This window comes from Pelophylax lessonae, assembly GCF_965119305.1.
Source record: "Pelophylax lessonae genome assembly, chromosome: 1".
NCBI classification, from domain to species: Eukaryota; Metazoa; Chordata; class Amphibia; order Anura; family Ranidae; genus Pelophylax; species Pelophylax lessonae.
The window spans coordinates 429,105,904-429,177,992 of record NC_138768.1 but is presented as its reverse complement, the minus strand read 5'-3'; the positions used below and the strand labels follow the sequence as shown (position 1 = coordinate 429,177,992).

Here is a 72,089-nt window from a genome sequence, read left to right as displayed (position 1 = left end):
AAAAAACATATCAGAGTGATCCAAAAATGAAGACACTAAAGTTAATTTTGGTGCACATAAACTCAAAAAATTACCCATTTTTGCAACAATATAAAAGATAAGAGTGTATCAGCTAAACAGACATCCAACATGTCAAGCCTTAAACCTGCATGTACCTGTGAAACAATATACTTGGGTACCCATATATGGATAGGTGACGATTTAAAAGCCCTTACAGTTAATCAGTTTAGAGTTAACCATGAATAATGACCCTAGAATTGTTAATCCCACTGCAGTGTGCATAATAAAACTGTATATTACATGTGTAGGGCAATCATCATTTTTCTATGTAGCAGCACGTAATGTATGCATTTAAAAATTATTTCTTTTATTTTTTCATTTTATATGTCACTTTTTTTAAATATAAATGCATTGCAATCACACAAGGGACCAATAGCCCTCATGTGATAGCATATAACTTGTGACAGGTTCCCTTTAATGAGACAAGGTGCTCCCACCTTCCTCTTTGGCATGACAACACAACCCTGAATTTTAAAGCATTTGGTGTCAGCCATGCCTACTTCATTTCTGATGGATTACAAAGAACAGGTGGCGAGTACAGGAAATTATTTTCTCACAGGATTTCTGACCAAATCAGCAGGAATATTTTTTGCATGTGTTAAACAGATATAGCAAAACAATATTTTTAACATTTTTTTTATATGAAATTCCCCACCAAAAAAATGTAAAAATCAATTTTTTTTTAAATTTTTGGCCAATTTGTTTTCTGCTACCTATGTTTGGTAAAGAAAATCATGATAAGCGTATTTTGATTGGTTTGCGCAAAAGTTATTGCGTTTACTAACTAAGGGAAACATTTCTGTCATTTTTGGTGTTTTTTTTTTTAACGCGTAATGGCGGGGATCTGCGATTTTTTTTGCGGGACTGCGACATTGCGGCGGACAGATCGGACCCTTGACTGACATTTTTGACACTTTTGGGGGTACCAGTGACATTACTGCAGTAATCAGTTCTATACATATGCACTGTTACTGTAAAAATTACACTGGCAGGGAAGGGGTTAATTTTATTGGAGAGGGAGGGGTTAATGTATGCCTGGTGCTTACTAACGTGTGGGGGGGGAGGTGACTCAGTGACTCAAGGACAGATTGGATGTTCAGCTATGCTGAACACTGCGATCTGTCCCTGCCTGTCACTTAGGAGATCCGCCCGCTCTGTTTACACAAGCGGGCGGATCTCCTCACTCGATTCCCCGACGATCGGGGAAGAGCGGCGGTGATCACCGCTGCTCCTCCCCTGGCCCGACTCCCGCTGTGACTGAAAACAGCGGGAGCACGCCTCCGGCATCGCGCGAGCGCCGCCTACAGGGGGAGGAGTCCAGCGACGTAGGTCTACGTCTCTGGACGATAACGAGCCCCATTGCTGCAGTAGCAGCAATGTGAGCAGTGGGAAAGTGGTTAAGGGACACCCTCTACTCAAAAAGGTTTCCTTTATCAGGGTGGGTAAGCTCAGGGCTATACAACTAACAAATATTCCTATTTAACCACTTCCTACTGGCCATACTCATATGTGTGGCCTCTTGGCAGTTGGGGTTTAATGCATAGTGGCCGCATAAATGCATCTATATGTAAACAGTTTACTGTGCTGAGAGCATGCTCCCAGCACAGTAACTAAACTATCACGGGAGACTCCCAATGCATACTTGCGATTGGGACTTTCTTGATCATGTGACTGCTGTGACAGCCAATCACAGCAGTCACATGATCAGAATGCCCACCTCCGCCTCCTGGCATTTCGATCCACTTAAAGGGTCGGCGGCGGTAAGGAGTTAATATGTCTTTTCAGTTACTCAAGCACAATTAATTGGTCTGGAATGTAGTAATTCAGGATAACTGTATCCGTCAATCAAACTGGAACAGTTGTCTGTGACATTATAAAACCAAAGGACAAATTGTTCTATGGGTAACCCAAGCAGAGAAATTGTTATTTTATTTGCAAAATACTTAAGAGTTAAAGAGAGCTGTTTGCTTAATGCCCATTTCTTTAAGATCACCTGGTATTTTAGCATTCTTTCAGTATGCCATGCGAAGGAAAGTTGCATGCATTGTCAACAATGCATTGCCAGAACTATATACTAAAACATCTTGAACATGACAAATTATTCAAGTATTGGTGTCATGCTAATGAACACCACCCTCAGAATTTCCCATGGCAACTCGACTTGAACATAGCTTTTCAAGAAACTGAACAGTCTATGGTACAGGTCATGGTAGATTTGCTCTAGGATTATGTTTAAATTTTTGTAGAACTTGATTCAGCAAATACTTTTTTTAAAACCAGTTGTTTAAAGTATGCCGTTTATTTAAACTTGCATAACAGCCCTCATTCTGTATACCCAAAGGATTTAATCTCCTTCAACAAATAGTTTGTGCGAGTAGAACTAGCTTTCAGCTTCCATCAACACTTTTTTTTTTTTTTCGATATGGTATGCTGCTTGTTGTATGCGATTTATATCCTGCATACAAATCTGTGTGTTTCCTCTTCCTTTCTATCCTCATTTCTTAGGCGGGACCAAACCAGCACATAATATTCATAAAGCAGTTTCATTAAATCTCCTGTTTGCCATGGATGCTCCCCGTTTGTAAACACTTGTTGATTCATTGGGGTTGATTTACTAAAACCGGAGAGCGCAAAATCTGGTGCAGCTCTGCATAGAAACCAATAAGCTTCTAGATTTTATTGTCAAAGCCTAAGAGCCAGTTCACACTACTCCGACTTTGGAAGCGACTTGTGTGCCCTCAAGTCGCCCCAAGTCTCTTGTCATTACAAATTCAATGTAAATGAATGAGAGTCGTCTTAATATGCACCAATGAAGTCGCTCCGACTTCAGAAAAGTTTCCTGTACTACTTCAAGGCGACCTGTATCTGACTTGTGCACATAGACTTCAATGGGAGTCGCCTCTAAGTCGGATCCTTATCTATTTTCAAGTGACTGTGATCAGACTTTCCAGGAAGAAGAAAAAGATTAGCCAGGCATTCCCCACAGACAAAGTCGCCTATCAATTAAGTCTCTTACAAGTCTCTTACAAGTCTCTCACAAGTCTCTTACAAGTCTCTTACAAGTCTCTTCAAAGTCAAGCTAAAAAGTCGCTCCTTCATGGGCCGACTTTTTTGGTCGCGGTAGTGTGAACCGGCTCTTATTGAACAAGCTGAAGTTAGAAGCTGACTGACTACAATGCAGAGCTGCACCAGATTTTGCACTCTCAAGTTTTAGTAAATCAACCCCCATTGAGAGATGGTGACATCTGAACGGCATAAGGTATCTAACATGCTCTTTGTTGCTACCGAAATTAAAAGAGTACCCAAAAGAGATTTAAACTATGGGGAAAAAACTCCACAAACATTATAAAATGTACATAAATTCCAATGTATTGTACAATATATGCAGATCTTGTCAGAACATCAGTATATACTGTATGTACATATATGCAGATAGGCTCCTTGTCTTTTCCTCACCCACGATTCGCTTAAAGTGTCATTAAATCCACATTATTAAAAATGATTAATTACATGCTGTTCATACTCACTCAATTACTATGGGATTGATTTCTGTATTCTGCAAAAAAACTGGTTGATACTGCTGTTCTCTATCTCCCCTCCTGTCCATTTCCCCACTGCGGTTGGGGATTTTACAGAGCAGTGTTGGAAGCTAGTGCACATGCTCAGTTTTCAGTGTATTTCTAGCCTGCCCATATGCAGTGTTGGGGGTAACTAGTTACAAAGTAACTAATTACAGTAACTAAATTACTTTTTTTGGTAACTAAGTAAAGTAACTAGTTACAATACTAATATTGGTAACCACACTACTTTACTAGGCTATAGGAGGTAACTACACTGCTTTACTAGGCTATAGGAGGTAACTACACTACTTTACTAGGCTATAAGAACGCGCTTTCCTGCGTTACCCAAGCCGTACAATACAATCATTATTTCGAAGAATAGAGAGGGATGAAGTTTATGACTTTTTGTTGCACTTTATGTTTTATTCTGTTTTTTCAGGTTTTGTTCTCATTTTTCCCAAAGCCTGTGTTTATACAATAAACTCTATGCAGAAGAGTGTCATGTATCTTCTTCTACACGGTCAATTAAGAAAGAGGAGAGTAAAGTAATAAGTAGTGAAGTTACTTTTCAAATGCAGTAACTAGTAAAGTAATCTCATTACAATTTACAGAAGTAACTAGTAACTAGTTACATTTTTTGAGTAACTACCCCAACACTGCCCATATGCCTATAGAGTAAAACATGTGGGCGTTTCCGAAGTAATAAATGATAGTCTACTCCCTCCCTCCTCCTCCTCCACTCCAATACATCTTGATTGATTGAGGCTTCACCTCCCTATTATTCTAAGACACAGCCTGTGACTGGTAGGAAACTGCCCACACTATGTTTTTGCCAAAAAATATTAAAGATTTGATTTCAAATATATATTTGTATGACAAATTAAAAGTTTATCAATATTAACTATTTATTCTGTATCCCAAAGACTGTTTTTTTTTTTTTTTTTATAAATTTTGAACATATGACCAGCAGCAGTAAACTAGAAGCTCCTCCTGCCACAGTTTCCCTACAGCTGTATATCGATTAGGAAATAAGGTACTAAGATGTTTTTTTTTCATTAACCGGTTGCCGACCGCCGCACGACTATATACTGCGGCGGTCAGCCCCGGCCAGGCAGAGTGACGTATCGGTACGTCACTCGCCTGTCACTGACTTGCGAGCCTATAGCGAGCGGGCGCGCGCCCGCCGAGGCGCGCGCCCGCCGCGGCTCGTTCACAGGCAAGTCAGTGCGTGTGACCGGCGGACTCGATGTCCGCCGGCCACACTACGATCGCTCCTGTGAAGGGAGAAAGACAGAGCAGCTTGTGTAAACAAGCTGCCTGTCAGTTCTCCCTGTGTAAAAGTAAAGATCTGACCGTTCTACTATGTAGAACGGTTGATCTTTGCTTTTACACCAATAGCAATGTCCCTACACAGTAGAAAGCACGCCCCTAGGACACACTTAACCCCTCCCTTCCCAATAAAGTTAACCCCTTCCCTGCCAGTGTCATTTTTGCAGTAACAGTGCATATGTATAGCACTGATTACTGCAGTAATGTCACTGGTAACCCCAAAAGTGTCAAAAATGTCAGTCAAGGGTCCGATCTGTCCGCCGCAATGTCGCAGTACCGAAAAAAAAATCGCAGATCGCCGCCATTACGCGTTAAAAAAAAAAACACCAAAAATGACAAAAATCTTTCTCTTTGTTAGTAAACGCGATAACTTTTGCGCAAACCAATCAAAATACGCTTTTTGCGATTTTTTTTACCAAACATAGGTAGCATAAAACAAATTGGCCGAAAAATGTTAAAAAATTTTGATTTTTACTTTTTTTTTTGGGGAATTTCATATAAAAAAATGTGAAAAATATTGTTATTTTTGCAAAATTTACGCTCTTTTTTTGTTTATAGCGCGTGATCAAAAAATCGCACAGGTGATCAAATACCACCAAAAGAAAGCTCTGTTTGTGGGAAAAAAAGGACGCCAAATTCGTTTAGGTACAGCGTCGCACGACCGCGCAATTGTCCGTTAAAGTCACGCAGTAAAAAATCGCAAAAAAACCCCTGGTCCTTTAGCAGCCAAATCCTCCGGGGCTTAAGTGGTTAAAATAATTACAGTGCCATCATACACAGACAAAAAGAGACAATGTAAATTAACCACCTGCCAACTGCCCGGCGCAGTTTTACTGCGGCAGGCTGGCTCAGCAGCACAAAACGGCGTATGGGTACATCGGTCGCGTAAGTGGTGCTAGGGGGGCGAGCGCGCGCGTCGGCGGCGTGCTCCCGCCCCCACTAGTCAGCGGGGAGGGCCAATCCATGGGACCGGGGGCTGCAATTGCCGCCGGGCACCCACGATCGCTCCCTGCTTAGAGAGAAGGATGGTCAGATGTTGTAAACACAGCTGATCGTTCTTATCTCTGAAATGATCACAGAGTGCCTGTGATCCTTCTATATAGGATCACAGATCTCTGTGGTAATTTCACAAGCCCATCCCCCATACAGCTAGAAAACACTCCTCTAGGCTCACACTTAACCCTTTGCTCACCACTGTTAACCCTTTCCCTGCCAATGTCATTATTACAGTAACAGTGCATATTTTTAGCACTGATTACTGTAGTAATGTCACTGGTTCCCCCAAAAGTGTCCAAAATGTCAGTTTGGGGTCCGATCTGTCTGCCGCATTGCCGCAGTCCTGCTAAAAATCGCAGATCACAGCCATTACTAGTAAAAAAAAATAAATAAAAAAAAATTACATAAATCTTTCTCCTAGTTTGTAGATGCGATAACTTTTGCGCAAACCAATCAAAATACGCTTATTGTGATTTTTTTAACCAAAAATATGTAGCAGAAAACAAATTGGCTTGACAGGATGAAAAATGTTGATTTTTTTTTGGGGGGGGGGGGGATTTTATATAGAAGAATGTGAAAAATATTGGGGGTTTTTTTTCAGCATTGTCGCTCTTTTGTTGTTTATAGCGCAAAAAAATAAAAATATAAAAAAAAAACCACCAAAAGAAAGCTCTATCTGTGGGAAAAAAAGGACATCAATTTTATCTCGGCATAGTGTTGCACGATGGCGCAATTTTCTAGTAAAATAACGCAGTGCCGAATCGCAAAAAATTGGCCTGGTCATTAAGGGGGAAAATCCTTCCGGTCCAGAACTGGTTAAATAGTGTGTGTTTAGCATTACAACTAACACAGATGCTGAGACTTCTTCTTTGTTCTGTGCATTACTAAAGCTGGCCATACATGGGAAGAATTTCGTTTGGAAAAATTAAATTTGGGAACGTTCGTTTAAATTTCTAATATTTAATGGGTTCAAATCGATTATTATTTTTGACAGTGATGTAAAAAAAATCAAAGGGGTAGGAAAGAAGCAGGAAAACTTTTTTTTTAGGAACAAAATTCAAACATAAATGTAATTTTATTTTAGGGAATTCCATTCATTACAAAATGGAATGATAAAGTGATATTAAAGTCTTGTTTGTTGGTTTGTTTTGGTAAATAACAAACATGTTATACTAACCATTGCACAGTGCAACCCCAATCATCCCCTTCTGGGGTTCCCCGACCATGCTTATAGCTCCTCCTGCTGCTTGCTGGGAGGGCTTGATCCCGAGCTGACCTGTGTGTGTCCATCGACACACACAGTGCGGCTCAGCGTGGCCCCCCACGTCCCTCGTATAAATGACAGCAGCAGGAGTCAACAGCTCCCACTGCTCTCTTCGGGTCCACTGAGGAGGGATAGAGAGAGAACAGCACCACTGCTGTTGAGCACAGCGATGGACAGAGATTGTGCTCAGGTAAGTATTTGGGAGGGGGGAGCAGAGGGGGAGCTGCACCTCAAAGGTTTTTTGCCTTTGAGAATGCATTAAGGTAAAAACTTTTAGCCTTTACAACCACTTAGCACAGTGGCTAAATGGTTAAGCACTTCCACCTAGCAGCACTAAGGTCATTGGTTTGAATTCCAACCACGGCACCACTTGCTTGGAGTTTGCATGTTCTCCCTGTGCCTGCGTGGGTTTCCTCCATGTACCCTGTTTTCCTCCCACACTCCAAAGACATGCTGGTAGGTAAATTGGCCCTAGTATGTGCCTGTATGAATGAATGTGAATAATGGGCCATACACACTATACAATTGTCTTTAGATTTTTCTTCTTTAGATTTACCAATACCAGATAATATGAGGTCAAATCTAAACACTTTCAATTTGTATGCAATCAGGCAGGCCCTTGCACTACATAGTTGAAGGTAAATCTAAAGGAAATCTAACAACAAAAGTTGTATAGTGTGTATCCAGCTTTAGGGACCTTAGATTGTAAGCTCATTGAGGACTGGGACTGATGTGCATGTACAATAGATATGTAAAAGCGCTGTGTAAATTGATGGCACTATTTAAGTACCTGTAATAAATAACCGTATGAATAACAACATTCAAGGTCCTTAAAGACATAGTCGGTCTCATTACTTCAATTTTGTTTTCTTTTCACCAGCAGTATAAATGCATAGAAGAAAATTGAACTTTGTCACCATTAACTACAGCTATTATTCCTCAAATAAGAAAAGTTGAAAAAAGAAAATGACAAAAGCCATCTAATCCTAGATAGCCGTAAGAGCAGAGGTATTGCTCTGTGTGTGGTCTGAATAGCAGTCACTGAGGTTCAGGCATAAATCCCCACTAAAGAAAAATAAGCAAGGTACATGAATGCAAGAAAATTCCAAGCAAGTGTTGTATTCATGCCATGACTCTACACTGTATAATCCTAGTACTTTTCCCCTCTCTCATTATTGTGATGAAGACATCTTCCTTATAGAGGTTTAAGTTCTAAAAGTGTGACAGGTACATTCATTGCTATCCCACCTACTTTTTATCTTACTGTCATGCCTAATGCTTCTCAGAAATATGGCACTTACTTGACATACCAAAAAAGCTAATAAAATTCATGCCTGAGTATGTACACATACATGTATTCAGAGATGTATAGTAACTAAGTAAAACTACTTCACTACTGTACTTAAGTACCGAAAGGCGGTATCTGTACTTTCCTAGAGTACAATTTTTTTCTCCTACTTCCACTTTTACTTCACTACATTTTTTCAATGATTTCAATACTTCTACTCTGATATTTTTTTTTGTGCTGCATAGTTACTCGTTACAATTATAAAAATTACCACTGCCAGAACAGTAGATGGCAGGTTTCATGAAGCTCAAACCATGTGTATTATCAGCGCATACGAAATTAAAAGCTACTGTATGTATAAATAAAAGCTGCATTTGAAATAATAAAAAACAATATGATGTTCAAACTTTTGACTTCTTTCTTTAATAACTACATAACACAGTACTTGTACTTTTACTTTCAGTACTTGAGTAGCAATTTTTTTTTTCAAAACTACTGGTACTTTTACTTTCAGTACTTGAGTAGCAAAATCTTTTAAAAAACTACTTGCAATACTTAAGTACAAAAAATGTTGAATACTTTAGTACTTCTACTCAAGTCACTTTTTGATCGAGCACTTCCACTTCTACTCAAGTCACTTTTTGATCGAGCACTTGTACTTTTACTCAAGTATGGGTTTTGAGTACTTTATACAACTCTGCATGTATTTGTGTGGTTGCCTGCTTTGGTGTTGCCGCATGGGGGGTTATTTACTAAAACTTGAGAGTTCAAACTCTGGTGCAGCTCTGCATAGAAAGATCAGTTTCCAGGTTTTATTGCCAAAGTTTAATTGAACAAGCTGAAGTTATAAGCTGATTGGCTACCAAGCACGGTTGCACCAGTTTCTGAGAGCTCCCATTTTAGTAAATCCCCCCAATTATAAGTGCACTTAAACAAAAGACACCAATACCATTGGTAAGAGGGATATTGACTTCTATAACTTATATGTACTTAAACACAAGCAAGCTTTGAACCGTGCACGCTGAGATGGGGTGGCATCTTGCAAACCCACTGTCCTAAGGCTCCATGCACACAGGGCGTCATAAAAACGTGCTCCAAAGCTGTTTACATAACGCCGGGAAACAGCAGCTGTAAAAACGTGCTTTCAGTAGCTTTTTCTACTAGCGTTATTGCACGTTTGGCCACAGTAGCTGTTAGCAGCGTTTTTTTCTGCCTCCATTCAAAATCAATGGTTCCCTATGGGAGCCTATTGATTTGAATGGAAGTCACACCGCAGGTCGGATCGGGGTGATCCGACTTGCGGTGCGACCTGCACTGTGAGAATCTTGAGGGGGAACTCCACGCCAAAATGGGGAAAAAAACGGCGTGGGGTTCCCCCCCAGGTTCCAAACCAGGCCCTTCGGATCTGGTATGGAATTTGAGGGTAGCCCCGCGCCGAAAAAACTGCGTGGGGTCCCCCCCAAAATCCATGCCAGACCCTTATCCGAGCATGCAGTCCGGCATGCCAGGAAAGGGGAGGGGACGAGCGAGCGGCCCCACCCCCCCTGGATCATACCAGGCCACACGCCCTCAACATGGGGGGGTGTGGGTGCTTTGGGGCAGGGGGGGCTCTGCACCCCGCACCTCAAAGCACCTTGCCCCCATGTTGATGAGGACAAGGGCCTCATCCCCACAACCCTGGCAGGTGGTTGTGGGGGTCTGCGGGCAGGGGGCTCATCGGAATCTGGAAGCCCCCTTTAACAAGGGGGCCCCCGATCCCGGACCCCCTCCCTATGTGAATGGGTATGGGGTACACTGTACCCCTACTCATTCACCCCATAAAATGCAGTGTATGGAAATAACGACAGGAGACGTTTTGGAAAATTTATTAAAAATCTTCATCCGGCTCTTGTCCTCTCCGGGGGTCTTCTCCTCTCCGAGGGTCTTCTGCTCTTTTGCTGTCCGCCCTTCTTGTCTTCTCCTCTCCGGGGTCTTCTGCTGTCTTCTGCTCTTTTGCTGTCCGCCCTTCTTGTCTTCTCCTCTCCGGGGGTCTTCTGCTGTCCGCCCTTCTGCTGTCCAATCTTCTTGTCTTCTCCTCTCCGGTCTTCTGCTCTTTTGCTGTCGGCTGTCGGCTGTCCTTCTTCCTCCGGTCCTCCTCCTCCGACGTCTTCAGCGATTATGCCGGCCTCTGGTCTCTGCAGCTTATTATATAGCCATTAGGGGCGTGGTCGCCAGATCACGTCATCGGGAGACCACGCCCCCTTGTGTCACAGATGACGTCATCTGTGACACAAGGGGGCGTGGTCTCCCGATGACGTGATCTGGCGACCACGCCCCTAATGGCTATATAATAAGCTGCAGAGACCAGAGGCCGGCATAATCGCTGAAGACGTCGGAGGAGGAGGACCGGAGGAAGAAGGACAGCCGACAGCCGACAGCAAAAGAGCAGAAGACCGGAGAGGAGAAGACAAGAAGATTGGACAGCAGAAGGGCGGACAGCAGAAGACCCCCGGAGAGGAGAAGACAAGAAGGGCGGACAGCAAAAGAGCAGAAGACAGCAGAAGACCCCGGAGAGGAGAAGACAAGAAGGGCGGACAGCAAAAGAGCAGAAGACCCTCGGAGAGGAGAAGACCCCCGGAGAGGACAAGAGCCGGATGAAGATTTTTAATAAATTTTCCAAAACGTCTCCTGTCGTTATTTCCATACACTGCATTTTATGGGGTGAATGAGTAGGGGTACAGTGTACCCCATACCCATTCACATAGGGAGGGGGTCCGGGATCGGGGGCCCCCTTGTTAAAGGGGGCTTCCAGATTCCGATGAGCCCCCTGCCCGCAGACCCCCACAACCACCGGCCAGGGTTGTGGGGATGAGGCCCTTGTCCTCATCAACATGGGGGCAAGGTGCTTTGAGGTGCGGGGTGCAGAGCCCCCCCTGCCCCAAAGCACCCACACCCCCCATGTTGAGGGCGTGTGGCCTGGTATGATCCAGGGGGGGTGGGGCCGCTCGCTCGTCCCCTCCCCTTTCCTGGCATGCCGGACTGCATGCTCGGATAAGGGTATGGCATGGATTTTGGGGGGGACCCCACGCCGTTTTTTCGGCGCGGGGCTACCCTCAAATTCCATACCAGATCCGAAGGGCCTGGTTTGGAACCTGGGGGGGAACCCCACGCCGTTTTTTTCCCCATTTTGGCGTGGAGTTCCCCCTCAAGATTCTCACAGTGCAGGTCGCACCGCAAGTCGGATCACCCCGATCCGACCTGCGGTGTGACTTCCATTCAAATCAATAGGCTCCCATAGGGAACCATTGATTTTGAATGGAAGAAAAAAAAGTATAACGTGGCTTAACGCACGTTAAGCAACGTTATGGAGCCTTGTGGAGCCTTTAGCAGCGTCAGACGTTTTTTGCAGCTTGACGCTGGAGCTCCTGAACCCACAGTTCCTGGGTTTTTTTTGGAGCTGTAAAACGCCTATGCCACTTGGAGCTCCTAAAAGCTCTATGTGTGCATGAGGCCATAGAACAACATGGATGGGCGTTCTGCAGCTGCAAAAAAAAACGTCTGACGCTGCTAACAGCAGCTGTAAAAACGTCCAGTGTGCATGAGGCCTAAATATCAGGGGTCACCATGAGGAATCAGCATGTGTACAGTAAACATTTGAAAAACTCTACAAACAGAAGTAGATGATAGAGCTCACAATTTGAAGCCCATAAAGCCTTTACTGTGGGTGCTACTGCCCACTTTGTGATTTATATAGTTCCAATTTTCCACTTTGTAGCTAAAATATTTAGGGACTGCATATTCACTGTCATCAACACCATCAGTCATAAATGTGGTTTCTGAACAGAACTCCTCACTCAGGGTTTGCAGAATCCCATACTGGACCTTTAGTTTACTTACCGTTCAAAGAGTTTTATTGAGTTAAGGAGCAAATGGTAATACAAATCAAACAAGCCAACCCAATGTGTATACAGCAAATCTTTACTGATAGCGTCAGATGTACAGCCGTAGCCAAAAGCTTTGGGAATGACACAAATATTAATTCTCACAAAGTTTGCTGCTTCAGTATTTTTAGTTCTTTTTGTCAGATGTTACTGTGGTATACTGAAGTACAATTACAAGCATTTATTAAGTTTCAAAGGCTTTTATTGACAATTATATGAAGTTAATGCAAAGAGACAATATTTGCAGTGTTGACCCTTCTTTTTCAAGACCTCTGCAATTTGCCCTGGCATGCTGTCAATCAACTTCTGGGCCACATCCTGACTGATGGCACCCCAATCTTCCATAATCAATGCTTGGAGTTTGCCAAAATGTGTGAGTTTTTTTTTTTTTTGTTTACCCGCCTCTTGAGAACTGACCATGAGTTCTCAATGAGATTAAATTCTGGGGAATTTCCTGGCCATGGACCCGAAATTTTGATGTTTTGTTCCCCAAGCCACTTAGTTATGACTTTTACCTTATGGCAAGGTGCTCCATCATACTGGAAAAGGTATTGTTCTTGGATGGTTGGGAGAAGTTGCACTCGGAAGATGTTTTTGTACCATTATTTATTCATGTCTGTGTTCTTATGCAAAGTTGTGAATGAGCCTACTGCCTTGGCTGAGAAGCAACCCCACACATGAATGGGCTCAAGATGCTTTACTGTTGGCATGACACAGGACTGATGGGAGCGCTCACCTTTTCTTCCTTGGACAAGATTTTTTCCAGATGCCCTAAAAAATCGGAAAGGGGATTCATCAGAGAAAATGACTTTACCCCAGTCCTTAACAGTCCAATCCTTGTACCTTTTGCAGAATATCAGTCTGTCCCTGATATTTACAATTAATTGCAATTCACCTGATCACTCTTCATAACATTTTGGAGTATATGCAAATTGCCATCATAAAAGCTGAGGTAGCAGACTTTGTGAAAAATAATATATGTGTCATTCTCAAAACCTTTGGCTATGGCTGCATTTTTTAAACCTCCTCTAAACCCCCCCCCCCCCCCCATAGTTTTGATCCTTTGTTTCCTGTTAATGCTGGTTTTATCTGTAATCATTTGTAATCATGAAAGCCTTTGACACTTAATAAATGCTTGTAACTGTACTTCAGTATACCACAGTAACATCTGACAAAAAGATCTAAAAACACTGAAGCAGCAAACTTTGTGAAAATGAATATTTGTGTCATTCCCAAAGCTTTTGGCCACAGCTGTACATCTGACGCTATCAGTAAAGATTTGCTGTATACACATTGGGTTGGCTTGTTTGATTTGCATTACCATTTGCTCCTTAACTCATTAAAACTCTTTGAACGGTAAGTAAACTAAAGGTCCAGTATGGGATTCTGTAAACCCAGTGAGGAGTTCTGTACGGAAACCACGTTTTTTGACTCATGGTGTTGATGACAGTGAATATGCAGTCCTTAAATATTTTACAATAACAGAGTTGCCCCATAGTTTTATGAAAAGTGCAACAACAAAGAGAAGAAACAAACCAACGCTTTAGTGCAGACAAGAGAAAGAAGAGAGAGAAAGAAGAAAAGAAAGAGAGAGAAAGAAAGAGAGACCTAGAACTCACAGAAGGCAATAGTGCCATATGGTTGCCTTTCGTTTACTTAAAGAAGATTTATAGTCACAGTATATAATTTCATTTTTTAACAGCAACATTGTAATAAGAATACAAACAATAGATATATTAAACAGTCCAATATAATCTTACTTATCCTTTCATGTTGTGATTGCTGCTTGTCTGCTGGATATCACTTTGCATAACCTTCTAGACTACCTGCATGCTTTGCAGAGTGTCCTCTGCTGTTTACTTTAAATTTCTTAGGACTACACATCCCATGGTACCTTGCTGCCTGCAAGCAGTGATTCCTGTACTGACTCCGCCTCCTGAAACTCCTCCTCTCAGCGCCTCTTTAGTTCAGAAGGCAGGCTCTGTGAAAGGTGTGACACAGCATTGTCTACTCACAGGGCATAGTTAATAAATGTCACAGAATTCAAGGAAGTAAATAACTGAAATACAATGTGAAAATATAACGGAAAAACACTTGCACAACTCTCTATCAAAAAACTAGGCGATTAAAGTGATCCTGTGCGCTTAGGAGTACAAAGTATCCAAAAACAACAATGCTGCTACTTAGACGGAAATAATATGAAAAAAGTGAAATTTGTATGAAATATTACACTATAAGTAAGGCAATATCAGATTTAAATTTCAGTAGCGCAGGAATGGTGGTATCCCCTCACCACCTTCAAATGTTGTTTTCAATTGATACAATGAAAACACTGATCACTCTGATGCACCAGACTATAATTATGATCACCAGACTATTGCACATTTTGTCCTAAAATCATAAAAAGTCATTAAAATAGTCCATCAAGAGTCCATAATAGCAAACATGCAAACAATGGATTAGCAGGCTCATGCACAGGGAGTGATACTTGTGAGAATTAGAGGGAACACCGTCACTCTCCACCACCACTGTGCCGGGAAACGTGTAGATGAATTGGAGACTCACCAGATCCCAATGCCTACCCACTCTCATGGATTAGGCATAAATAGTGTGTCACCAGGGCTTTTTTTCTCAGAAAATAGGTGCAGGAACTCAACCAAGACCCCCCCCCCCCCCCACCACACACACACACACACACACACACTCACACCTTCCAAATTGCATCAAATAGTGGGTGTGTTCAAATTTCACTGACCTCTGCATGCAGTTCCCCCTCCACTGCCCCTACCCGCCCCCTCAAAAACTCCACCATCTTCCACATGTCTTACTTTTGTTGCTTTATTGAACACCCAGCCAACACTAGTACATCCCCGTAAACTGTAGGTGGCTCTGCCTCTCCTACTTGCAGGGAGATCATCCTGTAGGGGTGTAGGCATCCTCACTGCACCCTAGGCACATGCATCTCCCTTGTCCCCATCCTGCACTCATTGGGAGCTGCTAAGGAGATCAGAACTGTGGGTGTCATTGTGAGATGAGCTGTCACTTGTAAACACAGAAGCCGGACCTCTGTGTTTACAAGTAATAGTGGTGAGCAGGGAGCAGAGGGCCTGAGCCAGAGTTGGTGGAACTGAGTTCCACCAATTTCCAGCTGAAAAAAGCACTGTGTGTCACCATCAATACACCTCATCCAACACGAATCAGCCCTTATTCAGTAGTAGTTCCACTCATGTATGTATGTAGGGACTTCATTTAATGTTTCTCCTTCTTTTTCTTGTGCTGGATGCGTCATCCAGCCCTGCATCCCCTTCAGGTCCCGGATCTTCTCTGGGTGGCAACCGATCCCCTCGTTTGCCGTGGATGTACGGTCGATGACGGCCCCTGCCCCTTCCTCTCCCTAAAAAAGGCTTCCTATTAGAGCTGCATGATTAATCGTTACAAAAAATCGGGATCCCGATTCAACCCCCCTCACGATCCTTATCCGGCATTTCCACAATGCAGTGCAGACGTTCTCTGCTCACAGCTGACAGCGTATTTTTCTCTCCATACACTACCCCCTGAGGAGAGCTGAGCTGGGAGTTCATAATGTGAAAATAATATATGTCTCAAAAGGTTAACCCTATATACACATAATTATAATAATAATACCAATTCATGTAAATGTTTGAAAAAAAAAAAACTTGTTTCTATGTATAATATGAAATTGTACACAGAAATAGCCATGTTTGATTGTTTCAAACACAGGCTCTGCTTCCTGCTCTGCAGTGCTACAGAATGGTTGTACTTTACTGATCCTTCTTAAAATGTAAGCCTATAAAACAGCTAGATTATTGAAAACAATAGATTCCCTGTGTGGCTGAGGCCCTTTTTTTAACCTTAATACCGTCAAATATTACTTAACCACTTCAGCCCTGGAAGGTTTGACTTAATGACCAGCCCATTTTTTGCAATACCGCACTGCGTTACTTTAACTAACAATAGCGCGGTCATGCGACGCTATACCCAAAAAAATTGCTGTCCTTTTTTTCCAAACAAATAGATAAATAGAGAAAAACAATGTTTTTCACTTTCTGCTATAAAACATATCCAATAAAAAACTGCGGCAGTCAGTCTCTACTGGGCAAAGTGATGTATGGGTACGTCACTTGCACACAGGCCTGTAGGGCTCCCGCCCCCGCTCATTCCCTGCCTTCCCCGCGCGTGTGACCAGCGGCTCCGATGCCCTCCGGCCACTCACGATCTCACTCAGGAGAGGGAGAAAGACAGACGGCTGATGTAAACACTGTCATTCTCCCTTAGATCATCACTGAGGCTATACGATCCTGCTATGTAGGATTGTATGTCTCTGTGATGATCTAACAAGCCACGCCCCCTTACAGTTATAATCATGCCCCTAGGGACACACTTAACCCCCTGATCACCAATAAAGTTAACCCCTTCCCTGCCAGTGTCATTTTTACAGTAACAGTGCATATTTATAGCACTGATTACTGTAGTAATGTCACTGGTACCCCCAAAAGTGTCAAAAATGTCAGTCAAGGGTCCGATCTGTCCGCCGCAATGTCGCAGCCCCGCAAAAAAAATCGCAGATCGCCGCCATTACTAGTTAAATGAAAAACAATAAAAATTACATAAATTTTCCCGTAGTTAGTAAACACAATAACCTTTGCGCAAACCAATCAAAATATGCTTATTGCGATTTTTTTTTACCAAACATATGTAGCAGAAAACAAATTGGCCTAAAATGTTAAAAAATTTTGATTTTTACTTTTTTTTTTTGAGAATTTCAAAATGTGAAAAAATATTATTTTTTCAAAATTGTCGCTCTTTTTTTGTTTATAGCGCAAAAAGTAAAAATCGCACAGGTGATCAAATACCCCCAAAAGAAAGCTCTGTTTGTGGGAAAAAAAGGACTTCAATTTAATTTGGGTACATCGTCGCACGACCGCGCAATTGTCCGTTACAGTCACGCAGTGCCTAATCGTAAAATAGGGCCTGGTCTTTGAGCAGGAAAATCCAGCAGCAGCTGATTGATAATTATGAAACCACTCCCATTTGACCCACTCAGTACAAAGGTACAGAGAAACAAACAGGGATTTTTTCAGAATAACAAAAGGTAGGAATCTGCAACAAAGGTTGTTAAAATACTTTTAATGTACAAAGATCACAAAGAGAGGAATGTTTTTTTCTCAACTAAAGTGGAGTTATGCATTAAAGCTGCACTCCAGGAATTGTCTTTTTTTTTTCAAATCACATCTCACATCTGGAGGTCTTCTGGGAATGCAGCCATACACACAGTCAGTGCTGTTTTTTCCCAGGTGCTGCTCAAGTGACATGCGGTTGTTCGCTTGAGACCTTTGCCATTCAGAGAATGTCTTATTTTTTTTCAATATGTACAAAGCGTTTTCTGATTGGATGAGGCAGAGATCATCATATCCAGAGATGTATAGTAACTAAGTAGAACTACTTCACTACTGTACTTAAGTACCGAAAGGCGGTAGCTGTACTTTCCTAAAGTAGAATTTTTTTCTCCTACTTCCACTTTTACTTCACTACATTTTTTCAATGATTTCAATACTTCTACTCCGATATTTTTTTTTGTGCTGCATAGTTACTCGTTACTATTATAAAAATGACCACTACCAGAACAGTAGATGGCCGGTTTCATGAAGCTCAAAACATGTGTATTATCAGCGCATACGAAAATAAAAGCTACTGTATGCATAAATAAAAGCTGCATTTGAAATAATAAAAAACAATATTATGTTCAAACTTTTGACTTCTTTCTTAAATAACTACATAACACAGTACTTGTACTTTTACTTTTAGTACTTGAGTGGCAAAATTTTTTAAAAAAACTACGTGCAATACTTAAGTACAAAAAATGTTGAATACTTTAGTACTTCTACTCAAGTCACTTTTTGATCGAGCACTTGTACTTCTACTCTAGCACTTGTACTTTTACTCAAGTATGGGTTTCGAGTACTTTATACAACTCTGATCATATCCCTCTTCTTTGCCTTGAGCAGCACCTGGAAAAGGCTAGCACTGACTGTATTAGAACAGGCTACTGCAGTAAATTTCTGCAACTCCAGCGGCCCCCTAGATTTGATATGTGAAGTATAAGATAGGACCAAGCTGGAGCAATGTAAGTAAAAAAAAAACATTCCTGGAATTCATCTTTAAACTAGAGCAAGCATGAAATGTACAGTATTTTTCATATTAAGTGCATGCTTGCTTACTAATGCACAAGTTTAAAACTTACAGGTACTTGTTTCCCCTAACTCAAGTTACAGTATTCCTTCTGACAATACCTTCATTAACCTTTCTCAACAGAATAATAAAGCCATGTTTCTTCAGGCATTATCCAAGGTTATCATCTACTGCCCAGACTGAGATGCTAGGTCAGATAGTATATAGTAATGTAAGTACTGTTCTCTGTGCAGTTCACAATATTCTGAATCAGTCCAGATCGGTTGATGCAAGTAGTCATTGCTTGCTAAAGTGATCGCCATTGTCTTCCAGGTCTCGTGCCAGCTAGCTGTCCTGCTGCACAGTAACTGCGGAAGGTCACCCACTAGGCATAGGTGCAATTCACAGAATGCCTTGCATTGTTGTCAATGAAGGCAAGGCATTATTTAATTGGATGAGGTGGAGAGGCAGGCAGTGCTATCGCATTGATGTCCAAGTGCAGCTTACCAGTCTTTAACCAGTTCTGGACCGGAAGGATTTGTCCCCTGTTGGAAGAATTTCAGGCTGGGAAACCGGTGTTTGTAGGAAAACAAGTAAGTTCGCTTTATTTCATGTGCACATGGAGGAATACACAATGCAAGCAAGTAGATGCTAAAGGTTCAGTCTGCCTGCATAGAATCCTATTGACCCCACAGGGCTTAAGCTTTTTATAGTAATAAATAGGGATGATCGAACGGTTCGGGTCGACCATCGGTTCGGCCCGAACATTGGGTGTTCGAGGTTCGGCCGAATTTAGAACTTTTTGCCCAAAAAGTTCGGAATTCGGCAACCAGAACCGACCAAAATGCAATGGTTCAGAAAATGGGCTTTAAAAGCCTGTGATTGGACCAGAACCATTAGCAAAAGCCAATTGAGGGGGCAGAAGAATGCTAGGAATGTGATTGGAGTGACTAGGGGGTCCCTAGGCCAATCATTAGTGAATACGCCCCCCAGTATATAAGATAGCCCCCGCCAAATTCCTAGCATTGTTATACTGGACATGGAAGAGAGTGGAAGCAGTTCAGCTAATTTTACTTTAAAAGTGTAATTTAGCATTTATTAGTGTGAGGAAAGGGATATCTAGTGTAGTTAGAGTGCTCCTTTACACTTTAGTTAGCTTCAAAAATTTAGTTTCTGTAGGGAAAGTATGAAGTGTCAGGGTGACCGTAATGTAGTGTAGGGTTAACTGACTGCTATGGCAGGGTGACGAACCCTTCCATATCAGGGTGACCGTAATGTAGTGTAGGGTGAACTGACAGTGACTGCTATGGCAGGGTGCCCGAACCCTTCCATAGCAGGGTGACCGCTATAGAGAAAAGCTAGTTTCTCTTGTGTCACTTTCGCTGCAGTAATATGGCTTCGCCGCCGCAAGCATTTTTGGCTGCAGGCGTTGCTAGTGATTTTTTGAGCACATGTTTGGAGTCAGACATGACATCTGAACATGTGTATAGGGTGTATATATACACACCCATGTATGTATATATACACCTGCACATATATAGGTGTGAAAGGAGCAGAAAAAACTACTTGCGCTAATGAAATAATTAACACCAATATATTCTATCCTATCACACCTATATATGTCTAGGTGTGTATATACATATAAGTATGTGTGTATATACACCACTATACACAAGTTCAGATGTTTTGCCTGCCTCCAAAGAACCCAAAAAAATGCCCAAAAAACACTAGCGTAAAAAAAAAACGCCCACGTGTGTTGTTGCAGGCATTTTATTGGGGTTTTTGGAGGCAGGCAAAACATCTGAACTTGTATATAGTGTACATGTGAAGTTTCAGCTCTGTAGCATGTCCAGAACCAGAAAAAAAGATAATTTTTACTAGGGATGATCGAACTTTTGAAATGTTCGGTTCGGCCAGAACATCCGAACTACCCGAAAGTTCGGCTCGGATTTCAGAACCCCATTGAAATCAATGGACCCGAACTTCAGTAATCAAAAAACACAATTTTAAAGCCCTAAAACCCAATAAATGCCCCTAAAAAGTGCCTAGGGTTCTGGGTCATGCCCCAGGGACTATTAATCACACAAAAAAAGTTCTTAAAAATTGTAATTTTTGATAAAAAAGCCAATTATTGAAAAAAAAAAAGAGATTTGGATTTAGTATCTGGGGGGTCTAAAAAGTGTACCTGTGAAGTTTCAGCTCTGTAGCATGTCCAGAACCAGAAAAAAAGATAATTTTCCAGTAGAGCAGGGATGGTGGGACCCTACTTTTACACCTATGTGATCTTTTTTTTATGGTTCTGGACATGCTACAGAGCTGAAACTTCACAGGTACACATTTTAGACCCCCCAGACACTAAATCACACAAAAAAAGTTCTTAAAAATTTTCATTTTTTATAGATTTTTGATAGAGAGCCAATTATTGAACCCCCCCAAAAAAATCATATACGTGTAAAAGGGGGGTCCCACCATCCCCCTGCTCTACTGAAAAATTATCTTTTTTTCTGGTTCTGGACATGCTACAGAGCTGAAACTTCACAGGTACACTTTTTAGACCCCCCAGATACTAAATCCAAATCTCTTTTTTTTTTTCAATAATTGGCTTTTTTATCAAAAATTACAATTTTTAAGAACTTTTTTTGTGTGATTAATAGTCCCTGGGGCATGACCCAGAACCCTAGGCACTTTTTAGGGGCATTTATTGGGTTTTAGGGCTTTAAAATTGTGTTTTTTGATTACTGAAGTTCGGGTCCATTGATTTCAATGGGGTTCTGAAATCCGAGCCGAACTTTCGGGTAGTTCGGATGTTCTGGCCGAACCGAACATTTCAAAAGTTCGATCATCCCTAGTAATAAATATACATGAGGCATAGGTGTATTCTGGGCTGTAACCTAGGTGTGACCATGTAACTGGTCCAATCAGAGTCCATTTTCTTCTTATGGTGAGTTAAGGGTTAACTGGGTGGCAACATCATATGATTGTTAAAAAAAAGGAACTGGCGGGCAATTTCATTGGTCCAAACTAGTTCTGACCACAAATGTCTATTCTTTGATCACAAAGGAAGGTTGGTTGGTCTTTCATCAAGCTGCAACTGTCTTCTTTTGAAATCAGCAGACCATCTTTTTCTGTTAGCAGATGTTTTCCTTGGATAAGCACATTTCATTAGTAACAAGTAAGCTTAAGGCGGCATTCTGGATATATTTTAGGTTCACACAAAACATGGTTTATTAAATTTACCTGACACCCCCTTAATGACCAGGCCATTTTTTTGTGATTCGGCACTGCGTTACTTTAACAGAAAATTGTGCAATTGTACAAAACTGTTCCGAAAATAAAATTGATGTCCTTTTTCCCCACAAATAGAGCTTTCTTTTGGTGGTATTTGATCACCTGTGCGATTTTTATTTTTTGCACTATAAACAAAAAAAAGAGCGACAATTCTGAAAAAAAAATTATAATTTTTCAATCAAAATTTTTCATCCTTTTAGGCCAATTTGTATTCTGCTACATATTTTTGGTAAAAAAAAATCGCAATAAGCGTATTTTGATTGGTTTGCGCAAAAGTTATCCTGTCTACAAACTAGATGAAAGATTTATGTCATTTTTATTTATTATTGCGGCAAACTGTGATTTTTAGCGTGACTGCGACATTGCGGAGGACAGATTGGACCCCTAACAGACATTTTTGACACTTTTAGGGGGACCAGTGACATTACTATAGTAATCAGTGCTAAAAATATGCACTGTTACTGTAATAATGACACTGGCAGGGAAGGGGTTAACCTAGGGGTGATCAAAGGGTTAATTGTGAGCCTAGGGGAGTGTTTTATAACTGTGGGGGGGGGGGTGACTTGTGAAAGGATCATAGAGACCTGTGATCCTATATAGAAGGATCACAGGCGCTCTGTGATCATTTCAGAGAGAACAACAGTCTGCTGACCGTTCTTTTCTCTCAGCGGGGAGCGATCACGGGTGCCCGGAGGCAATCGCGGCCCCCGGTCCTGTGGATCAGGATCCCCCTTCCTAGTGGGAGCAGGAGCGCAGGAGTGCAGGAGCGCAGCAGCGGCGACGCACACTCTCCCGCGAACCGACGTACCCCTATGTAAATTTGCGCAGCCGAGAAAAACTGCGGCAGGCGGTCGGCAAGTGGATAAATGTGGTGGCTGCATTTGTTTTCTTTTTTGCTCTCTAAGAACATTTCAGCCAATACAGTCCTTCCTTTCTGAACTGGAAACATAAACAATGCAAACTTTTTTTCTGTAAATTGTTAATCCCGTCATCCCCATGGACTCTAGGAGGACATAAACAGACTTGGCTGCTTATGTGGCAACCATGACTTCCTCCATGATTACAATAGCAACAAGTGTATCCACACAGAAAAAGCAAGTGTGTTTTTCACAGGATTGCCAGGGTGAAAATAAAGGGATCAAAAGCTTAAAAGAAAAGAAAACAAATGTAGCCACTTCTTGGCCCCGTTCACATTTCCGCGATCCGACTTCCCGGGCGACCTCGGAGCGGCCGGCACGGACCTCATAACATTGAAGTCTATGACGGTCGCTCCGGGTCGCCCCAAAGAAGCTCCGGACCCTTTTTCTAAGTCGGAGCGACTTGTGTCGCTCCTATTAGAACGGGTCCGCAGCTTCCCTATGGAAGGCGACCTGTGAGGCGACCTGGTCGCCTCACAGGTCGCCCCAGTGTGAACGGGGACTAAGACCTAGTTAGCTGCAATAATAAATTACATTTTTGTTTTGGAATATATAAATAAATATGCTTCAATATTTTTTATTGTTTTGAAAAATCACAAAGAAGTACAAACATATAGGGAAGACATAGTTCTGAAAAAGGCATCATAGAACATAAGTCACGTGTAAAAATGTCATACAACCTGAGGTTATGAAAATTATACAAAATACAAAGCTCTACAAAGAAAGCAAGACACTAAAGTGTTATGACATCTGTATATAAAGAGCCCCCCCCCTCCCTGTAATGAATGGGGGATTACAGCCCTGAATTTGAGTTGTATAACTGCGCCTCTCAATCGATCTCAAAACAAAACTCAAGATAGGAAAAAATAAAAAAAAAGTGGGAAAGGAAGGGAATAAAAGAAAAAGAAAAAAAAAGGTATGGGGGGGGGGGGGAAGAAAGAGCAGAAGCAATTAGAGTAGAAAAGGTGTGTCATAAGTGAGAAGAGCCAGCAACTCCAAAGTCCTTAAAGCAAACATTTATTGGCTCCATTTGAGTATTAAAAAGCAAACAGCTGCCGCGTTTCGGTGTGAGCCTTAGTCATAGCCTATAAATAAGTTGCCAGCTCTTCTCTCTTATATATTGCATTTAGTGTGGGAAGACACACTGAGCCTTCACACTGAACACTGCACACTAGGTTTGGATTGCTTCTGTTGGGAGCGCTGCACCTTTCATCTTTCCTCACAGAAAAGGTGTGTCCCCGTTGGAATACTCTTCTCCAGGACCAGACTCGCAAGTCCTGCCACCCTCACTGTACATTGCAAATATCAATGCCAAGGTCCTCAGATCTTCTCACGTTTCAATTGTTCAATTCAATCTAAAAGGATGCTGGCTAATTTCTTGTCGATCATAAAACTCGTTTATTCTTGGGGGCACTCAGTTGAACCACTGAGCATAGCCACACTTAGGCAATCATCATTTTCACTGTCAGAAACATAACACCTTTCTAGTTCTTTATCTTTTTTAAAACTGGACTCCAGATAGATTTAAACGACACAAATGAATTCAGCTCTGTAATCATTAACCCATCGTTAAAGTACCTGCATTTGACCTGGTATCAGCCTCTTGAAATCTATAAACAGCAGGGTTAAGACTGGGAGAAGGAAGGTCACACATAAGCCAATCAGTTATACTACAGCTCAAGAAACACGCTGATAGGCAGAGAGAGTACATTGCCAGTCAAATTAACCCATCGGTCTGCTGTTCCTACTTTCACTGTGCAGTCACAGGCTGGGGGCGGGTTACTTAACTAATTCAAGACCTGGATGGGTTACTAAAGCCACGTACACACGTGTAGATAATTGGCCGTGAATTTTCGGCCAACGTCCGATAGGCCGATTTTAGGCTTGTTAGTATGATGCTTCCGACAACCGACTCCGACTTTTCGGCCAAAAATAATCTGATGAGCAAGACTGGGCATGCTCAGCCCTTTTTTGTAATTTTGCAAATAATTATCCTTTTTTTTTCTATAATCAAAAAATATATTGCATGCAGTTAGGTATTGCAACAAATATTACCATTCTTTTTTTAAGACGCATTGTCACTGGACCCCTAAAACACTGCTAGATACAAAGTGTCATACACTGGACTCGGATCCTCTAAGGGGTTAATCTTATTATCTATACATATTATCTTTTAGACAACCAATAGATTGTCCATACACCCTTGGCCAGACTGTCAAATCATCATCATTGCCAGTCTATTAAGTACCAGTAAATGTGACAATACACATATATTTTTTAGCATTTTGTGATCAGCTGAAGATATTGATCAAAAATGTGATCTATCAATTTTAAATGTAGGCTATCTAATAAAAGTGGTAATTTATTTAATCTGAATTACAAAAGCATTTTCTAAATTGATCAAATGGAGGGTCTTTGGTATGTGATTCTTATTCAGTTTGATCTGCTTAGTCCCACTTAATGACTGATTAAATAATCATATCAATATGCGTGTGGCTATCATATGATTTCAATAGATGTCAATATCTTGGTTTTACTTTACAAACTGTATGGATTGCTAGGAACAGAACACAATATTTGCTTATTCCAGAGAGCAACTGTGAAGAGTCTGTAACTGCTTAGAAGTCCATGCAGCAAGAGGGATATGATGCTGTCATGTGTGATGTGATGACATTTGATGGTAAATCTCTTGGATGCATTTTCTGTTTTGGACAGGCCTAGCACATTCTATAGTAATGGCATAGTTGCCTCAAGGAATACCTATGTTCGGCTCATACTATTCCTAGACATAAAAACAAAAGCCTACACATATGAAACCATTATCACTGCATCTTAATACTACATATACCGTCTATTTACTTTCATTCAGTCTCAAGACAGAGCTTTCAACAGCCCGGTGATCACCTTAATTACCAATCTTTCACTGTCCACAGCAAACAATGAACTGTATGATAAATGATGCAGAAAGACAAGCTAAAGAATAATTGTGGGCAAGTGTGACATATGACACATCCATATGCAGGTGCAAACTTTTTTTTACTGGCCATGCAGTGGCAAACAGATCACATGGCATAGAAACTGGGGAAAAAAACATGTACTCAAATGCTAAACTATTTTGTTTAATAATATATGTCTACTCTTTACTATAAAGCTATATTATAACAGAAAAGACAGCCACTTCTGTAACAGACTTTAAATACACCTGCGTATGATGCCATTGCTGACCTCTTTCTAAAATTTCTAACTCCCTGGATCTCTGTGGCTTCGCCTTGGATATACATTCAGCACATAAAATTAGTAATTCTGATTTGCATTCTTGTTCCTGATCATCCAGTATATCAGTAAGTAATTCAGGCTCCTTGCATTATTAGAGGAAGAAATCAGTCTAGCTATCACGTACCTGGAGCTGGAGGCCAATCGGGAGAGGGCTTCCCTTGCGGCTAAGTTTCAGACCCCCCTGAGGTTGGGAACAGGAGAGGTCAGGCCCAAACTAGTACGAGTTGTCTGCTGGATTGTGCGCAGCTGGTGTGCTGAAGTGGAATCAGCAGACAGGTAGTGCCTGTGAGATGTTACAGGTCTAGGATAATGCCAAGACTGGAGTGTGGTTGGAGGAATCCAAGGTCAGGAGTCGGGTGGCTATCAGAGCAGACGTGGTCAGGTGGATAGCCGAGTTCGGGAGCCAGGAGGGTATCAGAGCAGATGTGGCCAGGTGGATTGCCAAGGTCAACATGGAAAGTGGGCATGAGACAGGTCAAGGACAAGCCGAGTTGGTAACAGGAGACACAGGAACAAGAATATCACGGAGATAACACACTGGAGGAGCCAAATATCAACCAGCAACTGTAATTACTGACAGGCTTCCCTATGAAGGCTCAATGGTGCCAAATTGGGCTGGGGGCATGCATGTCTAAGCTCCAGTGTGCCTGCGCAGTCCGTCATGCACCCGTGCGCGCACCTGTTTGCGTGCGCTCACCCATTCGCCAGTGCGCATGCGTGTGCGCCGGTGCATATCTTAGAAATATAGATAAAAGCTGGCCACTTCTGTGTAAGAAGAATGTTGGGCCTGTAGCCACTGATCAATGTATTCTGACAGCAGAAGAAGTCGCCGTTAGAATGCAATGTCCCGGCAGACAAATTGCTGCGAAGAGTCCATGTTTGTACAGATTTCATTGCCTTGCAATATTCTGCAGTGTATGCATGCTATTTGCCAACCTGAACCAGTTTTGCATTGCTGCTTCTAACTTTGGACCTGCTTAGTGAACTGCAAGTTACAGTTACTCTCTGTCTGATCATTCAGCCAATTACTTATTCTGTTCATGTAATACTACAGAGAGCCTACAAATAGAAAATACCCAAGCTCAACCGCACAATTGATAAGTACCCTATACGAACATCCAAAGTAGAAATTGATACGGCAACTCGATAACTCCTTAGTGTTATCCTTTATTTGGCTACATCATATACACAGAATCAATGCTGACATGTTTTGGCCATTACAGCCTTATTTTTAGCATTCTATGAGTAAGGCTGTAATGGCTGAAACATGTCAGCATTGATTCTGTGTATATGATGTAGCCAAATAAAGGATAATACCAAGGTGTTATCCAGTTGATGGCTGAATTTATGCTTTGGATACTACAGAGTGTCATGTGATTGACAGCTTTAAGGCAGAGGTAGCTGAGAAAGGGATCTGCAGCCAGACGAGAGGCTCTTCACTGCCAGAAGCAGCATGCGCACCTATTGCAGGGAGTTCCTCCACAAATGCTACCAGAGTACTCTATCTCCAGTGGGGTGGCATTTTGTTCTTGGGTCTTAGATCCCTCCAGCTGTTATCATAGCTACCCTGGACTTCACTGTGATATACGCTATTTAGCTGTTTGTGTCCTGAACTATTATATTATAGAAGTGATTCTCAGCTAAACTTTCTTTTGTTACAGGGTCCTATATATATTGAGAGAGAGAAACTATGATCCATGTTTGTACAGCTTTCATAATCAGTTTTGTATTATTCTGCAGAATATGCATGCTCTTTACCATCCTAAATCTTTTTTGCATTGCTACTTCTAATTTTGCACCGGTTTAGCAATTACCCTGCAAGTTACAGTTATTCTGTCTCATGATTAAGTCAATTACTTACTGTATATTGTTAAAAGAATACTATAAAGTGTAATTTGGATGACAGCTTTGAGCCTCTGGGGACTGCTGACATCACATTCAAGAGGACAGCACTGAGCACCAGTGTAGCACACCCCCTATTGAGCCGCAATTAGAAAAGGACCCCCCGCCCTGCACAGCCAGGCACACTGCATCTTCACAGCACACTTGAGTCAGAAGAACAGTCCAGTGATGTTTTATAGAGCAGAATAAACTTGGATATGGATATTATGGGATGCCCACTTGATCAAAGCAGTAGAACTTTTCAGAGACACAACTATATACAGCCTGTATATACACTTCTCCTCTGCCTTCTGCACACAGCTTGATTGAAGAACTACAAATTCCAGGACCAGCTGGTACTGTTGAGTGATATAACAAAAGGCTCAGTCAAATAAGCAGCAAAGGCCCCCTTACAGGCAGGGACCTTGTTTGTGTAGCAAAGCAAAGCCTTAATGCCCAGCTGTCCTCCTATGGCTACTGATCCCAGCACCACCTTTTCAGGCACTGACAGCCCACCTGGCTGTAGCTGCTAATTTCTCCATCCCTCTTGAGGATTGGTCAGGGCCCTCAGAATACTCCAGGCAACTCCTTCTCACCTCCACTCCCATTATTCTTGAATCTTCTGCAAGTTTCCAGAAGTAGGGGGAGGTATCAGAGATGCCATCTGTGAATAACACCAGCCTTCCTGAGTCACTCCCCTGATCCAGATAAAACACAGGCTTGGCAGCCCAAACATTTTGCCTACTCTAACAGAAAATTATATTCTAGCACACTAAAGGGTGCTACACCAGTATCAGGAATTTTGGATGTTTACCCAAGAGGAGGCTCTTACAGGTAAAAAAAAATAAATGCTTAAAATATGTTATATAGGAATATGTTTATTGAAATTAATGGTTTGGAGACAGTTTCTTCAAAAGAGGAGTACAGTCAAAGCTTGTTTTGCTGTACTTCACCTGTGGACCACAGGAGTGCAGTTCATTTTGGACTACTGTGATCCGTTTTCAGTGGACAAATGGCTGAAGCTCGCTGTCAGCTGATGTCACAAAGCCAGTCCAGCCTGGGGAAAGATCGGGTTCATATGGTCGGGATCCACCCAGGAACCTGGACCGTCATCTGACTCAGACTCTCAGCAAGCCGCTGAGAGCCTGAGCCAGCCATCCGGTCACCCCTCCATAGCCCAGCCCTCTAGTGGGTTGTCTGTAGCCCTCTGGGGGGGGGGGGAGGAGAGCCAGTGACTGATAGTCACCAGCTCTCTGCTCATGGAGAACTGAGCGATCAGTGGTGTTTGATTGTTCAGCTCTCAGTTTTAGAGCTGCCTGGGGACAGATGCAGCATCAGGTCGATGCAGCATCCACCGAGGTAAGTATGATTTCTAGAAGAGAAAAAAGCATACATCTCTTTTAATGTCAATAGGCACCTGAGAAGTATTCACTTTAAGTCTGGAAAATATAGTCTTTGAGAAAGTAAGAAAGTCAATTCATGACACTAAAGGCCCGTACACACGTACCGATGGTCGGCTTACAAATGTTCCTCTTTTCTCCCCGGGATGTCGGTGTCTGCTGAAAAGTGCAAAGACAGCACAAGGACAGCACAAGAATTTTGTCCGCCGACTGCAGAAGTGATGTCATGTAATGGTTAACTTTCCCTGTGTTTTCTATTTTCTGAGCATGCCCAGTCTTGCAAATCTGCGGTCTGTCGGCCGAATTGTGTACTGACAGGCGAACAATCGTCCGTTCTGGTGTCGGCATACAAATATTTTCATGTTTGCACGAAAGACTTTTGTCCGCGGATTGTGCGCAGACATCTGTCGGAGGCACCATACTAACACACGTACAATCGGCAGATCCTTCGTCCACCGACGTTTGTATGCCGACGATCGGTACGTGTGTACGGGCCTTAACTATAAGATCTGTCATTGTATGAAAATTTTGGGATACAGCCAAGTTAAAAACGTAAGACTTTAGTCATTTTCTGTCAAAATATTTTTTGACCTGATGGAAGGCATTTAAATACATACTGTATATACTCTTCTAAAAGTGAAGAAAAAATGTTTAGAAAGTTAAAATTATTTAAGACACCAAAATAGTATGTAACTGTACCTCAGTAAAACCACAAAAAAAACCCTCACATTGCAAGTGTTCCAGAGAAAATAATCTGCCTGCACATTACGTGACACCTTTTCGTCTTCACAGATTTTAAGCAATATTTGCGGGATTATCAAACATATTTAGATTCATTTTAAAACAACCCCTGAGGGAAAGTTATGGTCTCGCACCTGGAAATAAAGAACTAATTCACTTGCCCAATGCTACATGATCTAGGACATGACATCTTATTTTTATGAACCTTTTACTCTTCTCTAGGCTTGTCAAGTTTTATCACGAGGGATTATGGATCTTTGGAGGAAGAATTTTCGCTTATCCCTAACTGTCTGAGCAATCTATTGTCTTGTCATTTTACCCACATAAGCATGCTAAGGCTAAACACTGTCAGGGGTATCAGAGCAGGTGTTTCCTCCAATTGGAACAGACAGCGCCTTTACAATCATCTATCACACAGAAAGGGGTAAATTACTATTGTGCGCACATTTTATGCTACCAAAGGCATGGCATAGTTTTTGGTCTTTGCATGATCCAGGTTGTATTTATTAAATGGCACATTCATGTATTTTACATATAGCCAATGCAAGTCAGAAATAATGCTTAATGTATTGGTAACATACTTAAAAGAACCCATAATGTTGTTACTACATTTTTTGCGCATGCTTATAGTCATTGGATCCCATTCATTATAAATTCATTTTCTAATGTCTCTGGGGTTAGTTTATAATATAAATCCTGGCTCTGCTATGGTGCATTGGGATTTAATGTACACCTATCATGAGGGAAACATGGAAGCTGCCACTGATGACATCTGCTCCATAAAATGCTAAACGTTTGGCCATTATGCGACCCCTCAATACTTTAAGCCATTGAGCCATGTGCCATAAATTACTTCTGAATTTCCTCTTACTTTTCGACCTGCATAGATGATAAAGTATTTAATTCAATGTTTCAGCATAAAATCCCAAACTGGCAGTCCTTGAATTAATTTATGTGCTCCATTACCTTCACTTCCATCCCATTGCCACTAGGTATTACTAAGGAATTGACAAAATCTAAGCTCAGGCATTCTATCAAACTTGTCCCCTTGAACAGTTCTTCTTCTCAAGTAAAATATTCTAAAATTGAAACCAGTAGACTCAGCAAGGTTAAAGCAGAACCAAATCCTCCCCTTACAGCCTCTTGCCATCTTGTGATCTGCTATGACACCAGCCATTAGATGGCTTGACAGTTCGAGTGGGAACTAACATAAGCACACCAGTAAAAGTAAATTGTATCATCCATAGGCGACACTTTAAAAGCTTTTACAGGTTACCACTTTAGAGTTACACAGGGAGGTCTGGTGCTAGAATCACTGCCCTCGATCTGAGGTTCGTGGAGATACCCCACATGTGTGGTGTGATCACTGTTTGCATGTGTGCGTGACCAACGCATGCATTCGCCTTTGTACGCGAGCCCAGGGAGGACGGGTTGCTTTAAATTCGTTTTTTTTTACAATGGCTTTTTTTTTTTTTATTACTTTTATTGTTATCACAGGGAATATAAATATCCCCTGTGATAACAAAAGGCAGTGACAGATATTCTTTACTGAGAGATCTAGGGTCCTCTGCCCTAGATCGGTATGATCCGGTGCTTTTTAAAAAAACACTAAGGGTTTGTTTATATCCAGGGAAACCAGAAGTGATAAAATGCTCATCGCTTCTGGTTTCTTAGACCATAGAGATGATCGGAGCCATTTCTGGTCTCCGATCAGCTCTATGGTCAGCCGGGGGAACCTCCAGCTACACCCTCAGGTTCCCAGATGGGACAGGAGAGCCCAGGAAGGTGGCAGGGGGGGACCTGCCCTCCCGCTGCTTGTAAAAGCAATCCCACAGCTAATTGGCCACTAGGATTCCTTTTACAAGAAAGCAAACCGTCGGCTGAAAAAACAATACCTAGGTGATGCCTGCACTATATCGAGGGCCAATATGCACTTTCCCCGATATATTGGAATCGGCCACCAAGGTGGCCGAAATTACCGATATTTCGGAAAGTGCCTGTACCGGAGTGATGCCTGAAGCTAGAGGCGTACCGGCGTCCATAGCCGAAGGTCGACTGTCTTGTAATGACAACCGATGCGGCTGAGAAACCGCTTGGCTGTCATTACAAGGAGCGGGAGGGTCCCCTCCCGCCGCCTTACCCGGGAGACCCGGGCAACCAGCCTGCTTGGCTGCCGAAGACGCGATCAAAGCCGAATTCGGCTATGATCGGGTCTCCGTGCAAAAACCCGGAGGTGATGTCATGACAGCATTCAAAACAGCCAAACTTGACGTTTTGAATTCTTTTAAGTACAGAGGAGGGGTTTGGGGTCTTTGGGATCCCTCCACAAGAGTACCTGTCAAGTAAAAAAAAAAAAAAAAAATGTTTTTAAATGTACGAAAATAATCGGCCCATATCGGCCGATACCAATACGCGATGACCAAAATATTGGTATCAGTATCGGCAATGAAAAAACTATATTGGTCGATCCCTAGCCTGCAGCTGCAGGTATCATCCTGGTATAACCATGCACAGTCCAGCGACGTATCGGTAGGTCACTGGTCACCATGTGGCTGCACCACACCAAAAGACCACGTAAAATGCACAGGTGTGAACATGGCCTACGTGTACACAGGTGTTCTATGTTTTTGTCACTGTTTATTTACTTAGTTGTGCTCAGCACAAGGCAAATAGAGCTGAACTAATGTCCCCGGTAGGATTCAGTTAAATCCCACAAGCCCCACCTCAATACAGACCTCCTATTATAGACCACCCCCACAGAACATAAATCCTTCCAAGCCTCTTCTCAGTACAGAACCCCTAATCCCCACAGCACAGACCCTCCCCCCCCTCCTTCTGTACAGGTCCTCTCTCTCCCCATCAGTACAGACCCCTTCACAGTATAGACCTACTCCTTTCCCACCAGTACAGACCCCCTTTCAGTACAGACCTCCTCCCACCCGACAAGTTCAGACCCCCCCCCCCCCCAACGGTACAGACCCCCTCCAGTACAGGCCTCCTCCCTCCCCATCTCCAATTCAGACCCTCCTCTGGTACTGTTAGGAACGCTCCCTGAGCACACATGTGCTGTCATGAGTCTGCCATCTAAAGGGTTAACCCAGTGCAGACTAATTGCAGTAATTGGCAACAGGCTGCCTTATTTAAACACCACAGCAGCACTGTGTCTTTGCTGTCTTGTCTACAGCTCCTGCCGTTGTTCCTGAACCTGTGACCTGTTTCCTGCTGATTTCCTGTTGACCTTTTTGCTCGTCCCTGACTCCACTTGTCTGCCTTCGAACCTTGACCGGCTCACCCTTGGTGGGGCCTGAGGACCGCGACCTGGTATTCACATGCAGTGAAGTCCATCCTCACCATCAGAGGCTCTGGTGAAAACCAGTGGATACTTAGATTCAGCACCTCAGGCTAGCCTGTGTCACTTACCTTGGGGGTTTCCGTCCAAGCTCCGCCCTCTAGCTAACATCAGGGCATTCCTCTGCCATCAGGTTACCACCAGCAACCTAACAGGTACAGAGTACAGACCCCCTCCCTCCTCACCAGTACAGAATGCCCCTCCAGTTCAGAGGAGGTCCCCATCCAGTACAGACCTTCTCCCTTCAGTGCAGTGTCCCCCTCCAGTGCAAACCCCCCCCCCTACCAGTACAGAAAGCACCTGCACTACAGAGTCCTAGTACAGAGTCCTAGCTCTAGTACAGACCCCCCCCCCTCCCCCAAATACAGAGCACCCCACTCCAGTACAGACCTTCTGCATCCAATAGACACCCTTTATTCCTGTTAAGCACACTCACTAATGAAATAGAGATGTAGCAGCAGCAGAAAGACCTTCCCTTGGTTGGAGCTGAGGAGGCGCTTCCCTTAAGTGGATACCCTTTATCCCTCATAAACTTTTTTTTTTTTAATAATATGTTTCTCTGTTAAACTCCTTATTAACCATTAGTTTACTACAATCAGCTCTAATTAACTCCTTATTCTCCTTATTTTCCTTATCCATTCATTATTATTTTCATGCTGATTTTTTTTTTTGTTTCTATTTTATTAACCATAATTAGTTATTAATATTAATATTTAACTTTTGTTTTTTTTTTGTTTGTTAATATTTTATACATTTAACATATATTTAAATGTATAAAATATATATTTAAATTTCACATTTAAAAAAAGTCCAAAATTGAAAAAAAAAACATTTGTAAATAACTTTGCAATGCTTTTTACCAGAATCATTATTTTCATGTAATTTAACCACTTCCCGCCCATCTTATAGCAATATGGTTTAATTATCCTGACTGGGTGTCATATGATGTCCAACAGGATGCGTCTCTAATGCGTGCCCCCACAGACATAGCCCATCCTCCGTTACAAGGAGATCCCAGCTTCTTCTCCTCACACACCGATCGTGGGAGGAGGAGAGCAGGGATCAGTGAGTGAAATCTATTTTGCTGTTACATGTACACATAACTGTGCACCAAATGCCCCCCCCCCCCCCACAATAAAGAGAACCTGTCACAGCCCATCCGGATCTGTCACACAGTCCATCTGCATCTGTCACACAGCCCATCAGGATCTGTCACACAGCCTATCTGGATCTGTCACATAGCACATCTGAATCTGTCACAGAGTCCATCTGGACCTGTCACACAGCCCATCTGGATCTGTCACACAGTCCATCTGGATCTGTCACACAGCACATCTGGATCTGTCACACAGCACATCTGGATCTGTCACACAGCACATCTGGATCTGTCACACAGTCAATATGGATCTGTCACACAGCCTATCTGGATCAGTACCGCCATCAGTGACCTGTCACCCAGGCCATCAGTAGCACCATCAGTGACCTGTCACATAAGCCATCAGTACCGCCATCAGTGACCTGTCACATAGGCCATCAGTACTACCATCTGTGACCTGTCACACAGGCCATCAGTACTACCATCAGTGACCAGTCACACAGGCCATCACACACTACCATTAGTACCACCATCAGTGATCTGTCCAACAGGCCATCAGTACCAGCCGCTATAATCCCCCCTTTCACAGCACAGCCAGGTGTGCAGCCCAACACTACAAATTTTTCACAATTAGATTATTTTTTATTTGTTTTTCCCACAAGATTTGCTGCAGTATATGGTTGACCAAACAAATCTCTTTGCAAAGCAATTGATTGCCTCCAACCCCAATTCGTCCTACACCCGTATGTTCCATTGACGACGTCTCACACTAGACAAATTCAAACTGTTTTTGAGACTTACATTTAATATGGGGCTTACAAAGAAAAATTAATTGCATGCCTAATGGTCCACCAACCCCATCCACCACATGCCGATTTATTCTGCTGTCATGTCCAGGACATGCTATGACATGATTATGCGCTTCCTACATTTTAATGATAACTCGCAGTGCCCTCCCCAAGATCATCCCAACCACGATAAATTGTATAAAATACGCCCCCTAATAAATTCTTTTTCCCAATGATTTGCTGAAGTGTATGTCCCAGACCAAAATATTTATGTAGATGAAAACCTTATCCACTTTACTGGCCGGCTTCACTTCAAACAGTATATTCCCAGTAAGAGAGACAGGTATGGGTTGAAACTAAACAAACTTTGTGGGAGAGCCACTGGATATGTGCACGCCTTCCGCGTCTATGAAGGCAAAGACTCCCAGCTTCAGCCCCCTGAGTGCCAAACGTATATCGGAACCAGTGGGAAAATTGTCTGGGACCTGGCATGCCCCCTGTTCAAAAAAGGATATCATATATACAGTATCTCACAAAATTGAATACACCCCTCACATTTTTGTAAATATTTTATTATATCTTTTAATGTGACAACACTAAAGAAATGACACTTTGCTAAAATGTAGTGAGTGTGCAGCTTGTATAACAGTGTAAATTAGCTGTCGCCTCAAAATAACTCAACACACACCCATTAATGTCTAAAACACTGGCAACAAAAGTGAGTACACACCTAAGTGGAAATGTCCAAATTGGGCCCAATTAGCCATTTTCCCTCCCTGGTGTCATGTGACTCGTTAGTGTTACAAGGTCTCAGGTGCGAATGGGGAGCAGGTGTGTTAAATTTGGGGTTATCACTCTCACTCTCTCGTACTGGTCACTGGAAGTTCAACATGGCACCTCATGGAAAAAAACTCTCTGAAGACCTGGAAAAAAGAATTGTTGCTCTACATAAAGATGGCCTAGGCTATAAGAAGATTGCCTAGACCCTGAAACTGAGCTGTAGCACGGTGGCCAAGACCATACAGAGGTTTACCGGGACATTTTCCACTCAGAACAGGTCTCACCATGGTTGACCACAGAAGTTGAGTGCACGTGCTCTGCGTCATATCCAGAGGTTGTCTTTGGGAGATAGATGTATGAGTGCTGCCAGCAGAGGATGAAGGGGTGGGGGGTCAGCCTGTCAGTGCTCAGACCATACGCCGCACACTGCATCAAATTGGTCTGCATGGCTGTCGTCCCAGAAGGAAGCCTCTTCTAAAAATGATGCCCAAGAAAGCCTGCAAACAGTTTGCTGAAGACAAGCAGACTAAGGACATGGATTACTGGAACCATGTCCTGTGTTCTGATGAGATCAAGATAAACGTATTTGGTCCAGATGGTGTCAAGCAAGTGTGGTGGCAACCAGGTGAGAAGTACAAAGACAAGTGTGTCTTGCCTACAGTCAAGCATGGTGGTGGGAGTGTCATGGTCTCGGGCTGCGTGAGTGCTGCTGGCACTGGGGAGTTACAGTTTATTGAGGGAATCATGGCTGCCAACATGCACTGTGACATACTGAAGCAGAGCATGATCCCCTCCCTTCAGAGACTGAGCCACAGGGCAGTATTCCAACATGATAACGACCCCAACCACACCTCCAAAATGAACACTGCCTTGCTAAAGAAGCTGAGGCTAAAGGAGATGGACTTGCCAAGCATTACTCCAGACCTAAACCCTATTGAGCATCTGTGGGGCATCCTCAAATGGAAGGTGGAGGAGCACAAGGTCTCTAACATCCACCAGCATCGTGATGTCGTCATGGAGGAGTGGAAAAGGATTCCAGTAGCAACACTGGGGTTGGTTGGTGCCTCAGACCAAGAGGGGGGTTTTGGGACTTTATGGGCAAGTAACTTTGTATACAAGGATGTAGATAAATAAAATGCATTTATTTGAAAAAATGTAATATTAAATAAAGTATCACATATATATAAATATGCATTCATAAGTGTTGGGTTATAGACCCAAGGTGAGTAAGTGAGTAAAGATTTTGAAAGGATTTGGTGACATTAGTGGTATGGTGACTTTTATTTGGGATCTTTATCTCTGTTCATCCATGCTAAGTTGAGTTTGGAGAGTGGTCAAAGAGTTTCCCACTTGTTATCCTACGCGTTTCGGCTATATTATAGCCTTTGTCAAGGATTATATATCACCATATCTGAAAGGTATTAAGATATAAGTTCAATATCATGCAGACCATTGGTATTTAAGCCATGGTGTAAAGTAATTTTGTACATACATACATACATTTGTTTTATTTGCCTGTTCCATGTATATTTCTTTTGTCCCTTGTTCGCAGCGAGAACCTTTTGGTGTGCTGTCCTGGAATGGTACATAGTTACTGTGGTTATGTGTATCTTTTTAATGATTCCATATACAAATAAAAAGAGGGATATTTTAGGACTCACAGACCCCAGAAAAACAGGAACCACTTCCCCACAGAGAGCCGGAACAAGAGCATGGATGGACAGTCAGCACAACCAGCACACACAGCAGCTGAGCGGCAGTAACTCCTCCATCCCATTGGTCCCTAGGGACACACACAGCCCACAGCAGCAGTAGATAACAGCCGATCAGAGCTCACAGGATAAAGGTACCAAGTACTTACCCTATTTAAGGGTTGACTTACTATCCCTTCAGGATCCCTGTATTTTTCCTTCTCCCTTACTCTTTGTTCTATCTGGATATCCAGACCATCCCGCTTCACCTGATCTACTAGCAACTACTACCTGTGCTCGCTCTCCCCCTCCCCCTCTACCCCCTTGATCAACCTTTGGCTCATATCTTTCTGACTAATCCTGGCCAGGATATCCTCCTTGCACTGTCCAATTTTGGTTTCCCATCCCTCCTTGCGTACTTACCATTATTATTATTATTTTTTTTAGGAGGAACCTGTGTACCCCAGCCAGAATTTTGGCATACACAGCCCGTGCATGCAGGGTTGATACTGCCATTGTTTTCCCCTTGATCTCCCCAAATACCAATTGATAACCAGCTCTCATACTCATGGCAAATTGGCCAGCGGGATCTTACTGACAGTGCCATCCCCCATCGGACGTCCGTATTTTTATTGCATTTATGTTCACCATTGCATTATATTGTTTGCCACACCTACTGGGTTACTTTAATCATTATCATTTTTATTGTGTTCATCACATCACATGGGTTACTGTATTACTCATTGTAAGCACCACATGCCTTTGCACTGCCCTGTCTGAACCACAACTGTAACCTGTATTGATCAATCTTCAATCAGAATAAAATACACTTTATTTTGTTCATCATCGCCCTGTGGTTTCATTCTGTCCATCCCTCAAAGGCTCTCTTTCTTGTCTATTGGTCTGTCCCAGTACACTTTGTATACAAAGGGGGGAATCAGCATTTCTGAAAAATGAGAAAGTGTTGGCCGTGAAGTGGAGGGACAAGAAAGATATTTATGTCATGTCCACCAACTACAAAGACACCTTGGTGGAGACTCACAGAAGACATGGCCCCATTGTAAAGCCTGAATGTGTCCACGATTATAATCAGTTCATGGGGGAGATGGATTTAAACGACCAGATGCTACAACCATATTTATCAACCCAAAAGTCCCGTTACTGGTATAAAAAAATTGCAGTTCATCTCTTTCAAATGGCCATGTTTAATTAGTATATCTGCTATCAAAAGTCAGCAGAAAGCCAATCTATCATCTACCTCAAATATATTGAAGATATCGTCACTGCTCTGATTTACCAACAAGGACTGGCCCCAGGAAGCATTCACTCTGATAGTGTGAGTCGACTTCATGAGCAACATTTTCCCTATACACATTCCCCCCACAAAATCAGGAAAAAGAAATGTCGTGTGTGCAGCAGAGGAGGAGTTAGACATGACACTAGTTATCATTGTCCCCAATCTCCCTCCCAACCTGGCCTATGCATCGGGGGAATGCTTCAGAATTTATCACACATCCATAAGATATTCTTTCCCCCTTACTTTTAACAGACTGCCATTTCCCTGTTTTCTACCCATTTCTACCACGTTTCTACCTTCCATGTTAACTGACCCTGACACTTTACCGACAATGCATTTGCCTGCCATTTTAAAACATGTTTCTGACTTCCACTTACACCAACCTCAGCCTGTTTATTGACTATGCCTTTGCCTGCCATTTTAAACCAAGTTTCTTAATTCCAGTGCACCAACCTCGGCCTGTTAATCGACCATGCTTTTTGCCTGCCACTTGGACTGATCTTTTGCCCTTCTACTTTAGTACACAGAGGTCTCACATATATGAGGAGCTTCAGAATAGTGTTCTGATTAGAGAAAACCAGTTTTTTCGTTTTCTGTGTTCCCAGAACAGGGTCTGGAGTCTGGAGGCTTCAAAGAGGTTTGGGTGGGAAAAGCTTCTACCCCCTGTCCCCATTCTTTCCTGACAGAGGACCTAAGCTTGTTGGTCCTGTCTGCTGCCTGGACCAATACTTTGGCTGTGCTGACCATATTGCTGCCTGTAATGACCCAGGACTTTATGAACCACATCTCTGCCTGCTACCTGGACCAATGCTTTGGCTGTGCTGACAGTATCTCTGCCTGCTGCTCTGTACTAACTATGGACAGTATTCCTGCCTGCTGCCTGGACGATTACTTTTGCTGTCGCTGACCACATCCCTGCCTGCTACCTGGATGCTCTTCTCTGTGGACCACTGCACTACTAAAACTACAGGTAATCTTTTGTTTACCCTTTGCTCAGCAGAATGTATTTTGGGGTGTAATTGGTATGTACATACTATGTGTTAGAAATATGAAGGGCCTTCAAAAATGCAATAGGTTGTCAGGAAATTAAATGTATAATTTATGCTCCTAGAACATCTGAAGGTGACTACTTGGATGTTGGGCCTCTGTATATGGCCAGGCTGTGTAAAAGTTTCACACATGTGGTATCGCCATACTCAGGAGGATTAGAAGAATGTACTTTGGGGTGTAAATATTACTATGTACATGCTATGTGCTAGAAATTTCATATAAATTGACAACTTTGTGTAAAAAAAATTACATTTTCATTTTCTTTCCACCTTTTCCAAAAACTTTTGGAAAAAATTGACATTTTCAAAAGACTCATAATGCCTCATAGAATATACATTGGGGGTGTTTCCAAAATGGGGTCATTTTGTCAGCATTTACACTGTCCTGGTGCTCTAGGGCCTTCAAAAGTTTGATAGGTCGTCCTGAAATTAGATTAGCAATTTTTGCTCCTATAATGTCTAGACATGCTACCTGAATGTTGGGCCTCTGTATGTGGCCAGGCTGTGTAAAAGTCTCACACATGTGGTATCGCTATACTCAGGAGGAGTAGCAGAATGTATTTTGGGGTGTAATTGCAAGTATGCATATGCTGTGTGTGAAAAATAACTTGTTAGGATGACAATTTTGTGTAAAAAAAAAAAAAATATATATATATATATATATATATATATATATATATATATATGTTTCTTCATTTTTCCAAGAACTGTGGTAAAAAAAAAATTAGAACTTCAAAAAACCAAAAAACTCAACCTGCCGCTTACAAAATACCTTGGATTGTCTTCTTTCCAAAAATGTGTCATTTGTGGGTTATTTGTACTGTCCTGACATTTCAGAGCCTCAAGGAATGAGATAGGCAGTCAGTACATCAGATGTGATCAATTTGCAATGATTGGCACCATAGCTTGTAGACTCTATAACTTTCACACAGACTAAACAATATACATTAACTTGGGCTATTTTTACCAAAGCTTTGTAGTAGTATACATGTTGGCCCAAATGTATGAGGAAAAATTACTTATTGGCAAAACTTTATCATATAAGCTTAAAAAAAAAAAGTGTTTTTTTTTTTAAAAGTTTTGCTCTTTTTTTGCTTATATATGTAGCAATATTTCCAGGCATTGGGCCTGATGTGGGTCTGCCATGGTCACTGGTAACACCAACAGCACATTTAAGCTGATTGCCCAAGTGTGAGATCTGAGACAATGAACAGTCCGGCATCTTTGGTTTGTTTTGTAAACAAAGCAGGCGGCTCTCCTGTCAGACAGGTAGAGAGGGATCCTGTGTCTCAGATAAGCTGAAACTCCGATCTCTCTTTGCCTGTCACAAAGCCCTCCCCCCCCCCCTCACAGTTAGCAAGCACAAGTAGGCATACAATTAACCCCTTGATCACCCCCAGTATTAACCTCTTCCCTGCCAGTGTCATTTATACAGTAACAGTGCATATTATCTAGCACTGAATAGTTTATTAATGTCCCTGGTCCCCAAAAAGTGTCAAAAATGTCAGTTAGGGGTTTGATCTGTCCGCCGCAATGTTGCAGTCCCGCTAAAAATTGCTGATTGCCACCATTGCGAATAAAAAAACGAATAAATTAAAAGTACTTAAATCTAACCCGTAGTTTGTAAACGCTATAATTTTTGCGCAAACCAATTAAAATATGCTTTTTTGGGTTTTTTTGTACCAAAAATATGTAGCAGAACACAAATTGGCCAAAACTGAAAAAAAAAAATATTTTTTTAAATTAATTTTTTATTGGGAATGTTTTATATCAGAAAGTCAAAAATATGGTGTTTTTTTTTTTTAATTGTCGCTCTTGTTTTGTTTATAGCGCACAATCTAAAAACCGCAGAGGTGATCAAATACCACCAAAAGAAAGCTCTATTTCTTTCTAAAAAGGATATCAATAGTATTTGGGTACAGTGTTGCACGACCGCGCGATTGTCAGTTAAATCAACGTAGTGCCTTATCACAAAAAATGGCCTGGTCATTAAAGCGGAGTTCCGGCCACATACACTTTTTTGAGCTAAAAATACCCCCCTAATCCTAAGCTACCCTCAATTACCCTAACTAAATACTTACCTTTAAAATTTATTGCAGAGCGCGGCCATCTCCGGTGTGGGCATCTGAAGCCGTGGTGTCCCCGGCTGTGTTCCTCTTCCTGGTTCTGGACTACCCAGAATGACGATCGCAAACTCGAGCATGCGATGTAGATTGCGATGGGCACTCAGAGTAGCGGCCGGCCGTTCCCACTGCATCCTGGGATTGATAACGCTCATCTCCCAGGACGCAATGCAAAGGAGGAAGTGACGTGGGGGGCCATGCCTGCACAAGATCGAAGAGGAAGGAAGGTACGTTTATTTTCATTAAAAACAAGGTAAGTGAAACAAAAGATAAATATTAATTATCCAATTCTTTTTCAGGTTTTTGCACTCTAATTGTTGCTGCAAAGTTTATTTTTAGGCTGGAACTCCGCTTTAAGTGGGTAAAACCTTCCGGGGGCTGAAGTGGTTAAAGCGGATCTTCACTGCATATGAGCACCACCATTAACCAAAAACACTTTTTACTTCATTTTCAATATTCAAAGCAAACTCCCCCATCCATCCATGTTTCCATGCTTTGTGTTCTATGTCTATAACTGCCATTACTGGAACAGCACTTCATATATTAGTTTGAACAACCTTTTTTTTTTTTTTTTTTTTTTTTTAAACACAGGTTCCACATAGGCATGTACGTTTTTTTATTGCTACCTATGAAACATTATTGTGAAATTTATTTTCTTCAGTGGTAACTACCAGACAAAATTACAAAATGAGGTATGGTTGCAACATACATATCACATTGGATGGCTGGTATGCAGACATGTCAGTCCTGCGGCTCCACAGTAAATAGAGGATGTTGTTAGGGCATTCATTATAGTATTCGTCAGTGACATGCAGAAGTGAAAGACTGACATTATGATAAATGTTATGCTATGTAACTCATACGTTATGCTATGTATTGCATATGAAGCAGTACTCATAGACGAAGTCTAGTCTGCCAATTCTTTCTGTAAGAGTGACACCTGCTGCACAGTGACATTCTTCAGCAATGACCTCTACTGCAACAATCTATAGCAAACAGTATAGCGAACTAGCCCGCCCGGCTCTAATTGATTTACAGTACAAAACTCACAAAAATGTTTGTTTTACATTTAGTAAGCTTTCACCCATTCAAACATGATTAACCACTTCAGCTCTGGAAGGATTTACCCCCTTCGTAACCAGGCCATTTTTTTGCAATTCCGCACTTCGTTGATTTAACGGACAATTGCGCAGTTGTGCAACGCTGTACCCAAATACAATTGATGTCCTTTTTTCCCACAAATAGATGGTATTTGATCACCTCTGCAGTTTTTAGATTTTGCGCTATAAACAAAAAAAGAGTGACAATTTTGAAAAAAAAAAAAACACAATATTTTTTACTTTCTGCTATAAAACATTCCCAATAAAAAAAAAATTAAAAAATCTATTTTTTTTATCAGTTTAGGCCAGTTTGTATTCTGCTACATATTTTTGGTAAAAAAAAATCCCAAAAAGCGTATATTAATTGGTGTGCGCAAAACTTATAGCATTTACAAACTACGGGATAGATTTATGGTCTTTTTATTTATTTATTTATTTTTTTTTTATTAGTAATGGCGGCGAGCAGCAATTTATGGAATAAAGCAAACACCACAGCGCAAACCAGTGAATTAATCATACTAAGTGTCCACTCTATATATAACACTTGTACTCATTAATGAAAAAAACTCATGTGCATAGTATTTCTATTAGATCAGTGATTTTTATCGGGTATGCGACATTGCGGCGGACAGATCAGACCCCTAACTGACATTTTTTACATTTTACGGGGACCAGTGACATTAATACAGTAATCAGTGGTAAATAATATGCACTGTTACTGTATAAATGACACTGGCAGGGAAGGGGTTAACACTGGGGGTGATCAAGGGGTTAAATGTGATCCCTTTTGTGCTTGCTGACTGTGTGGGGGGATGGGTTGGACAGTGGTTGGAGATCGGTGATTCAGCTTAGCTTAGCTGAATCCCACAACCTTTCCCTGCCTCTCTGACAGAAGAACCGCCTGCTTCGTTTACACAGGCAGGCGGCTCTTCTGTCATTCTAGCCGAAGATCGAAAGAGGCCGGGGCGATCGAACCCGCTCCTTCCGCGGTCTTGTGCATAATCACACTGAAACTGCGTGCACATAATCACGTAGATCTTATGCGCAGCCAAGCCGCCCTGCCGTAGTAAATCTGCGTGGGGCAGTCGGCAAGTAGTTTATGTGCTCCTGTAAATGTGTTCTCAATTCGCAAAAAAAAAGGAAATAAATCAAAACTTTTTATTTTTAGTTTTCGATAACCTGGAAAGCCTCTTTTATGGTTTAATTATTATCTGTGTGCTTTCCTTCACTTCCTGAGGGGATTTACCGCAACAGGAAGAAAACTAGGTCTAACTTACAAAATCTGTGAATATTATAATTGTGACCCTGAATTTTGTGTTTAAATTTTAATCCAAAATTAAAATTTGTGTAAAATGTCCATGATCCACTTCAGCCCCCGGAAGGTTTAAACCCACTAATGACCAGGTCATTTTTTTGCGATAAGGCACTGCGTTAATTTAACTGACAATTGCGCGGTTGTGAGACGCTGTACCCAAATACAATTGCTGTCCTTTTTTTCCCCACAAATAGAGCTTTCTTTTGCTGATATTTCATCAAATCTGCGGTTTTTATTTTTTGCGCTATAAACAAAAAAAGAGCGACAATTTTGAAAAAAAAAAAAAAACAACAACAATATTTTTCTTTCTGCTATAAAAGACATTCAATAAGAAATGTAAAAAAAAAAAACAAATTTCTTCATCAATTTAGGCCAATATGTATGCTGTTACATGTTTTTGGTAAACAAAAATCCCAATAAGTGTATATTATTATTATTATACAGGATTTATATAGCGCCAACAGTTTGCGCAGCGCTTAGTATATTCATTGGTTTGCGCAAAAGTTATTGCGTCTACAAACTATGGGATATTTTTATGGCATTTTTTAAAATTTTTTTTTTTTTACTAATAATGGCGGCGATCAGCGATTTTTAGTGGGACTGCGACATTGCGGCGGACAAATCGGACACCTAACTGAAACTTTTTTGGGAACCAGGGACATTATTACAGTGATCAGTGCTAACAAATATGCACTATTGCTGTACTAATTACACTGGCAAGGAAGGGGTTAACATCAGGGACGATCAAAGAGTTAAATGTGTCCCTAGGGGGTGCTTGCTAACAGTGTGGGGGATGGTCTTGACTGGGGGAAGACAGAGATCCGTGTTCCTGTTTAGAAGAAACACAAGATCTCCATCTTCTCTCCTGACAGAACGGCGATCTACCTTGTTTACATAGGCAGACCGCCATTCTGCCTCTCTCGGGAAAGATCGGTAGGTCCCAGCATCCCACTGTTTGGCTCCTGCTGTGTCCAATCACAGCGGGAGCTTGTCGCCAGTGGCGCGTGCCCCAGACCAGGAAGAAGAAGCGACGTACAGGTACGTCGCTTCGCACAGCCGGGTTGCCCTGCCGCAGTAAATGTGCGGTGGGCGCTCTGGAAGCGGTTAAATGCAGATTATAAAAAACACATGAGGGTTATTGGCGTGGCTCTGGACCAATGTCTGCAACAACCCATCAACCAGGCCAAATGAGTGGCAGCCCTGCTGGATGGGAACACCAAATTCATAAGTTGCAAGAGATGGCAATTGACCATACTCCCAAACCCAAACAAGACGGTGACTGAAACTGTACTTTATTAGAAAGAGAGGGATAGCCTTGTTCACACCATGGTGCAGAGACCTCAATTTTTCTGCACATGTTCTGCAAGGGCCCAAAGAAACCAATAATTCTCTATGTGCCCTGTTCACACCACAATGTGCAGATTATTTTAGTGCAGAAATCTGCAACGTGTATGCAGTTTTCTGCATGGAAAAAACTGACATGAAATCAACATTGGTGTGAACAGGGCAAATAACTAACGTGCATGAAAACTGATGTCAACGTGCATAAAAACTCACTAAAACTGATGTAAAACAGATATAAACTTGTGTCTCTGCAAGTGAAATCTGTGCGGTTTTCCCATCAGTTTTCATGCACTTCCGGTGTGAACGAGCCCTTACACTGCAGATGGTGATTCACAGAGAATCAAACATCTTATTTATATTTATTTCCCTCAATCCCAGGATTATTTCTATTTTTAAATTTTTACTTTTTACTCATTTATCACTCTTTTTTCATCTGTCTAATCAATACCTCTGGTCTATGACCTTGACCTGCATGTCCCTGAAAAACTGGTGGGATGAAGGAATGTTAAAGCTTGAGTTCGCTCATACTGGTCATTGCCTGCCTTTCAAGCAATAAAACCCTGACCTTCTAACCTCTACCCTCAATACATTTTTAAAAAAGTATAGGTTGGCGTTGAGCCGCCCTACAGTAATGTTAAGCTTCTGGATCTGATGCTTGATGCTGCATGGCAGTGGTGTCGTTTTGGGGGTGCGAGGGGTGCGGACCCATCCCGGGTGACACCTGCCAGCGGGGTGACACCAAGGCTAGTGAGCCAGCCCATAACACAGATAGCTGCCACTGCTGTTTATTAAGTGGGTCGAGCCTAAACACACTGTGCACACAGTACTGACAGCTGTAGCGGCTTGCCGAGTGCGCTCCTGCACTAGGCTGGAAGGTATACATACATTTCTCAGTCAGGCGGAGTAATCTCCGCCCGACCGATGATTTCTAGTCCTGGCCTCTGAGGAGAGAGAAGGAGAGAGTGACATCCACATCCTAAATAAAAGTAAGTATAGGAGAAAGAATGACAAAAGCAGAAGTTAAATTGACTGGCTCCAATATGTGGGTGGCTTAGTTAGAACATGTTGGGCATAGTGTGGCCCGAGTCTAAGTTAAAAGTAGACCCACTGCACGCTACAGCAACTTCATGCTTCTTGGCTTACACTATCAGCCCTGCTTCTATTGTGCCTTAGGCTCCCTCTTTCTAAGCTGGTGCTTAATAGGGGACCCCCTCAGATCCTCCTGGACTTGTGCCTTTGCCTGAATAAGATGCCCCCCCCCCCAACCCTTTTCTTGCGTTCCCCCTCTCTTCCTGCATTCCCTCGTTCTTCTGGCTCTTTCCTTGTGTTCTCCTCCTTCTCCTTTCACTCTCCTTTCTTTTGTTTCGCTCTCCTTCTCTTGTGCATGCTCGCCTTGTACTCTCCTCCCTCTTTTTGTGCTCTCCTCTCTCACTCCCTCTCTGCTCTCTTGCGCTCTTGTGCTCAAACCTCTCCCTCTCTGCTCTCTTGTGATCTCACTCTCAAACCTCTTCCTCTCTGCTCTCTTGTGATCTCACTCTCAAACCTCTTCCTCTCTGCTCTCTTGTGATCTCACTCTCAAACCTCTCCCTCTCTGCTCTCTTGTGATCTCACTCTCAAACCTCTCCCTCTCTGCTCTCTTGTGATCTCACTCTCAAACCTCTCCCTCTCTGCTCTCTTGTGATCTCACTCTCAAACTTCTCCCTCTCTGCTCTCTTGTGATCTCACTCTCAAACCTCTCCCTCTCTGCTCTCTTGTGATCTCACTCTCAAACTTCTCCCTCTCTGCTCTCTTGTGATCTCACTCTCAAACCTCTCCCTCTCTGCTTTCTTGTGATCTCACTCTCAAACCCCTCCCTCTCTGCTCTCTTGTGATCTCTCTCTCAAACCTCTCCCTCTCTGCTCTCTTGTGATCTCACTCTCAAACCTCTCCCTCTCTGCTTTCTTGTGATCTCACTCTCAAACCTCTCCCTCTCTGCTCTCTTGTGATCTCACTCTCAAACCTCTCCCTCTCTGCTCTCTTGTGATCTCACTCTCAAACTTCTCCCTCTCTGCTCTCTTGTGATCTCACTCTCAAACCTCTCCCTCTCTGCTTTCTTGTGATCTCACTCTCAAACCCCTCCCTCTCTGCTCTCTTGTGATCTCACTCTCAAACCTCTCCCTCTCTGCTTTCTTGTGATCTCACTCTCAAACCTCTCCCTCTCTGCTCTCTTGTGATCTCACTCTCAAACCTCTCCCTCTCTGCTCTCTTGTGATCTCACTCTCAAACTTCTCCCTCTCTGCTCTCTTGTGATCTCACTCTCAAACCTCTCCCTCTCTGCTCTCTTGTGATCTCACTCTCAAACTTCTCCCTCTCTGCTCTCTTGTGATCTCACTCTCAAACCTCTCCCTCTCTGCTTTCTTGTGATCTCACTCTCAAACCCCTCCCTCTCTGCTCTCTTGTGATCTCACTCTCAAACCTCTCCCCCTCTGCTCTCTTGTGATCTCACTCTCAAACCTCTCCCTCTCTGCTTTCTTGTGATCTCACTCTCAAACCCCTCCCTCTCTGCTCTCTTGTGATCTCACTCTCAAACCTCTCCCTCTCTGCTCTCTTGTGATCTCACTCTCAAACTTCTCCCTCTCTGCTCTCTTGTGATCTCACTCTCAAACCTCTCCCTCTCTGCTTTCTTGTGATCTCACTCTCAAACCCCTCCCTCTCTGCTCTCTTGTGATCTCACTCTCAAACCTCTCCCTCTCTGCTTTCTTGTGATCTCACTCTCAAACTTCTCCCTCTCTGCTCTCGCACACTCTCTTTTCTTTTTGAGCTCCCGCTCTATTCTTGCGTTTTCCTCTTTTTATCTTCCTGTGCTCTCCTCAAATGATTTTCATGTGCTCCCCTCTCTCTTGCTCTCTCTGTCTTCTCCTTCTCTGTTCCGTCTCACTCTCCTCTCTCTGTTCTCAAGCTCTATGATCTTTTGCTCCCTTCTCTCTATCTCAGTCACTCTGCCCCCCCCCCCCCTTGCTCTCTCCTTTCTTTCTTCTCACATTCTCCTCTCTTTCTCTCCTTATGTTCTGTCTCTCATCTTGTTTTTTTCTCTCTTTCTTCTCACACACTCACTCTCTTTTCATGCTCTCTCTCCTTTTTCTCCCTCTCTCTTCTCAAGCTCTCCTCTCACTCATCTTGCCCTCGCCTTTCTCTCATCTTGTCCTCTCCCCTTCCTCTCTGCTGTCTCTCATGCTCTTCTCTTTTTTCTTCTCATTCTCTCCTCTCCCTCTCCCAATCCCTTCCCTCCTTCTGCTCTTTCTTGCTTTATCTCCCTCTTCCTCTCCTCACCCCCACACGGACTGCTACAATATATACGTTGTGTTGTATGTTACTTACTTCTGCACTCTATACATGTTATACATTACCTAGTTTTGACCAAAGTGTTAATTGTCTCAACAGTTGTTGGTTTTATTGAAGTTCTTCTTTCAGGTAGGCTCACACTGGCAAAGTGATATCTTTTTGGGCCCAGAACATAAAATTTAATTGAAGATTTTTTTTCTTTTAAATGATCCATTGTCCTGAGGTTCATGTGTGTCTGTAAAACTTGTGGCATAGGAATGCAGTGTTTACAGCAGGCATGTCCAACCTGCGGCCCAGGGGCCACATGCGGCCCGGAACCACAGGCAATGCGGCCCACTGCCCCCTGACAATTTTTTATTTTTTTCTGCTGGGGAGGAAGGAAGTCAAGTTGGGGCACGGCCACAGAGGTTTCCAACTAACTGCAGGCAGAGGCTGCCTCGGAGGGGATCATCCACTAGTTGTGTTAAATTAGTGCCGGGGGGGCGCGGGAGCGCGGGAAGGGCGCAGCAGCGTTTTATTACTTATATACCTTAACTATAGTATATATTTTATATGCGGCCCGAGAAAATTTCTCTACACTTAATGTGGCCCAGAGAAGCCAAAAGGTTGGACACCCATGGTTTACAGCAACTAGGCTCGGTTTATGTTTATTCATCCTAGTGTAAGCCACTCCCACTATTAGGTGCAACCTGACCATGACCACTGTTTGCCCATGTAAAATGTGCCTCACAGGTCTTGCTTTTCGGCTCTATCCCAGGATTCCCCAGATCTTTCATAATCCTACTGATTCTCAGATTTGTCACGCTGTTTTGCCTTTTCTATTGTAAAGTCAGACAGATTACTTGTTATGGACATTGTTAAAAGTATAATTTAAGGCAAAACTTTACTTTTAGTTTTGAATGGATGGAGAGAAATTAGAACCCCTTTCACGTTTTAGTGTGCGCCCTTGTAGGAAGATTCTCTCTATTTGTCATATTTGTTGTTATCATTGAAAGTAAAAGAAAATCCCAAATTTTGGGACATGCCCAGAACAGTAAGAGTCGGTTCACACTATGGCGACACGAACTTGAACAAGTCGCCGTGCACCGTGACTTGCACTGACTTCACATAATGGAAGTCAATGCAAGTCACTCCGACTTTGGCCAAAAGTAGTGCAGGAACCTTTTTCTAAGTCGGAGCGACTTGAGCCGCTCCTATTAGAACGGTTCCCATTGCTCAGAATAGAGCGCGACCTGTCAGGCGACCAAGTCGCCTGACAAGTCGGAGTAGTGTGAACCGACACTAAAAGAAGGCTTGTAAACAAGGCTGACCGCTGTTCTGCCAGAGAGGAAAATGGATATCTTGTGTTTCTGCTAAGGGCCCTTTCACACGGGCGCTCCGTATGTCCGCAAATCATCCTATTTTTTGCAGATGATTTACGGACATAATGTAAGTCAATGGCATTGCGGATGTCAGTGGATGACCATCCGCTGACATCCGATTTTCTTCCTTTCAGTTCTGTTCCGTTTTTTGGAACGGAACAGAACCCTATTTTTCCTCAGTTCAAAAAACGGAAAGGAAGCAAAATCGGATGTCAGCGGTGTCACCCACTGACATCCGCAATGCCCATAGACTTACATTATGTCTGTATATCATCCGCAAACGGATGGGATGATATGCGGACATACGGAGCGGATGACACAAGTGTCATCCGCTCCGTGAAAAAAAAAAAAAAAGTGCCGGAGCGGATCGCAATGCGGTCCGCTCCGTGTGAAAGAGCCCTTAGCAGGAACGCCGATCTCTGTTTTCCTTTAGTCAAAACACTCCCCCTTCAGATAGAAAGCACTCATAGGGAACACATTTAACCCTGTGATTGCCCCTGGTGTTCACCCCTTCCCTGCCAATGTCATTTATACAGTGACATTGCATTTTTTTTTAAGCACTGATCACTGTATTGGTGTCTCTGGTCCCCGCCAAGTGTCACGGGTTAGTGTCCGATTTGTCCGCCGCAATGTCACAGTCCCACAAAAATCACTGATCGCCGCCTTTACTAGTAAAAAAAATATTTTAAAAAGTCCATAATTATATCCCATAGTTTGTAGACGTTAAAACTTTTGCACAAATCAATCAATATGCACCTATTGGGATTTTTTTTACCAAAAATGTGTAGCAGAATAAAATTGGCCTAAATTGATGAAGAAATTTGATTTTTTACATTTTTTTCATTGGGTATGTTTTATAACAGAAAGTAAAAAATATTTTTTTTTTTTCAAAATTGTCTGTCTTTTTTTTTGTTTATAGCGCAAAAAAAAACAACGCAGAGGTGATCAAATACCACCAAACGAAAGCTCTATTTGTGGGGGGAAAAGGACATCAATTTTATTTGGGTAAAGTGTGGCACAACCGAGGAATGTTCAGTTAAAATAACGCAGTGCCGTATCGCTAAAAAATGGCCTGGTCAGGAAAGGGAGTAAAAAAAAAAAAAAAGCTCAAGTGGTTAAATATCAATTTCTCAGTTTGTAATAGGAGTTTCTGTCGTGTTTCAGGTTGCCAGTAAAATAAAATGCTCTCTCAATGTTTTATGTTTTGTGAGTGAAAAAAGTTGTAGGTTGCCAAACTCTGTGGTCAGTGCACAAAGGGTGAGAGCTCTATATGGCACACCACTACCCCTGCTATACATCTGCAATGCCAGCTTGCAGCCGCGTTAGCTTTACGTCTGATTTTCCCTAGTCTGCCACTAGGGTACATAGACGTTTCACACGTTTGACGTCTCAGACGTCACACACCGGAAGCAAGCGGCATGCCATTGCAGAATTGGGCGGAAACGAGTGGTTCTGTAAACACGGAAGTAAATCACAACATCCGGGGAGGTGGTTGTTGTGTAAGAGGGTGCTGGAGAGCCGGGTAGGTTGTGTAATGGTTACACTGTACGGGGCTCTTGGTTTTGTCTTGGGCAGAGAAATGTTTTCTGATCTGTGTCCTGCACATGGTTGTGTGTCAGGGCGGATCGGGTCTTATACTGGACGGTACTGACAGACGAGATATGGCTGCTTCTGTTCTTCGATCATATCGGATAGTGACAGAGAACAGCCATCGAAGCTATATATAATTGCATAATTGGTTTTCTGCAATGGCTTCTCATCAAAGTTTTGGTAGTATGCGGTAAGAGACCAATACAATCTGATGTTTTATGTTACTGTATATAGACACACTGTTACTGTTTGCACTATGTACCTAATAAAGCTGTGTCACCTTATAACAATAATATGGATTGTGTTTTCTTTGTTTTATGTTTTTTGCAAAAAGACCAGAGCCATCTCAAAGCTTTAACATTTCTTATTCCTGATATACCATGTACTAGTATGAGAAAGTATCCTGTTCTCTTTGTATTGCTTTCTTTATGTGAAATCACTGGTGTTCCTGCAAGTCCCTCTGCTTTCCTAATAAAAACTGACCACACTAAGGAGAGAACAGTGTGGTCAAGTCTCTAGCTATGCTGTGCTCTCCTTTTAATGATCAGACTTGTACTGACATGCCCCCACTGCACAGCCATTCACTAGGAAGCGCAGTGTACTGTTGTTTCTCCACCCTCCAGCTCTCATGCAGAGAGAATATGATCATTTATTTAAACAAAAAAAAAAAAAAAAGGGATTTTTAATGTTTTTTTTTTTCTATATCTATACACACATTTTTTTGCCTTTCATTTCTATTTTAAACTGGATGAATTGTTTTACAAGGTGATCGTTTACAATCACTTTAAGGTTTATTTGCTTGTATTCTGCCTTTTTTATTTACTCCTTTCCCCCCTCGCCAGTGTCGGTTCACACTATTGCGATCACAGACATCGCATTTGATTCGGAGCGCACTGCTCCTAAAACCACATGCGATGTCTGTGCGGTGCGGGTTTACCCATACAGTTTGTGTGGCTGAATTCACATCGCAATCGCAGTGAACACTCACAGGACGCTTTTTTTTGGTCTGCAGCAGAATCATCAATCGCATGGTGGTTCACACCAGTGCGATCCGATTCCTGTGCGAAGTGTCAGATTGCACTGCGATATGTGATCTGACCTGGGGGTGTCATTAACTTTGAATTGACACCCCCAGCGTATCGCATATGGCAGTTTGAACTGCCTGTGATGCGGGAACACGCAGTATATTCGCAGTGTTCCCGCTTCGCAATAGTGTGAACCGGCACTCAAACATGCTACTTTAAATAACACCTTTTTGTTTTCCTAAAATACTTTTTTTTTTTCAGATGCAGTGATATCTAGGGAAGCACTGTTATCTGTATCGGTGCCAATACCAAGCATATGCGTGATCATCGGTGCTCCCGAAACCAATACTTTACAATGCTATTTGTGTCAATACAAAATGAATGGGCGCAAATCGCACTGTAAAGAGTCGCTTACAATTGCGACAGGAATGTACTGCAATTCTGTCCAAATTCCATGCAGTTTCCCCCACTCATGTGTGTGTGAAGGGAAATGCGCCATCTAGTGGGCAGTTTATTAGAAATTATAGAACTAACAGTACACATCTGGCCAAATGCAAAATCTTCTTAGGTGTCCCGGTCCCGCCAATCATAGCAGATCAGGGCCTCTGGAGGATATGTAGAGGGGGTCTGCCCCCAAGCTGATATCACTTCTGCCCTATACCCAAGGGGTCCCGGAACTTCTCCAGCCCTGTGAGCACCTCCAGCGGCCGTGCTTTGCTTTTTTTTTTTTCTATTTCTTAAGTTACTTCCTGGTTTCTTGCCTAGACAAATGATGTCAGACATCCCAGGAGGCTTTAGGAGAGGAGGAGGGTTTTCTCAACGAAGCACACCCTCCTGCCTGCATGTTTATGCTAAGGTCAGATGGATTTCAGGAAGAAAATGCTACATCAATCATTTGCCCTTTCTCAAGATGGCTGCAGCTAGAAATGCTAGGGGGGTGTTTTTCAAAGTGATTTCTCAACAAAATAAAGCATCGAGACATAGATGGATGGGGTAGAGTTGCATCGAAATGAAAATTCCGGTGCCGAAACCCAAAATTTAGGATGCACTTGGCCAAAACCGAAATTTTTTATAAAACAATTGTATTATTCAACTTTTTAATTAATATCATGAAATTAAATAAATATGAATGCATTAGTGGCACCTTTTGAAGCGTTGTTAAAAATCCTGCTTGCTGCATTTTTGGTGCAAGTTTGGAAAACCACACCAAAACGCATCTCCCCACTACAATGCATTGAAACCGCAGCAAGAACGCATCAAAAATGAACCCATGTTGTGTTTTTGAGTCACATGACCTTTGAAAAACACACCATAAGCAAGGTAAAGTAGCACTTTTGTTTCTTTCAGTACAACGCTAACAACCCTCTGTTAAGCCGATAATTTTCGGTGGCTGGAATTCCGGTGCATCACCAGATGGAGGAGTTTGCTTTGAAAATTAATAATTAATTAAATAGCGTTTTTGGTTTGTAGTGCTCAGATGCAGCTAGGATCCACTTTAAAATACCTTGATACTTAGGTGTCAGCCTGTAAGAGTGGGTGTTCCTAAGCAGGTTGCATTTGCAAGCAGACCGCCCTAAGTAAAGCCCTCTTGTGATGCAGAGCCTCTATGATTGAAAGAGCTGAAATCCAGTGAATGAATGAGGCAGGCTAGGGACAGTAAGACTATGGAGGAAAGTGCTAGATAATGCTGGATGTCCTCCAGCCAGGAAATGAGGCAGGCCATATCTGACTTGCTGCAGCTTCTAATGCACACTGTGAGAAGATCAGTGTTCAGTGAAATCCAAGTAAGCCTGTACAACTTGTAAGACTGAAGGTAAGGCTGGATTTTTTTTTTTTTTCTTCAAAATATTTTATTGGAGTTTTGTACCTATTCCAGTCAATTTATCGTTGGTAATACAGTATGTTACGGTATGTCACATTATTGGGCATTCAATTTTTTTATACCCAAAGTACAGTTTTAGCTATTAGCCGTTCACAGGCTCTCAAAGGTAATTTTGGCCAGGGAGATATTTATTGACTGTCTCTTGTGAATAACTGCCTTATGTTGCAGGTTCAGTGGTGTCCTGTCTAGAACTGTGACCTGTATATAAAGAAGCAGAGATGGACTCCGTGCCGGTGGCTGAACCTCATCAGGAGGAAGAGAAGATTCTACCAGCTGCTGTCCGAGCTAAGATAGAGCGCAATAGACAAAGAGCGCTGATGTTAAGACAAGCAAGGCTTGCCTGCAGGCCGTACCCAACTGGTGAAGGTGATTACAACATGACAGTACTGCATAGGTACTCTCACATCATAACATAACTGTTTAGTTGCTATAAATATGTCTTCAAAGAGATACCAATGCACACGTTAATGGAAAAATGGCTGTGTATGTGAGCAGGTGCTGTAGTGACCATTTGGCTGGAACCGAAGATCGTCAAGGCAGAAGAACGTCACCAGCGTACTATGGATCTGCAATGTGGGTCCAAAACTTTATTCAGCGATCACATTGTTATAGCAAGAGCAACGTTTTGTAGGACCTTTTTCACCAGGCATGTGACATCACACATGTTTATGAGGCTATGAAAATGTTTCTCTTGCTGCAATAATGTGACCGCTGAATAAAGCTTTGGACCCACATTGGAGATTAACGGTGTGCTGGTGACATTCTTCTGCTATGTCTTCGAAAAGACACATGTAGATTCAGAATAGGTTTAAAAGGGACAAAGTACTTTGAAGGTTCAGTTAAATTGGAAAATAATTTATTGCAGATGCTAGACAGTTAAACCTCAAAATAGTTTCTTGTGTGTCCCAGAATATCTGATATGCTTATCTAGGTATTTCACCCCCCCCCCCCCCCCGAGCCTGCACAATTGGTGTCCACATTACTGGGGTCAGCTCTTCCTTATATAATTTTAACTTATATTATAGAGAGTGAAAATGGAGTGGGAGCACAGTAAGCTTTTTTTTTTTGTTTTGTTTTTTTTAAATAAAAAACATGTCTATGCTTACTTGCTCTATGCAATAGAATTGCCCAGAGCGGCCCCGATCCTCCTCTTCTCAGGTGCCCTGCTGGCTTTCCTGTCTTGCTTTGCCCCCAATTGGAAACAGATTTCTATGGCTCAGTCCCGAGCTCTGCTGCTACGTCCATTGACATAGGCAGACAGACTTGGCACCCCCCCCCCTTGCTTCCTCATCACTGGAGCTGATTGACAGGAGGGGATCGCTGCTATTGATATGCCCAAGAAGGAGGGACAAAGCCAGGAGAGCCGTAGCTCTCCTACAAAGTGCTGGATCAGGTACAGGTAAGTATAAGGGGGGTGAGGGGCGAGTCCTGTGAGTTGTAAAGTAATTTTTTTTTTTTTTTTTTAATTAAAATACAAAAATAGGTTTTACTTACCAGCTCTGTGCAATGGTATTGCACAGACTCGCCCCAATCCTCCTCTTCTGGAGTCCCCTGCTGGTGCTCTCCGCTCTTCCTCTTCTGCTATGGGAGCACACGTACTGGTGCTTCTGAGCTGGGCTGTGTGCAACCATTGATACACAGCATGGCTCGGCTCCACTCTCTGCTCCCTCCTCACAGGACTTGACTGATAGCAGCGGGAGCCAATGGCTCCCGATGCTTTCAGTGAGGCCTGTGGGAGCAGGAAGAGAAGAGCTGCAGATGGGAACAGCGGCTGGATCAATGAAGGACTCAATGTAGATAAGTGTGGGGGGCAGCTTATGGGAACCTTTTGACTTTCTAACCACTTTAACAAGCATAACCCTTGCAATGTGTGTGTTGGGGAGGCAAGGATCATTTTTGTGTACTTCTCAGAGTTAGGCTTTATTATATCAGTTTTACTATGGCCAGAAATGTATGGAAAGTCTGCATTGTTTTGTAACATCACCAGTTATATTATCTGCTACTGACAAATAAAAATCACCTGTAAATTTTCTTACATAGGAATGTCAACTGTAAAACCTCCTCCAAGAATTGTTGATTCCGGTGGAGGATTCTTTATAGAAGAGGAGCAAACAGAAGAAAAGCCAGTCGAAAATGTTGTTCATCAACCAGGTAAAGACTTCCATTTACTGTCTGAAATATGGCTGAATTTAAAAGTTGATGTTCACATTGAGAAGACTCAATGCTGGGAAAGGTTGGAGGTTGAATAAGAAGGGGACAATAGAGGTGCTGGGGTAGACAGACTTTACAAAGCTATAAATAGCAGCCTGAAAACTTAAGCCCTGTACACACGTACCGATCGGCCGTCTTTTGTCCAGGGCTGTCTTGTCTGTTGAAAACTGCAAAAGACTGCACACGAATTTTGTCGGCCAACAACAGCCGACTGCAGAAGTGATGTCATGTGATGGTTAACTTTCCTTGTCTTTTTTCTTTTCTGAGCATGCCCAGTCTTGCTAATCTGCTGTCTGTCGGCCAAAATCTGTACTGACTGGCGAACATTCGGCCGTTCTGGTGTTGGCCAACAAAAATTTTAATGCCTGCACGATTCTGTTCGGCCGAAAATGCGCTGTCGGAAGCATCATACTAACAAGCCTACAATCGGCCGATCGGTAATCGGCCGAATATTTACGGCCGACAATCGGTACGTGTGTACGGGGCTTTAGTATGATGCTGCCGACAGCGCATTTTCGGCCGAACAGAATCTGTCGTGCAAGCATTAAAATTTTTGTTGGCCAACACCAGAACGGCCGATTGTTCGCCAGTCAGTACAGATTTCGGCCGACAGACAGCAGATTAGCAAGACTGGGCATGCTCAGAAAAGAAAAAAGACAAGGAAAGTGAACCATCACATGACATCACTTCTGCAGTCGGCTGTTGTTGGCCGACAAAATTAGTGTGCAGTCTTTTGCAGTTTTCAACAGACACGACAGCCCTGGACAAAAGACGGCCGATCGTTCGGCCGACGATCGGTACGTGTGTACGGGGCTTTAGAGAATCTTCTTGTGTCAAAATCCATGATTTCATGAAGAGTTGAACCACATAAAATAGCCAAAACAATTAAGCAGCCTTGTGGGTATCTCTTATTGAAGCTGTGAGAGAAGAGTACATATTTAGGGACAACTCAGTTGCTTTCTTCATTTCTGAAGGAGAAAAAACTGAAATGTTGTTGATGACTTTGGGGAACCTCTCTACTTTTGATTTTCTACAGTTTTACAAATCAGCATAGGGAAGCGACAGCAAGGTAAAATCCTATTTCTAAAACAGCGGTATGCTCCTGCCATGTTACTGGTTCATCATTCAATCATGAAGTTCTTTCTCTCTAGTACCTAGTGTAATTTTCCTCTATGGTATGTTGAGAAGAAAAAACTGACATACTTTAGGCTCTACACCCTGGCCCGTATTATGAATGGGGCATAGTATCCAAGCCTTGGTGTTAATCATTAGTGTGTAGTTGAGAGAATGCCTTATCCACTGCTCTATAAGTAGGCTTCTAAATAGTTTTTCAAATTCTTATACTATATAAGCACTTGGATATGTCTTGATATCATTCTCCTGTAATCCTCTGCACAGAAAAATTCAGTCTGCTATATGCAAACCTGTGCTGTCTAGCTGTCTGTACACATCTCAGGACTAGATGGACATAAATACAAATACTTTGGAATATATATTTCATTTGTGTATTTTAATTTGGTTTCTCTGGAGTTAGCTTGAATTAATTCTGATTGATCAAGATCCTTAATGTACCATGCATTCGTTTTTAAAAACCATTACGCTTATAAAGTGCTGTTTTGTGCTACATAATATCAGTAAATTAGTAATGATGACATTGGGGTTAGACTGGAACACTGTTCTTAATAAACTGATATTTAGCCTCACACTAGTGCAGTGCGATTTTGATCCTGTTTTCAGTGCTATTTTGTAGTGCAGCTACAGTATATGCACTGCAAGAATGCAGATGTGATTTTGATGCATGTCCATTGAAGTCTATGGACCACAAAATCACACTGCATTGCACCAAACATGCATAGGACCCTTTTCAAAGTCAGATCGCAGTGTCACTGCATGTTTGTTAAAGGGCTTTATAGAAACTGATGTTATTTCACTTGTCATGCGATTCGATGCATTCCAACTCGCTTACAATCTTTGCAAGAAGTGAACATGTGAGCGTATAGTAATATGAGGATTTGTAAACCTCATTCATTTTTTAATATACTGTAATCATCAGGTAGGTTCATGGCAAGAAATCCAAGTGTCCCTAACCATAAAAGTGCACAAGGCCAGCCTGAAATGCAACCACACCTTTTTATTTCAAAAGGTTGTCCTATGTTTGTGAGGTTACATGTAAAAAGATTTACCATCACCAAACCAGGAAACATTTTACCTTCTCTCATTCCAGGTCCTGTACTAGAATTTGATTATTTAATTTGTGAGGAATGCAGCAAAGATTTTATGGATTCATACTTAAGCAATAACTTTGATTTGGCTGTATGTGATGCCTGCAGGTAATTTATTTCATTTTCATCTTAATATATGGATTTTCAAGATTTTCCTTGAAATGAAACATAGATCTGACTGCGTAGCTGTGACTGCGTAAGGTCGAATGCACACTGCTGCATTTTCAGAATAACAGTAAAGGTATTCCTTGCACTGTATTTGTGTTACTTTTCACATTCTGCTGGGGTTTTCCTCCTAAAAGCTCAATGTAAACTGTACATAAGATGAAAAAATATGTGGAGATTACCTTCAGTAAACACAGCATGTCAAAACACTCAGTTGATCCAGAGATATAGGCAGGTGAATATACATATACATTTTGATATCTTAACCACACAGGGCACAGAAATTAATTCTTAGACCATGGGTTATATGCCACTACCTTCTGGTGATTGGACAATGGTAAAAATATTGCTGGGAAACGCCTCCCAGTGTACCTATATAACCTACTCCATGAAGCTCCATTTCTTTGCTACTGTCCTTAGGTGATGGACAACTTCTCTTGTTGGAGAAGATTGTTTTCTATTATAGCTCGATTAAACTTCTGGATACATCTTTGTAATAATACCTGGACCTCACCAAAACCTTGGATCTGTAGTACATTCCATTACTACATTACATCCTTTCATCCTGCAAAGTGAGAAACTAGAAGAAAAATATAAATCAAATCAATATTTGGTGTGACTACCCTTTGGCTTCAAACCAGCATCGATTTTTACACTTGCCCACTTTGTACATTTGCAAACAGTCTTTGTAGGATTAGAGTCGGGACTATGATTAGCCAATTATACCAAGCAGGTGCTAATGATGATCAATTGTAGGTTAAAGCAGAAACTGCTGTTTAGGAGGCTTAAAACTGAGTGAGAAACAGCCAAACTCTGCTACTAAGGTGAGGTTGTGGAAGACCGTTTCACATCACAGGTCATACACCATTGCAAGACTGAGCACAGCAACAAGACACAATGTAGTTTTAAAAGCAAAAAGAGGAAAGCACACTGGCCAAGTGAATTACAATAATACCTTAAAATAATAAAAAAACAGATTCCAGTGTACTCACAAAAGTACAGGGTAAAACACATGTAACACAATCCCATCCAATCTTCAACGCTGTAGCGTGTCCATCCAAAAGAGCATGTCTTATGTGTTTCAAGGGCTGTGCCCTCTTCATCAGAGCTAACCAGGTGGTACAAGGGTAATCCAAAGTACAAAAGGACCCACCCCCAAACGGAAGGGATTATGTGGGTGCAACCCACACAATATACATTCACTTTTGCAATGACACAAAAAAAAAAAAAGAGGGTGCTCGAATACAAAACCGCAGATGCACAAACCATCCTACGCATCTGTGAAATTATTTATATTGTATGGGTGGCGCCCATGTAACCCCTCCCCTTTTCCCTCCCCTTTCTGTGTGAGGGTGGATCTTTTTGTACTTTGGATCTCCCTTGTGCCACTATATATAGATTACAGTGTCTTGGGCCTTAATAGTCTAATGAAGAGGGCACAGTCCTTGAAACACGTAAGCCACGCTCTTCTGGATGGACACACAACAGCGTAGAGGATTGGACGCGATTATGGTACATGTGGTTTACCCTGTAATTTTGTGAGTACATTGAAGTTTAGTTTTTATTAATAATAGGTACTATTGTTATGCAGTAGGCCAGTGCGCTGCCTTCTTTTTGCTTTTAGAAAATGTTTTTTCAACTGAGCCACAATCAGCCAAACAAGGGAACAGCAGCTATCCAAATTTATATATATATATATATATATATATATATATATATATATATATATAATGTTTCAGGAGCCAGCGCTATTTGAAATATCCTATTAAGTATACTCTGTGAGCAATCCTATAAAGTGTGATCTTCTATCAGTAAAGTGCAGTATTTCATAAATAAAATAATTACTGCCGTCCTAAAAAAAACAGCAATATTTCAGAAATCTCTATACTACTGTAATAAATATACTGTATACCACTCTGCAGAAATAATACTAAGTGTGGTACACAATTAAAAATAAAAGTGCTCAGCGCAATGTACAAAATGTGCAAAAAAACAAAATACAAATATATATCTGTGTAAAATTTCACAAATCAATACATATGACACAAATAATAAAGTTCATATAAATGTTCATGCACAAAATTCTTAAGTGTCCTATGTATTAAACACAATTCTTAAAATGTCTCTTCTTAAATTCTTCCGGTAATCCTCAAAAATAAAGTGCACTCCTCCACCATAAGTACTGGGTAAACTTACCAGAGTCCAGTGCTGGTAAGATAATAAACCAGCAAATAGCACACTCCGCTCTAAAAACAGCAATCCAAAGCTTCCATTCCAAGATCACTTAAGAGAGTTGCCCCATGTAACCTAATTCATATGTAGGAGGAAAGAGAGGAGAAGCTCCCATAGCGTAAAACCATCTGCAAAATACTGTAGTGTTAAAGAGGAAGTAAACCCTCCTCAGGAAGTTGTACCTATAGGTAAGCCTATGATAAGGCTTACCTATAGGTACTGTAAATATCTCCTAAACTTACACCGTTTAGGAGATATTTACCTTTAATGCAGCCAGTGACGTCACTGGCGCATGCGCTCTGAAGGAACGGCTGATCGTGCCGTTCCTTCAGAGCCCCGTGCCGTGACCGTCGGCTCCCGTGCGCGTGCGCGGGAGTGACGTCACCGCGGCTCCGGCCAATCAGATGACCGGATGCCGCGATCCCGGAAGACGGGCGACATGTCATGTCGCCCGTCATACAGGTAAGAGAGCGGCACGGCGGGGGCTCGTTCTAAGGTAAGTATTTCATAATGAGCTAGTATGCGAAGCATACTAGCTCATTATGTTTTTCTCTTGCAGGTTGTAAAAAAAAAAAAATTTTTTTAAATGAGTTTACAACCTCTTTAAAAGCAAACAATGCACTCTAATTCTCCGTATGTCTCCACTGACCCAAGTATACAGTTCTAGACAGTAAGCTGGTTAGCCTCTGGTCACAAGCTCCAAGCCACGAGTGGATTCACATCATGCGTGGTGATGTCTTGTCTAAACCCCGCCTTACTTGTTTCGTCATTGGACGTGTTCCAGGGGTGTCTAAAAATTGACAAATAATTTCAAAGTAATGTTTCTCAACGTAATGCAAACTTAATATAACACAAACATTTCAATGTAGCACTTACACTGCTGACAAAATCTCTGCACTCTGTGGTGCTATGTCAATATACCCTTAATCACACCCTGAACATTCATATCCCAGGGTATTTTTGGGGAGCTTTTTTTTTTTACAAGGTTCCCTAGTCAAATCTTTGAACCATATGCTTAAATGCTGATGCTTGGAGTTCTAGCTTTAGTTGATACCGCATCCTTCTCGGGCTCCTCCTCCAAACTGGTACTACTTGAGGTATCTGGGTTTAATCCTGACAATATTTATATGTTTTATTTAGCATGACATCATGCTCATGAACATGGTCTCATTGGCTTTGGATCTCATTCTCAGAACTTCCTTTTGTGGGTTTGTTTCCCCTACACATATGGTCTGTAGATGTCCTGGCACTTTCTTGCCTCTCTCACCAACCATCATCAGTTATGACTGCTCTACAGACTCACACACACATAAGAGGTCTCCTAGCATCTCTAACCTGAGGGGCCTTTCTCAGGTGCATTCAAGCCCCCCCTTTTCTCTAAAAGGGGTTACTACCTTAAAAGGTAAGAAAAAAAAGTCTTTCTTACGTTTCCCTTGCCTTGGCTCCCCCCATTTTCTTCCTAGGGGCCCCTCCTTTTCTTACTCTACATGGGGGCAACGTTTCCTTGAAGCCAGCCCTTCTTGCTTCCCTGGGGCTCTTCTTATCACGTTCTGTGGGAATGTCATTCTCCCTCCCCATGTCCTGTTTTTAATGCATTTCAAACAATTATGAATCACCTTATTGGTGGAGATTTGGACTGTCATCTATGGCTTCCTGATATGTATTTCCTTGCAAACTGACTCCACTTCCTCCCTCCTCTTCCACCCAGCTGGGAAATTATTCTGCTTTTTTTTTTTTTTTTTTTTTTTTTTTTAGAGCTACTGCCCTCAGGGAATAAGTCCCACCTTCAATATATGAACCCATACTCCAAAAGATGTAGAGATTATTGGTCTTTTTACAGCATCTCAAAGATCTACTACCTGTTTTTCTGTTCATTTCAGAACAGTTTTTTTTGACGGGTGACTTTTTGAGCCTCTGCTGATCTGTGCTTCTGCCACAAGGTGCTTCTGCTGTCAGTAGTCTCAGCCTGTTGACCCCATTTTCTCCTGTGGTCCTCTTGCCATTGTTTTGGCTGATTTTGGTGCCCATCCATCGATTAATTGCTTGGGGATGCTCTAAGAACAATTCTGTCTCTTGTACAATGCATTTATAAAAATAGAAATTTTGATGTACCTGTAAATTCCATAGCTTGGAGTATAGTACAGGACACAGATCCCTTCCCTCTTTTCTCTGTGATCTTCTTACTGCATGCTAAAAAACTGGAGCCTCACAGGAATGGACTGGGTATTATGTATACACTGGGGGAGTCCAATCTGGGATTGCTAGTGTCCAGTCACCTGAATGTAGTGGCAGATAACGCAAGGTCTAATAATCAACTCCTGTGTCCTGAACTGTGCCCCTAGATATGGAATTTACAGGTACATCAAAATTTCTATTTTTTGGTAATGCCATCTCCTAATGCTCCTTATTGGCCCTTTAATATGGTGGCCAATCTCACTGATTAATAGGAGGCCAAGGAGGCTGAGAGAGGCATGGTAAAGATCTGCATTTAATTTTAGCTCTCTCAAACTAAATCATTGTTACACATGGTTTTCACAAAAGGTATTCTCTACCTATGCATTTTTTATCTCATGATTTGTCTGGATCACCTCTAGTTCCCCCTACCCAGGCTTATACTCATTTCTCCCTGAACCAGTTAAATACCGCTCACTAGATCTCTAAGCCAGTTATGAAATTCTTCCCAGCCAGGCTTGTGCATGTGCTCTACATGCTGTAAGTATTCGCAAGTCCCTAGGATTGAATGGGAATATAAGGAACATGTATGAGCCCAGCCAGGAAGAACTTGACAAATGGCTGTGCAGCCTACTGAGTGATATCTTGCTGGATTGGGGAGAGGTGAGTATAAGCCTGGGTAGGTGGCCCTATCATATACCTATACCATAAATTTTGGTGCAGTTACACATGAATATTAGAACTACATATTTGCATTCTTACGAACTATTTGATCAGGCAGTAAACCTTGTCTCCATGTAAACCAAGTTTTTCCTTAAGGCCCCGTTCACATAGGGGCGACGCTACTTCGCACAGCGACCTCCGAGGTCGCGGTGCGAGCAGCGCGCCGCGACCTCGGAGCGGCCGCCACGGACTTCATAACATTGAAGTCTATGGCGGTCACCTCCTGGTCGCCCCAAAGAAGCTCCGGACCCTTTTTCTAAGTCGGAGCGACTTGTGTCGCCTCACAGGTCGCCTTAGTGTGAACGGGGACTTATTGTGTTTATTATTATTAATAATAATAATATTATTATTCTTTAGAGATTCAGAAGAAAAGCACAAGCTTATAACACGGACTGAAGCTAAAAAGGAGTATCTGCTGAAAGACTGTGATATTGATAAAAGGGAGCCTATGCTGAAATTCATTTTGAAGAAAAACCCTCACAATACTCATTGGGGTGATATGAAGCTGTACTTAAAAGTGCAGGTATAAATAATTTTCTAACAAGTATTTTACATTTGCTATTGCATAGGGGTGTTTGCCATTTGAAGTCCACATTGAGCGTATAAACCTACAGAGCAAAAATGAATAATTTAGTAGTCCAAAAAGGTTTTAGATAATACCCAGACTAACCCCAAAATATGTTTCTGTTTTATAATTCTTTCCGTTTTCTTTTTGCTCTAATAGCCAATGTGTCCTTTTTATTTTCAGATAGTTAAACGTTCTTTAGAAGTATGGGGCACAGAGGAAGCTCTTGAAGAAGCTAAAGAAGCTCGACTGGATAATAGGAATCAAATGAAACAAAAGCGGTTTGACAAAAAAGTAAAAGGTAAAGAGAAGAGTTGTGCTTGGCATAAAAACTATTTTCCTATTTATAGGAGAAGTATAACTTATCGTTAAAATAAGTACAGTAAAACCTTGGATTGCGTGCATAATTAGTTCCAGAAACCTGCTTGTAATTCAAAGCACTCGTATATCAAAGCAAATTTCCCATTAAGAAATAATGGAAACTCAGATGATTCTTTCCACAACGATTTATTCATAAGCCCTTCAGTTTATAGGCCATATCAAAAAATTATAGCAATGTGATAGGTTATGTAACTATACAATGTCCATTTGCAATTGGCAGCCTACACAAGGGGCTTAGAAGCAAAATCCAGCAGGAGCTACAGAGTATAAAAGAGAAGAGAGGCGCCTCTAAGTGTAGCAATATGGCTGCATATTGCTACATACTGGGTCTGACTCTGGACTCTGCCTTAGCCAGAGTGCTCCTTCCTCTAGACAAACTTCAGAAATTGCAGGCTGCAATTCATCTCCTGCTGTCCAGGAGATGGTCATCCCTCCAGACTTGCATGCGGGTGCTGGGCCTGATGGTGTCTACCTTTGAGGCGATTCCGTTTGCACAGTTCCATATGAGGTCCCTGCAAAAGGAGATTCTGGCCAAATTGGACAAGACTCCGCAGTCTTTGAACAATCTGTCGGGGCAAATCCTTCCTCCCCTTGTATTGAACAGTGGTCACCACGGATGCTAGCCTGTCTGGCTGGGGAGGCGTCATCTGCAAACATTCTGCTCAGGGGATCTGGACACTGGAAGAGTCCAGACTACTGATCAATGTCTGAACTCCGAGCAATCGGAATGTGTCTGGACCATTGGGCGGATCGTCTTCAGGGATGTCCAGTGCGCATTCAGTCGGACAATGTCACGGCAGTGGCTTATGTCAATCACCAGGGGGGCACAAGAAGTGTCCTAGCGGCTCTGGAGGTAGCCGGCATTCTAAGGTGGGCAGAACGGTTCGTTACAACCCTCTCTGTCTTACACATTCCCGGGGTGGAAAACTTGCAGGCGGATTACCTCAGGTGAGTGGTCCCTTCATCCGGAGGTGTTTCATCAGTTGTGTCTCCGGTGGGGCATCCCCGAGATGGATCTGTTGGCGTCTCGGCTCAACAGAAAGGTGCAGAGGTTTGTGGCTTGATCACAGATTCTCTGGCGGACTCCACAGACGCACTGGTGGCCCCGCGGAGTCAGTATCGTCTGATTTGCGCCTTCCCTCCTTTCAAGCTTTTGCCAAGACTTCTATGCAGGATCGAGGCAGAAAGAATTCCGGCCATCTTAGTGGCTCCGGACTGGCCTCATCGGAATTGGTACCCCGATCTGGTGCGGCTGGTTGCCGACGTTCCTTGGATGCTTCCTCTCAGGGAGAATCTGCTGCCCCAAGGGCCAATCTTCCATTCTGCTTTACAGTTGATGGCTTTTACAGCTTGGCTTGAACGTCAGGTGCTGAGGAATAGAGTCAGTGATTCCTACGCTGTTAAAAGCTAGGACATTTTCCCTATAGGAAGATCTACCATCGTACGTGGAAGACATAGATTTTTAAGGTGTGAGTCTCCTAAAGTTCGTCCTCGCTCCTTCTCGATGGCTCTGATCTTGATTTTCCTTCAATGGGGGGATGAACAGAAATTGGCCTTGAGTACCATCAAGGGCCAGGTGTCGACTTTGGTGGTCTTCTTCCAACCATCCTTAGCCACACACTCCCTGGTGTGTACCTTTCTTCAGGGTGTCCGACATTTGGTTCCTCCAGTGCGGTCTCCGTTGCTGCATTGGGACCTCAATTTGGTGCTTTCGGTCCTCCAGAAGCCGCCCTTGAAGAATCTTCGGGAGATTCCCTTGCTTACGCTGTCTCAGAAAGTGTCATTTTTGGTGGCTATCACCTCTGCGCGCAGGGTGTCGGAATTGGTCGCTTTATCCTGTCGTTCACCTTACTAGGTGGTTCTTCGCCCCTGTCAGTCGTTCCTCCCACAGGTTGTCTCTGATTTCCATTTGAATGAATGTATTGTCTTTCCTGTGTCCCAGGCCTAAACATTCGAAGGAGATTGCCTTGGATGTGGTTTGGACAATTAGGGTGGACCTGGCAGCTACGGAGACTTTCAGGAAGTCAGGCTCCCTATTTGTGCTCACGGATGGGCCTCGGAAAGGGTTGTCTGCTTCCTCTGCGACCATTTCCAGATGGATCAGACAGACGGTGATTCAGGCCTATTCCATCAAGGGTTAGGTTCCTCCTTTCCCCTGTTAAGGTGCACTCTACTTGGACGCTTAGTGCCTACTGGGCCTTCCGTCATCAGGCGCAAGTGACGCAGGTTTGCAAGGTGGCCACCTGGTCGTCGGTGCACACTTTCACAAAGTTTTATAAAGTGGATGTGTTGGCATCTGCAGATGCTTCTTTTGGCCGCAAGGTTTTGCAGGCTGCTGTTTAGAGGACCTGATCCTCTTCGAAGGTGTATTGTATTTTCAAGTGGGCTCCAGTTGTCTTGGTTGAGCTCCTGTTGCCTGGTTGGCTACTCTTTAGCCTTGGATTTTTTTTGCTGTTCCCACCCTTCATGTTTAACACTGCTTTGGGAAGTCCCAGTGGTTATGAAGATCAGGAGCTGTGTCCGTCAATGAATGAAAGAGAAAATGGGATTTTTGACTTACCGTAAAATCCATTTCCTGATATTCAATGACAGACACAACACCCACCCCTCTGTGGAGCTGTAATTCTTCTGACACTGCTTGTAACGAAACTGAGTACCTATAACAGGGAGAGGAAGTATACCCCCTGGGACTGCCCATAGGCGTAGCCAGATTCTTTTTCTGCCTAGTGTCCTACTCTTGTAGGGGGCAGTATAACCCAATGGTTATGAAGATCAGGAGCTGTGTCCGTCAATGAACATTTGAGAAATGGACTTTGCGATAAGTCAAAAATCCCATTATTTCATATAACAATCCTCTTTCCCATCACCTGGGTTTGGGTAAAGGCCATTTTTTAAAAAAATGGTTTATTAGAAAGCAGGTAACTTGTTAAGTATTTCGATAACAATTACCTCAGAGCACTTTGCGTCTCATTCATACTTAATCCTGCAAACACCAGCTTGTCATGAGACAAAACAATTGCAAAAATCTATACCGGCCCAAGAATTCTTCCCCTAAGCAAAGTCCATCATCAAGAATGAACTAAAGGCATACAAATGTTTCACACTGTGACTTTGAATGACTAATTTGGCTTTCTGTAGTCAACTTGGAAAAGTATGGCTATGACACTGGAAAAAAGATGCCTCTTAAAATCGAATTCTGGGATAAACTAATCTTAAAATGCTCCCTCCCACTCCTAACACCTATTCTGACTAACCTGTGTAAAAAAAAAAAAAAAAGATCTGTACACTTACCTTTTTTTAGGCTGCTGCAGTTCAGTCATGTGATCACGGCTGTGTCAGCCGGCGCCAGCTGCAGGGACTAGGAGAGATCCCTCAACAACAACTGGCAATGCCTGGGAGCGCTGATGTTACCCATAGGTTTACTATGGCCCATCCATTGCCGGCGCTCCCTCTTCTACCCAAGAGGCACCACTGGCTGACACAGGGTAACCAGGTCACATGACCAGACTGTAATGAGATCGTGCGCTGGGACACCCTTTTGTCAGGCAGCCATTTTGTTTAAAGCTGTCGCAAGCAACCATCTTGTCAAGCCACCAATTTGTGTGAGAGTTCTGCCATGACCGTTACAAAGCAATCTCTCTCACACAGCCTGTCACCCAACCCCCTCATGTTAATTAAGCCCCTGGGTCACTGAACATTAGTATGCAAGCTTCAAACAGAGCTGTTATCTTAACACATCCTGGCAGGCCAGGTTGTAAAACCTTATCTGAGAGCAGATGTCCACAACAGGCTGTGTGGAATTCCACAGCAAATTGGTCATTCGGAAAATGACCACAGTTACACACAAATTCATAACTTTTTACCCGAACATGACACAATAACAAAAAGTATATATTTGAATGCCAGATAAAATACTGATCTAAGATCAAATATGATCAGTTTCGTTCCTAGGGAAGACAAGCTAGTGATCAGATGCCTTACAGGTCAGAGGTTATTCCGAGATAACCCGTGTTTAGGGTCTATGGATCATAAATTCTATGCCGTACCATAAAATATCAGTTTCAAGAATGTAACCATTACATATTTCGAGATATGAGTTCTGTTAGTAATCTGTCTAAGCGGGAGGTGTCTTAGCATTTTGTGAGCCTCCAGGGCCGCCCATGGCCCCAGTGTTTATTGGTCAAGTACTTCTGGGGACACCACCTGGGGGGTCAGAGAAAAAGAGAGAGCTGATGGAGCTCTCAGTCCTCATTTTTCCATCAAGGCAGAAACATCGCTCAAGGAAGGACCGATCACACATGTTCAGCTTCTGAAACTAAGATAATACCAGGACTTTTGAATGCAAGTATTTAATTTCTAATTCTTTTATCTATTCTTCTAAATTGCTGTATTGTGTCTCTATTTCTTTGTAACCCATTTTTCTGTAAATTTATTTTTATTTGCACCAATCTTAACCTTTCTTATAATTAAACCTTATTTTGAAAAGTGTCACTTTGTCTCTAAGCTCTTAATCGCAAGCTAACTAGAACCTGCCTCTTGGAAGAGCGCTACTGTATAGAGTAAACCATCTGAACATTCTTGTCTGAGGTGACAGTGTGTGTTACAGATGATTATTCTAAAGTCATAATTGGTATTTCTAATATTACAAGCGTCCTCTGGGCTCATCATAATGTAAAGGGGGTGGCAGAGAAAGGGTTAATTGTTTTATTAGCCCGGTGACAATTGCTCTCAGTCTTCTGGCATCTAGATTGTGGTCCCGCAAGCTGGACAATCTGTGTGCCGGGTGCAGCTGAGAGTGGCATTGTTACGCAAGTGACGGCAGGGTGTGAGATTGCCTGGTCTTTGGTCACAAGTTGGATGAGAGGGCCAGGGGTCTGATACCCGCCACCGTCACACAGACCAGACCAGAAGGGCCTGAAAATAGGAAAGTTTACAGATCTTTGTTACACAGGATAATCAGCATAGGTGTTAGGAGGGAGAAGGAGCATATTTAGGATTAGTTAGGTTTATCCTAGACTTCTAATTCAAGTTGTCCACAACTTGCTAACTTTACTTATTCTCGCAGGGCTTTTAAAAAAAAAAAAAAAAAGAAAACTGGAATTTTTATCTGTGAGGGTAAAAAATCATGCCATGTAGGTTGTTCTTCTGCTATCTTAATTCGGGTTCTGCCTTAGGCAAAATCTCAGTGTAAAACAAAGCAATATGGGTGTTCTACTGATGCTTCTGCTGATGGAAGCTCCTTTAGACAGCATTTTGTTTTCATTTTTTGTCCATTGTGGCTGTAAAAGTATATATATACAATTGTTCTTTTTGTTCCCTAGAATTACGTCGTGCTGTCCGCAGTAGCTTGTGGAGAAAAGACACCGGCGGTCACCAACATGAGTATGGTCCAGAGGAACATATTGAAGAGGATATGTACAAAAAGACTTGCAATACCTGTGGTCATGTATTAAATTTTGAAAAGATGTGAACACCTAGCAAATCAATTTTTGTAATAAAATTTACAATTGCATTAGCTGTCTTATGCCTAACTGCTTCTACAAGTGGAAACTTTGTACAACAAAAGTAAACCTTCACATTCACATTTAAAAAATTAAAGTGGCACTGTCACCTTTTTAAATGCACTGCAAAGTGACAGTGTCTTTAGAATGCGCGAAGGTGAAAAACCTTTTGCCTTTACAACCACAAAAGATTGCTTTGTGTGAGATATGACATAACATAGAGGATTCTGAATAGAACTAGAAAACTGCTCAGCTTTAGAGTGGTCATTATGAATTTTATTGATCCCAAATCTCTGAAAATGTTAGTCTTATGTCAATGCTTTGCTAACATATTCCAACATTTTGCAACACAGTGTAGCTTTAAAAAGATTTTTGTGCTTACTGTAAAACAATTTTCTTGGAATTTGAGGGATACAGGTAGACCTTACCCTTTATGATATATTGGCACCTACTTGAGGACTAGACAAAAAAAAAAAAAAACTGTAGGCCAGCCCAGGATAAACTCTTGCTACTATCAGCAAGCCTCAGTTATGTAGCAATGCAGTACCAAGAACATGATGATAAACATAGAATGGAGGGACCTGTGTCTTTCAAAAGACTTTAAGAAATAGATTATACAGTGCGTACAAGTTTTCTATATACGTTATTATCCATTGAGACATAGGAAGACTTTAACCTTCAGGACATCTAAAAGCAG

The 72,089-nt window shown here is 42.3% G+C and overlaps 1 protein-coding gene across 4 annotated transcripts; it reads left to right on the top strand.

Moving 5' to 3' along the window:
- The first annotated feature begins 52,150 nt into the window (after window positions 1-52,150).
- Window positions 52,151-71,403, top strand: XPA (XPA, DNA damage recognition and repair factor). 4 transcript variants are annotated; one of them, XM_082275713.1, is made up of 7 exons: window positions 52,151-52,245; window positions 55,389-55,586; window positions 57,261-57,371; window positions 59,656-59,761; window positions 65,303-65,468; window positions 65,694-65,811; window positions 71,213-71,403. In XM_082275713.1, exons 2-7 carry the CDS (start codon window positions 55,439-55,441, stop codon window positions 71,359-71,361), a joined length of 798 nt encoding a protein of 265 aa, XP_082131839.1. In that variant the 5' UTR covers window positions 52,151-52,245; window positions 55,389-55,438; the 3' UTR covers window positions 71,362-71,403. The 4 variants fall into 4 exon arrangements, with proteins under 4 accessions (XP_082131839.1, XP_082131840.1, XP_082131841.1 ...); XM_082275714.1 differs by lacking the exon at window positions 52,151-52,245 and adding an exon at window positions 52,479-52,503; XM_082275715.1 differs by lacking the exon at window positions 52,151-52,245 and having other exon boundaries at window positions 55,369-55,586.
- The last annotated feature ends 686 nt before the right edge of the window (window positions 71,404-72,089 follow it).

Excerpts from the sequence above, each read along its gene's own strand:
- XPA (XM_082275713.1), top strand. The coding sequence starts at position 55,439 with ATGGACTCCGTGCCGGTGGCTGAACCTCATCAGGAGGAAGAGAAGATT. Across the intron at positions 57,372-59,655 it reads AAATGTTGTTCATCAACCAG|GTCCTGTACTAGAATTTGAT; the intron begins GTAAAGACTTCC and ends CTCTCATTCCAG. Across the intron at positions 59,762-65,302 it reads GCTGTATGTGATGCCTGCAG|AGATTCAGAAGAAAAGCACA; the intron begins GTAATTTATTTC and ends ATTATTCTTTAG.